This window comes from Esox lucius, chromosome 9 (genome assembly GCF_011004845.1).
Source record: "Esox lucius isolate fEsoLuc1 chromosome 9, fEsoLuc1.pri, whole genome shotgun sequence".
NCBI classification, from domain to species: Eukaryota; Metazoa; Chordata; class Actinopteri; order Esociformes; family Esocidae; genus Esox; species Esox lucius.
This window is the reverse complement of record NC_047577.1, coordinates 13024460-13076417: the sequence shown is the minus strand read 5'-3', so window position 1 is coordinate 13076417 and position 51958 is coordinate 13024460. Positions and strand designations below refer to the sequence as shown.

At 43.0% G+C, this 51958-nt stretch overlaps 3 protein-coding genes across 3 annotated transcripts; 1 reads left to right on the top strand and 2 right to left on the bottom strand.

Annotated features, from left to right (window-relative positions):
* Positions 1 to 2846: 2846 nt before the first annotated feature.
* On the bottom strand, positions 2847 to 4888 carry cep20 (centrosomal protein 20). Its single transcript, NM_001304252.1, is given in 4 exon segments — positions 2847 to 3786; positions 3956 to 4040; positions 4171 to 4368; positions 4834 to 4888. Coding segments are annotated over 4 exon segments (426 nt in total). The 5' UTR covers positions 4862 to 4888; the 3' UTR covers positions 2847 to 3671.
* Positions 4889 to 5293: 405 nt separating this feature from the next.
* On the bottom strand, positions 5294 to 28705 carry abcc6a (ATP-binding cassette, sub-family C (CFTR/MRP), member 6a). Its single transcript, XM_020049464.2, has 31 exons — positions 28299 to 28705; positions 23897 to 24073; positions 22998 to 23123; positions 20583 to 20720; positions 18445 to 18567; positions 17343 to 17404; positions 17094 to 17225; positions 16364 to 16570; positions 15477 to 15654; positions 15094 to 15255; positions 14889 to 14981; positions 14042 to 14245; positions 13712 to 13858; positions 13524 to 13611; positions 12849 to 12918; positions 12627 to 12753; positions 12304 to 12480; positions 12010 to 12177; positions 11644 to 11839; positions 11398 to 11479; positions 11150 to 11267; positions 10669 to 10876; positions 10209 to 10519; positions 9608 to 9807; positions 9336 to 9462; positions 8969 to 9070; positions 8557 to 8703; positions 7678 to 7836; positions 7327 to 7493; positions 6892 to 7086; positions 5294 to 6759 (listed from the first exon to the last, which is right to left on the bottom strand). Exons 1-31 carry the CDS (start codon positions 28338 to 28340, stop codon positions 6651 to 6653), a joined length of 4542 nt encoding a protein of 1513 aa, XP_019905023.2. The 5' UTR covers positions 28341 to 28705; the 3' UTR covers positions 5294 to 6650.
* Positions 28706 to 44435: 15730 nt separating this feature from the next.
* coq7 (coenzyme Q7 homolog, ubiquinone (yeast)) lies at positions 44436 to 46823 on the top strand. Its single transcript, NM_001311055.1, is given in 6 exon segments — positions 44436 to 44545; positions 44911 to 45092; positions 45645 to 45759; positions 45948 to 46087; positions 46320 to 46388; positions 46538 to 46823. Coding segments are annotated over 6 exon segments (678 nt in total). The 5' UTR covers positions 44436 to 44451; the 3' UTR covers positions 46616 to 46823.
* The last annotated feature ends 5135 nt before the right edge of the window (positions 46824 to 51958 follow it).

The window sequence follows — 51958 nt, the reverse complement described above, 5'->3', positions numbered from 1 at the left end:
AGTCCCTCCAGACTCACTGGAGGAGGGGAAATATGCAGAGATTCCCCTTGATGCACATTACCAGAGGAGGGTTTGGTACAACAGGGCATATTGCAGCATCCCCCCAGACCTCTATGTCCCTGTACCATTACGCACATGGCATTCCATAAACACTGACCCTCCTCTCTTCCCATTGCTTCGCTCTCTTTTCCAGCTAATCTCTAATCCAATGGAACTTCCTATATAAGGACAACCTCCTGATTGGCTCAATAAATCACAGTGCTTTGTGATGCCTGGACTCGGGGAGGGGGGGGGGCTTCTCTCCAGGACCAGACGGAAAATGGCCATCGGTATGTTAGCAAAACAACGAGGACAGTCCGGTGGACCAAACCTGCTGGGTGCTAACGTGGTCTCTGGTCAACATCAGGACTGTGTAGGAGATGGTGTGTGGTGAGGAGGCAATAAGAATTGCTAAAGAGAGAAGAAAGGAGGGAGAGTGAGAAAAAGAGGGAAAGCTAGGAGAGAGAGAGGAAGAGACGCACTGTGCCATATAAGGCCTGTGGGGTCCGGATGGAATCTCGGCAGCTTCGTGTGTTTGAAAGTCTAGAGCAGGCAGCCAGGGCCCCAGTGACTAAATATGGTCCAAGACCAGTGACTATGTTCAAACAAACAGTTGTGCTTCTATGGGGATATCTCCACATTATTTACTTGTGGCATCTCTGTCAGATGTCTGCGTTTCCTAATCATTCACCAAAGTATGGTTTCACTCCCAGTCAAAGCCCAAGGAAATCGAGTTATGACAGTCCAAGATGTCTTGGTTGTCGAGATCAACTCACACCTTTCGTACTGTGATTTGTTTGTGAGTATACACGGTAGGGGAAACTAGGCGTAGCGGTGCATAGAAGTTTATGTTTAATGTCGTTCTTGCTCTAAATCTCACAAAAACATCCTTGCGCTTACTCTTAAAAGAAAACATCAAAGCCCTGCAGAACACGTAGTCAATTTAGTCTGTTGAGATGTTCCATTCCCTGAGACCCATTCATCCCACTACTTCTCCAGTCACAGGAGCTGTGTTAGTTTATTGGCTTATTAATGCCCTTTAATGACAGTGTACTTGGCCATAGGTCAGGCTGCAGACCTGATGCCTGACCCAGGAAACAAGGGAGAGGACGGAGGAGGAGGAGAAGAGGGGGACGTCAGGAAAGAAAGACAGGGAACAGAAAACCTTAAGGAATCAAGTGCAGGAGGAATAGAGTAGAGGGAGAACTCCGTATCGTAGGGTCGCGCCAAGAAGTAGTCTGTCCTGGTTCTGGACGATGCCTTCCCCATGGAGCCGCAACTCGTCACTGACATAGTGTGTTTGACTTGGGGATGTGGACGAGGAGGCGGCGTGAGGGCTATGTGACAATATCGTTTATGATGTTTACAAGTATACAGCTCTGGAAAGAATTAAGAGACTACTGCACCTTTTTATTTCCTTTCCGAAAAAGTCGAAAAGGAAGGTTTTAAGTGAGGAACAGAAGGGTTAAAAATTAAGAGACCACTGCAAATTGAACGCTTCTCTTCCTCACTCAAAACTTTCCTTTTCAACTTTTTTGGAAGGGAAAGAAAAAGGTGCAGTGGTCTCTTAATTTTTTCCCGGAGTTGTATAAGACGTTAAGGGGTATGCTGTCCATGTGTGACAATCACATTATGAATCAGAATTACTGCAATGTTCAGATTCATTAAGTAGTTCTCTTGCTTACATTGACACCAACTTCGTGAAAATGTAATGATTTATTCTCATGAATAATGGTTTATAACCAAAAAAGCACAATCTATATCGGATCTCAGAACTATTCAAGCTCCCTGTATCTTTTGAGATCTATGAAACATTCTACGGCTACCATGTCCAGCCTTAGATGGACAAACAGTTGATACAGCCATATGCTTGTGAATATACATATTTAAGCCCTTTGGAATGTAATAGCATTCTAATTTAGGCCCTGAGCAAACAGCGCTGCTATCTGGTGCAGCTCTGAAGAAGCACTGTTCTCACTCATATTTATACAGATGTTTTACACACTTACAATTTATAATATAAATGGTTAAACAATTCTACCTATTTTCAGGCAATCTGCCCAGTAAATCACAACAGTCATTGTTCAATTTCCTCTGCATATATAGCTCTGTTTTCTGAGCAGTCACTAAACAGATATGCAAAAGCCCAGGGCCCCAGGGAGATGTAGGGAAAGAGCTGTGGTTCAGAACAAGTTCTAGAGGGGGCATGGAATTGCTTGTGCCAAAGCACAATAGCTAAATGTGGCTTTAGAACATGCATACGTTGTCGTCAAAATAGGCCACGTGCTACAGTTCGACCTTTAACCCTAAGGTACAAGGTAATGATTATCCGGCTGGAGGGAGGAGCAGTAACAGTAAAGACAGTTGCCTGTCTGTATTCAGGTTTGCAGGGCTTTGAGCGATGACATTGTGTTAGATAAGAAAGTCAAGTACCCTTTTATGGCAAGAAAGGAAATGGGGGAGGGAAGCTGGACCAGGCCTAGGCAGATGTTTGTGTGACCTGCGCTGAGCCTGGGAGACACAGGGACGTCACTGGGGATGTCAAGCCATGTTGCTGGTCCGCCCCAGAGAACATGGTTGAAAGAGCGATGAGAAGGATGTTGTTTTCTCTCCAGAATGGGTTTTATATAGAAATATGACATGTCAAAATGTATTTGTTGGTTGAAAGGAAGAATGGGTTTTATATAGAAATATGACATGTCAAAATGTATTTGTTGGTTGAAATGAATGAAGAGGACCTCTCTCCCATTTTATGATCTAGATAAACAAATTAAACTATTTCATAAAATGACATAAAAACAGTATCTTTGTGGTAATTCTGTTAATAATATGCATCTTGCTTTGGCAAATGTGACAAGACAGGAGAACAACCTTTTATCAATTTTAGGAGACTTCATACTTAAATCCATGCTGATTCTACTGTTTCTAGATCTGCATCCATTCCAATGTTATAAGTTAGATATCTCCATATTATTAATATTCTAGCATCAGAGGTGTACAACATGTACAAGAAATTCCAAAAGTATTTGGACAATGTTTCCCAACCCTTTGGATTTGAAATGAAAAAATGGCTGTAGGGTTAAAACGGAGACTGTCAGATTTAATTTGAGGGTATTCTCATCAGTCTTTTAGAATATTGCATGTTATATACATGTTATAAGTCCCCCATTTTATGGTGCCAAAAGAATTTGGACAAAATAGGCTCCACAGCTGTTTCTGTGTTTATGCCTATGAAGCGGAACCCTTTTTTGTGTTGCTGCCACCAAGTGCTGAAGAATAAAATAGCAGTTTAACTGATTCACCATTTAAAACAACACCTAGGCTCCTCCACAAAAATGCCCTTAAACATTCTGAACAATTATGTTATGACATTATGCATAATAAACTACTAATACATTCACATCAAAATGCTTTAATAAAAATAAGACTGTACACTTTTTGCAAAAACCAAGAGCGTTCTATGTACAGGTATGCAGCAGAGGAGAACTGACTACATTGTGAGACACTTAGGGAAGCAACATGAACACACACAATTAAGGCTTTCTTGACATTTACTGTTCCGTATCTCAGGTCCAGTCCAATGTATAGTGATGGAAACCTGAAGACTTTGGACCACAGGTTGGGGGGGGGGGTTAGGTCCCTGTCACAGTAGAGGCCGCTGCAGATGCTGAGCCCCTCAGAAACCGCTTCCCCCCTCTGTCTTCACTGCCACCCAGGAAGTGGGACAGTAGACCGTACAACAGAGGCCTAAAATAACCAATATTTCAAATCCTTACTTGGCCCAATAATGGTCAAACTGGAGTCTGTTGCACGTGTACAGTTGCTAGCATGACGATGCAGATTTGGCCACAGCATATACTGCATGGGTTTAGCCATTTGTCATAATATTTTCTACACTCAATGTAAGTTAACTTACACTGATCTGGCACTGGGATCCTCCACCACTTTCAACTCATTAGCCATGAACTCTCTGTCTAGGGGTATTTCAGGTTGACCAGATTCTGGAAAACAAAATATTGGTCGTTTAGGTAATGCAATGTGTAATTATTTAATAGACTTACAATATTGATTATTTTGAGTTCAGAGAGTGATGCTTAGCTCCGGTGGTTGCATTCTACATCATGTGTTCACCTGCTGTCAAAACTGACGCGGTGTATCGATATTTGTTGAATTCCAGATACTCGCGGATTAACTCATTGATGAGTAGATTCTCGTGCGATAGCGTGGGACGCGGCTCGCTCTCATCATCCAGCGCGTTGAACACCTCGGCTCTGATACGCGCCTTCAGCTGGCCCAACACACCTCGCGATTCCAACGTCTCCCTCAGAGCTGAAACGGCAATTGTTTAAAAGAAGGTAATACATAAACTCTGCAAGTATTGAAACAGTTTCAGCTATTCAACAACCTCGCGATTCCAACGTCTCTCTCAGAGATGAAAGGGAAATTGTTTAAAAGAAGGTACTGTACTGTATAAACTCTGCAACTTTTGAACAGTTTCAGCTATTCGACAGTTTTCAAATCGATAACATGTAATTTGAAGGAAACCTAGGAGAAGTGTCTTACAGTCTCAGTAGCAACTTTTGCAGAGCCTTCATTTTTTGTAGCTACACAGTCAGTAGCTAGTTATCACTAGCATCACTAGACACTACCGTAATCAAGTCAGTGCTGAATACATTTATGTTCTGGGATGGATAGCTAGTTAGCCGAGCAGCTGCACAGCAAATGCTATGAATAAGTAGTTTTGTTTAAGATATGTAATATACACTTGAAATGTAAAGAAATAGCCGTGCTTACCGCATTTCAACTCTGTTATTGTCGCCATTGCAACATGTATAAACAAATGACGTGTGTGTTGAGTTCAAAGTTGAAACTGTTAGCTAGACAATTTAGCAAGTTAACGTTTGCTCCCACCCAGTGGTCTGAATCGGTACTTGCTTGAAAGTCGTACGAAGTGCGGACTGGTTACTCTGAGGAGATTTGACTAATATCTGCATTCGCAGTCAAAAACAGACCTGGAAAATATCATCCCATTTATTTCACAATCATTACAGTACCAAACTGCCAGTAGTCGTAACCAACTGCTGTAGCCGTACCCAACTACCTCTGTAGTCGGTTATTAATGCATACTTGATGAAGATTCGTGTCGAGACTCCCAAAAATATTATTTTGAAAACAGTTTTATTATTTCCAGCATACATTTTTGTACAGACATTGCATACAGTAAACTTTATCAATCCAAAAAGTATCAGATTGAATATAAAATGTATAAATATAATACAATCTTTTACAATCAACTTACATTTTCATAATATCATATACATATTTTACTGCTTTTTCTTAGCATATTGTCTAAACCAGTAAGACAAAATATGAAAATCATTTGACCTTAACCTGGAAAAATCCACAGTATGGATCTCTTAAATAAGATAAAGGTATTAAAGACAAGTTCCAGTCAGATCCAAAGGAATATCTACAATAACACTGACAATGAATAGTACCTCAAGATTTCACCCACAGCTTGGAGAGTTAGGTGTACATACATTAACATGTTTGTGTGTGTCACACCCATAGCTATGAGAATCAGAGTGTGTGCAAGCGCCAGTGCGTGCAGGAAGAAACACATTCTCATTTTTCTTTTACATAAATTGTGCCATTGTTTTGAAAAGGCATTCTCTTCATTCATGTTGGTTTTCCTGTCACCAATTTAACAGTTTGACCCCAAGATTTTTAGGCCTACATAACCGACCATTGAAATTCTATTGACCGTTTAGTGTTTTCTTAGACTAAAATTAACAAACGCCGCAGAATAGTTGGACACTTGGCTAGCCAAGCACATTGGCTTGCTGCTGTGTTTTCTTCTTTGTACCATTCTCATAAAACACTGAAATGGATGGGTAGGAATCAGACTGATGAGTCTGTTTGTGAATCTGAAAAGTCCCTATTTCCCAATATAGTGCCGAACGTAAGAAAATGCACCAATCTTTTTTGGAATAGGGTGCAATTTTTGATTGATTGTGGAACTTTGTGTTTTCTGCATGCGGTTTTTCAGCAGCAGTTCTTTGAGATCAGTGGGTCAAAGAATATATATTTTTCTGTCTGATGAATTTTATGAATAAAATAGATTTGGCTGCCTGAGATTTCAGTTCAACATCAACAAATGTATCTAAGTGTTCTTCATAAAAAAAACATAAATGTAGAAGATCTACAAAAATAATTTGGTTCATATTCAGAGACTGAACCAAAGTTCTTGGATTTAGCAATATTTACAACTTTTGTGTCACCCTGTCAAGACTAGTAACAAACCATTTGAGTCCAAAAAGTGCTTCTTAAATTACTGATAAGGGCTGGGGATGTCTCTTTTCCCAGTTAAGCACCCATTTTAATGTTCTTTAGTTACAGGTCTTTACAATGATCAGGCAATTGATCTGTTCACTACTTCAGCTTCACGTCCTGATGTCTTTATTTGGTGTCTAAAAGCAGTGCTCTTGAAAAGAGTTTCAGCTGCCATGGTTGAGCTTGGAATGGACAAATCTAGGCTGGTTCAGAGGTGCCAGGGCCAGTAGATGGGGGCCAGGACATCAGAATCAGAGTCTTTCTGACCTAGGCAATTTTTAGACCAACCCAGCCTCCCTGCACATGCAGTAAAACTGTCCCCTGGATGAGATGAGGTTGGCTGGGGAGTCCATCTCTGAGATGTGGCCTTTGTCCATCACTATCACCCTGTGGAAGGAAGAGAAAGAATTGTCAGATTGAAAATAAGATGTTGTTAAATACAGTGGTCTGACTGCCATTCAGGGGCTACTGGGTGTGGTAAAGGAGTTGATATACAAAAAGTGTAGATATTGGGCCTACCTGGTGTAATCCATAATGGTGTTCAGACGATGGGCGATGGTCAGCACCGTGCAGTCCTCAAACTGCTGTCGGATGGTTGACTGGATAAGGGTGTCTGTCTCCAGGTCCACGGCTGCTGTGGCCTCATCTAGAACTAGGATTTTGGTCTTCCGGAGAAGAGCTCGGGCCAAGCAAACCAACTGGCGCTGACCCAGACTTGAGAAGAAAGAGACAAATTAGAGGATGTGTTCGTTCTCAAATGTGACCATTATATATAGACTGGACTAGTGCTCTACTTTTAGACTATTCACAGTCTAGAAAATAGAGGAAGAGACGTCATGCGGTTATTGGTCTCAGCCAGACATTCATACCTGTACTACCTAGCTAGCGGAACGGAAGATCTGGTTATGGCTTTGAGAATTGTCATGGGTTAAAAACACAAGTGCTTGTCTGTACCTGAGGTTCTCTCCTCCTTCCGAGCACTCGTAGTTCAGTTTGTCAGGCAAGTTAGACACAAAGTTCTTGAGGTGGGCGAGCTCTAGCGAAGTCCATATTTCCTCGTCAGTATACGCGTCGAAGGGGTCAAGATTCATACGCAGGGAGCCAGAGAAAAGCACTGGGTCCTGGTTGAGAAAGAGACAAAGAACTGTCAGTAGCCTATACATTGGCCATTAACAAGCATATACCTGTGTATACGCTTCCATCAAAAGCAGAACATAGGCAATGCCTAGTTATAGTAGTATTGATCAGCTGTTAGAAATCAACTTTGTCAATTATATATTATCAGTTGGTATCACTGGAAAATACCTGTGGAATGATGGTGATGCGAGATCTCAAGTCGTGGAGGCCGATCTCTGCAATGTTGACCCCATCGATGTAGATCTCCCCTTTAGCTGCCTCAAGGATCCTGAAGATGCCAAGGGCCAGAGAAGATTTTCCAGCTCCGGTTCTGCCCACAATGCCAACCTAAGAATGAATGGGATTGTTTTAAAAGTTGAATGTGTGAGGTCGGGATTCTATCCTATCTCAGCTTCAGAAGATTGCACACCTTTTGTGTTTATTCAGATGTATAAATTTACTGAATGGCATTTTAAATCAAAGGAAACCAACAAGGGTGTATATTTGTGTCTACATTCAACCTGTAAATGTTAATTTTGATAACTAAATAAGGTTGAGAAATGTTAGGGTGTGGTGCCAGACAGTGTGTACTATTTGTGCTCACTGTAATTATGCAATCTAAAGGAATATGCCTTCTGCTTAGCTTCTGAAGATATTCAAAAAGAAAAAGAAACGTGTTCTGATATTTTGATGAAATAAGCAGCCATACTATGTCTATTTCAGACCATAACATCCACAAAAGAAGGGTGTAATGGTCAATTATAATCTCTATATATTAAAGTATTAATTTAAATGACAATTTTTGTGTTTAGCTACATTTTTATTTAAATGTCTATGAATGTTTTGACCTTAATCATACAGACTTTTGACAATATGTCTTTGACAATAAGTCTACTCAAAAAGCGTGTCCATGTCTTGTAACATCCATAAAAATAAATTTCTCCAAGAATTTCATTTAATACATTTAATGTAAAGTTTCTTACCCATAGGTGACACATGAAAGCTCAGATTTTGGATGAAAATGTAATGCCATAAACTCTAAAACGTTGAAAATGTGTATGTATTGACCTTTTCTCTCTCTTGGATCTTCAGGGTGATGCCCCTCAATGCCCAGTCCAAGCCTTTGCGGTACTGCAGTCCATAATCCTGGAACTCTATGGTGCCAGTCTGGGGCCAGGCCAGAGGCAGAGAGCTGCCTTCCACCTTCCATGCAGCCTGGTGAGATATTGATATAGATAGATATATATAAATCTAGAATTTCCAGACGGTCTTATCAACAGCGTGAATCCCAGGTTACTTTTGTAACATTTGAAGTAACCACAATAAATGATTGAGCATGAATAACATTTAAGAAACAATATCTGTTAACTGTCGAGGAGTTATTTCCATTGAGTCATGTTATACAATACATCCAACAGGGATTTTTCACTGACATATTAGTTGACAGAAACAAAGAATGAATGGGTGTTTCTATGTTCACCTCTTTGGGAGTGTCAAAGTACTCCTTCACCCTTTCAACCGACACTATATTGTTCTCTACATCCGTCCACGATCGAACAATCCAGCTCAAAATCCCAGTAACCTGCAAAAGATGATTGTGAGGTTCAAATTAAAACAAGGCTCTCTTGCTTGAGTTAACAATCTTTATTGACTGTGCAATGCGCAGGTAGTAGCCTAATCTTTTTTCTCTCTTTTGGTTAACCTCAAATATTCAATTAAAAGGATTGCATATAATAGCTTTTCTATTATTATAGCCAGAGGGGACATACATTATAAAGTATGACTGTTCTTTGTGGCTAAAAAGCAATTTATTTGTTATGACTATGGATTGGTGTGCCGTATCTTACCTGGAGGGAATGTGACACAGCCAAACCAACAATTCCCGGGCTCAGGGTGTCCTTCCCCATCACAGAGAGAATAGCTGCGGCTAAAACCACGCCGTTACCGACAAACTCGAGGTTAACTGCCAACCACCTGCGGATATCAGAAGATCACGGTGGGATTAGTTGCCAAGAAAGTCTTTACTGAGGTGTTTTGATTACAACATGTACTACATAAACTACATAAACATAATAGTTTTTATTGCCAGAGGGTTTACTGCAGGCTGAATTTGCCTCACCTGGTGGCCACAAAGCGGGGGAAGTAGGAGGTCTGGTTGAAGTCGACCCTCTTGTTCGCTTGAACAATGAACCTGTGCTGTTCCCCAAAAGCCCGTATGACGCTGGCTCCCTGCACTGTCTCGTTAAAATGGGTGTAAATGGGTGAGCGGCTCACGGACTCCAACCTCCGCAGCTGACACGATGTGGCCACGTAGAAACTCTGTAATCAACAGTGGAAAAGCAAAACATGGGTTTATTAATGAATGGTAGGTGGATACGTTTTTGCATTTCCAGTATTCCTACACTTTTAGGACAAACATATTTCCAGGAGGTTTCTTCAGCAGATACCATTGGAGAACCCTTTATGACTCCTGGAATAATCATTGTTGTTAACAAGTAGAACTCTTACGGGTTCCATGTAGAATCCTCAGTGAAAAGGGTTCTATACAAAGTAAAAAACATTCTAATGGAACCAAACATTGTTCTTCAAAGCGTTAGATCACAAGTAGGTTCTACTAAAATCCATTTTCTTCAAAGAGTTATAGATGTATCACATATATGCCTGCAATAGGAACCAGTTCAAATCCCAAATTATCGTGTCTCACTTGGTTGGAAACATACCTGAACAAAGGCGTAGAGAATGGCGAGGGGCAGGAGGACAACCATTGCAAATGGTGTAGCCAGCATTACAATGATGCAAACCTCCATCAGCTTAAAGAGGTAGCCCAGCATCATTTTGAGGCCATCAGGGATCATGCAGTCTATAGCGTCAATCTCTTTAGCAAAACGGTTGAGCAGGTTGCCGCTGGGAGTGGTCTCAAAGAAGGACATGGGAGAGTGGAGAACGTTCTTCAACAGGTCCATGTGGAGGTGACGGGACGCAATAATGCCTCCGACTGAAATGGCCACCGTGGTGCCAAAAATGGCGATTCCTGGAAGACATTTGCATTTGAGTAATTCAGCAGATGCTTTTATCCAGGGTGACTTACAGTGTTCAGTCTTAAGATAGTTAGGTGGGACAACAACACACAGCATTAGTACATTGGTGTGTTCCTCTCAGTAAGGTGCGTTCAACACAGACCTTGTGCAAAGCCCAGAGCCCCGTAGACGGCCAGCTTCATGTCTGTGTCAATCTGAGTGCCGTTGACAATGGGCTCGTCGGCCCACAAGCTCAGCCAGTAATTGTAGGCCAGAGACGCCCCTTGCTGGAAGGCGTACAGGAACACAATGGGGATGATGAAGGCCATGCCGATGGTCTTGAAGTACTCCATGTACATCTCCAGCCTCACCTGTGGTGAAAACATCCCCCAGTCAGTTGGTAGAAATGGACAAACCCCTGCTAATACAGTATGTCAAACGTTTTACACACGTACATGTACCACCTATTTTCACTGAATATATATCCATTAAAACGGAGCACCCCGTACCACTGGTACCATAGTTTGTGAACCCTTGCAGTATGTGAAAGGTAAGAAAGATGGCATGTTTATTAATGAACAGCGCGCTGGAGGGCTCAAATGGGTTATAGTGTAGTTGTTTTCCAGCTCTTGTTCAAAACTCACCCTCCCAGTGCGAGCCTTGTCAACCTCAGTAAGCTTTCCCAGGTCCTCAGGAATTTGCTCCTCGTCAATGTCAGACATCGGCTCCATACCCTGCAGGTTAGTACTGTTGGTGTCACCCCTGGGGATCAAGGTAAGGATCAACTTCAGTTAGGCATATGTATGAATGTTGAGATACGACTCCAACGTTATCAGGGAACTAAGAGATCAGATAGACGCTGTTCATATTTACATGCATACATGTTACTTACCCAATGAGCTGCTCCTGGGAAAGGTCTCTTGAGAACGGCATGAAGTCAGTCACACTCAGCCGTGAGCTGGCTCTCCTGGCACCTACAGCAGGATCACACATCTTGTATTTAGCTGGTTATTACATCATACCATAAACACCTTTCACAACCCACTGAGTAGCTGTTTGGTTAGCAGCTAATGTTATTTTCAACAGTGGGCACATTAACTCTTCCCCGAATTTCATCCCAATGAGGTCCTCCTCCCACCTCTTTGCGTGGCGGCCTCTGTGATGCTCTCTTTGCGGTCGTTGCTGGCAAAAGTGTGGATGAAGTCAGCGAAGGCTCCGTGGCGGCTCAGCAGCTCCTGGTAGGAACCGCTCTCTGTAATTTCCCCTTCGACCAGCACCAGGATGAGGTCCGCCTGAGGCAGAAAGCTCATCCCATGGGTTACCAGGACACGTGTCTTCAGAAACCACAAGAAAGAAGATTGGTCAAAATGGCTGGTAGGAAGGATCATTGAACTCATCATCAAGCCAATTCAAGAATGAGCAGTCAGTTATACCTCACTGTAAGCTTCGAATAGATATTAGAGTATATTAGATAGTGTAGGGGTTTCCTTTTGTGTGGGATTACCTTATCTCGAAGCACTCCCTTGGGGCCGATCACTTTGTCAAATATATGCTGACCCACGTGAGCGTCCACAGCAGAGAGGGGGTCATCCAGCAGGTAGATATCAGCCTTCCTGTACACGGCTCTAGCCAGGCTCACCCTCTGCTTCTGCCCCCCGGAGAGGTTCAGACCCTGCCAGGAGAATGTTCAGAAGGACAGGATGATTCCGGATCGCAAAACATTCTAATTTCCATTTTATTCTGATGTTAAAAGGAGGTGAAATTCCAGAAGGCATTTAGTGGGTTCTCAGTGTCATACCTTCTCCCCAATCTCAGTGGAATCTCCAGCTGGGAGAATATTCAGGTCGGGGAGCAGGGCGCAAGCCTCCAACACCCGCTGGTACCAAGTCTTCTGCTTCTCGCGGCCAAACACAACGTTTTCCTGGACCGTGGCATTCTGAATCCAGGCCTGCTGGGGTACATACGCCACTGAGCCCTGTGGGCAAGAACAATAAATAAAGCCACGGTATAAGGATCGAAAAAAAACGACTGAATCTTGACTTTCCACAGGCCAATCCCGGACCGATTGGCCTGTGGAAATCCTCTGATTCCTTGTGACATTACTTGAGAGACATCCAGTACCTTAACGGATACATTGCCGCTCCTTTTCTCTGTCTCTCCAAGCATGGCGGACAGTAAGGAGGACTTCCCGCTGCCCACATGACCCACCACGGCCACTAGGGACCCCTTAGGTACACGGACATTGATCCTGTCAACAACACAGGGGTCAAATGGTGTGATCAAATAACCCTACTTTTGAGATGTTTTTAAGTGGGACCGTTGAAATGTCATAGTGTGTTTCACCTTCTTAGACACGGAGGCCCTTCTTTGGTCCAACTGAAAGTTCCGTTGTCTATCAGCACACCCTCCCCGTCTGAGAACAACAGGCAACATGTGAGGTTTGAGACAGGTAGTGGAGAGAGGAGGACAAAAGAACAATTGAAAGAACTCTGGTATTAGGAGCCATATACTTTATGTACCTGTGCAGCAACAGCCAACTCAACATTAAAAATAAAATTTCACTCTCAAGTGACATGTCAAATTGCAGAGTCATAATTACAAGAGGTCTAATTAGCTTAATCCTTTAAGTGCAGTGTGTTCCTCTTACGAGCTGTCTTAAGGAAGTGTTGACAGATTACAGGCGAAGAAAACTGCTTTTATTTCTCCAGAATCATACGTCTGACTGTCTCAGACCACTGGATGGGAACATCCTATCATTACTCCGTCTCCCAGGAAGTAAAAATGCTACATTACCAATATGAAGACTGCGGAATTGTGAAATTCCATGGATGTAAACAACTTTTTTGGGGCTTGTTTTTATTGGAATCACACAACGCAGAGGCAGCCCAGAGTTTTGGTTTCAGTGGGTAAGAGTTACTGGTTGTTTTTGTTTTGCTGAATGGCTATAGGCTTATACAATGCCCTTTGCTCTAATAGTTTGTCAAGATCCACTGCACCAATAAGTGTAAGAGTTCTTACCAGCATTCAAAGGGGTCTTGGTTACATTGTCTTCTTTCAGCTCCTCAGAACACAGGTATTTTCCAAGGCGCTTAAGTGAGACAATTGCCTGAAATTCAAAGATAATTTTTTTTTATTTAACAGCTCTTGAATATCAGAGATTTAATTTCACCTGCATGGTCTCTTGAATATCAGAGATTTTATTTCACCTGCATGGTTGTACTCATTGCAAAGGGTAGCTGGCTCAGTGGCGTCTTTAGAATGTTGATCAGCGCCATGGAGACAAAGACCTTCTGGGCGTCAAGGACATTCTTGTCATCAGTCAACACGTAGACACCAAACATGGCGAAAGCAATCTAAGCAAAAAGGTAAACACAATTGGTTAACTCAGGGACATAGAGACATAGATACCATTTTTGTAACTGTCACACACATACTTCAGCAATAGCACAGTTCTACGGTCAAAAGCCATGGATTATACATAGCTAGCTATCATCCAAAGAACATTTACCACAACTATTTTACTGTATTGCACAAACCAGGAAAGTGGATGAGTTGAAGGAAGCGATGGAGATGGAGTAGAGGATCTGGGACTTCTTCAGGGCCTTCAGCTCCTTCTCCCTGTAACCCAGGACCTGCTCCAGAAAGGCCTTCTCCCAGGCATAGAACTTCAGGATCTTGATCCCATTCAGGATCTCATTCATCAGCTTGATCCGCCCATCCATATACTTCATCTGTACCTCCTGGGGGGCAAGCATTTTAGACATTAAGTATGTGGTTTAATACTGAACCTTTGGAAAAGAAGAAAGACGACAGTGACACCGCAAAAGCACAGCCCCATTGAAACCTCCATAGAAACAAGGATGTGCTGGCATACATGTTGCTGTTACTCACTGAGATGGATTGGCCAGTGACAGCTGCAAATACTAGTTAAGTAATGGCTAATGTTGACAAGTATGTAGTGGTGTAATTTAATTATATGTTTACTATGTTACTGAACACCGCTCACTTCTTTATGAGAAGGAAACAACATAGGTGCCAGGAAAGCGGTCGGCCTGGTGTAAGTTTGATTAAATCAGGGATTAAAGCCAAACTGTCTGTTGTTTTTCCCCAAACAGAAATAAAAAATATAGCCTTTTGAAGATGTATTTTTTTTTTTCTGTGGTTGTTTTTCATGAGCGTTACATGGTGGGAACATCTAAAGGACAACAGAGTTCATGCACCCAACCCACAAACCCGTCAAAAACCCTCCTGATGTGGCCTCCCTGACCTAACAGTCCAGGTGATGACCTTCTGATGTCAGACTGAGGTCAAAGTAGTCTGCCAAGACTATGACCAGAGTGTGGTCTGAGTGCACTAGAGTCTAATCACAGAACTGGCCTGTACCTGCAGTTTGCTCCTTTTCTTGGCAATGAATCCATTCAGTGGAAAGATGAGGATGACAGTGGCAATTCCAGCAAGAGCAGACGGACCAAGGTGCTGAACAAAACATAATGGCATCATTTTACCAACAATATTTATTGGATACCAAAACAAAACAAATGTCCGATCAATGAGTGTTAATTAAAACAAGTTACTGTGCCTTTCATACCTGCCAGAGGAAGAAGAGACAAAGGGCAATCTCAATTGGAGCCAGCCACACTGCGTTGAAGTAAACCACAAAGTCCATAAGCTTCTGGGTGTCAGCTGACACCAGGTTCACAATTTCCCCCACTGTGCATGTTCTCCGGGATGCACTGTTTATCACCAATGACTAGAGATAAAAAAGATAAACAACCAGTTTTATGTCCTACTTGGTGTCATATTTTCTTTAAGTCCACAAACCTTTCTTTTGACTCAGCTCGAAAACACTATATTTATATATATTAAAATTATCTTCATTATTTATTGAGTTATAGTTTATTTAGGTTCGTATTTCAAGCTTGCCATTAAGAGTCTGTCTCCCACTGCCTAGTGGTTGGCAACACAGTGTACCTTTCTGTAGACCAAGCCCATCACGGCTGTCTTCACTCTCATGCCCACAGTGAAGCAGGTGTACATGTACTGGTGGTTGAGCAGGGACTGGAGGCAGGACAACAGGAACATCAAGGTGGCATAGAAGTAGCCCTTCCACAATGGGGCTTCTTCTTCCTTCATGAAACCTAGGAGAAGACTGGATGAGGAGAGTGGATAGGGTGATTTGAGTGGACAAAGATATTTTGACAACATACAACTTCATGTATCCCATCTGTCACGCTTCCTATCCTGCCTTTCGCTGCGTTGCCATACAGCCCAATGTTTACTGTGATCATTACTGTGGCTGCATGGCCAGCTCATCGAAACAAAGCAGTCTGTAGTTACACAACACAGCTCTTCTTATGGCTGGGCAGGCCTCAACACTTGGCTAGCGGCACTCTTATTGTGGTCCACCAGCGCAACCTCAGCATTTCTGCCATTTAGAGTCTTCTCTCTCCTACCCTTCATTCTTTCTTTCCCTCCCTTATGCTTAGCTAATGTCCTTGGTTCTCCATGTTGGGACAGAAATCTGTGGTCCTTGACTGCTTTCCTTTGACCGTAATTAACACTTACTAGCTTTGGTTGTGCAACAACAACAAGATTCCTGTCTGGACTTAGGTTGTTGGAAATGGGGTCAACCATGCCTCAGTTATAAAGGCTGCCAAGTATCTCTGTTTTGGTACGAATATAATGTAAAGGGCATTCAAAATAGACATGGAAGCTGTGTGACTGATCGAGTTAGGAATTGTTGGGTTGCCCAGTTCGAGTGTTGCCCAGTTGATTGCTGTGTTTACAAACCGATGCCACAGATTCTTTTTTAAAGCTCACTCGGACGCTATACCTGTGAGATGCTTCACACATCTTACCTGAGCACCTGAGGGATGGCGAACATGAAGATGTCATGGAAGATTATACACAACGTTCCGGTTAAGAAGTAAGGTCCGAAGTTGCGCGCCAGGGTCCTCAGCAGACAGAAGCCAGAGCTCTGCTCCTTCTGTAGCTTCCTAAGGATCTGGGCCTGATCGGGAAGTCTGGTGCCCAGTGCCACGTCTGCCGCCATAGCCTTCTCCTGCCTAAAGTAACAGACAAAAGAAGACATCTGCCTTAGGGATGGCATTAAATGGTGCACGAGCACTGCCCTGGCCGGTTTCTTGTTTTAATGTAGCACAGAACAAGTGGTGAAGAAAGTAACAGTCGTTGTTCAACGTTTTACACATCTCTGATTCAAAAATGGGAATGCAGGCAACACTCAACACAAGGTTATGGAATATAACAATGGGATCTTTAAAGTGTGTTAACAGGCCTTGGAACTGACACAGGACTAGTGTCTCGACGTTACGGTATGCTGGCCTTAGGGGAGTTGTTTTGACCTATTCTTGGAAGAAAGTGTCCTTTAGTGAGGCGGCTTGGATTTCGATTACAGTAAACGACGCAACTAAGCTCCTCTAAAGAAACTTAATTTATTCAAGACACAAACTCTTCTGAAGTATGACCACAGCATCATAAAGAGTTATTCATGAAGAGCTGATTGATTCCTGAGCCTCTTGAAGTTAAGGAATTAGTATGGTGTGAGTGTAAATGTTGTAATGCTCTTACTGTTGGAGCTTAGCACATTCCGTTGTCCACTCTTCTTCCAAATCCGAGATAATCTTGTTCGATCTGTCCTCCTCCCTCAAGTTCCACAAGTCTTTAGCTTCCAGAGGGGTACGATATCCTTTAACCACCAGTCTGAGGGACATAGGTCATATAGGTCACAAGTTACAAACAAACAAAATCAAACATCACAAGATTCACTACACATGATTGTACGCCTAGCAACTCAACATGATCATGGAAGCATCTTACCCAGTAAACCACCAGAAGAGGATCTTCGACAGGAAAGACGCATCCTGAACTGGACATGCGTTCTGAAACAGATTATGGGGGCAGGTGTCACTCACATTGACCACCATGTTTAACATATCCTTAGAAAGGCTTTCCCTGTGGCTTCCTCCAATGGCTATTTTAGGTTTTGATTTCGAAGCACATGATGGCATGCAGTGTGGTGGTTGTTAGTGGAAACTGGAAACTGCATGTGTAAATAGCTGGAAACCGGACAGAGGAGTTTAAATGCTTAATGTTAGAGCTATGGTGTGGAGGAGAGCTTAAGGTCCGTGCCGGCTGGAAATGTGTCGTCACTGTGGCACCATGTGGAACACACACAAGCTAGCGATTTGTGCGAACTTTGGCCACAGCTTCTACCGCCTCCGTACCGGAGGTCTCTCTTCCTCTGCAGCTCTCTTGTTGTGACAGACTGAGTCACTGAGTAACACTGACTAAGACGTGGGGAGAACAGAGGACACTTTAGGGTGGGGCTCTTCCATGGGTGTGCCTGCTGAAGCAGGCTGTGGCTTCCAGGCCTCTGAACCTCACCACCGCTGGGAGACCAGGACATATGCTCAGTGATGTTTGGGGCTTTTTAGGACTGTTTTCTTTTCTTGCCTTTCTCTGACAATGTTTTGTCATGGACTATATTTACTTCATTTTAAATGACACTGAAGGTGTCTTAGGGCTGTTCTTTTGGTTGGGGGTGTTTGGGTGTTGAATGGGGTTGTTTTGAATTGGACTGATTGTGGGAGAGTTTAATTCTGAAAAACGCTAAGATGTGGCGTAGTAGTGAAGCAGTGTTCAAAGCCTGTCTGTGTGTGAGTGGGTTATGTGGAACTGACGGAGTAGACTGCACACACAGATTCATTCACACTGTCCTCATAGGAAACTGGGCAGAGAGGAAGTGAATCACTTGAGCTTACTCCAAAACGGAAAGTGAGTGAGTGTGTTGTTGACAGTCGAAAACCACAAGATGGCTTCTATTCTCAGTGCATGTCCTAGCCCAGGCATTCTAACAGTGTTTTGGAGGAAGAGTGCATTTTGACGGATGTCAAGTACAGCCCACGTTCTCAATGCCTACCTTGACCACAACAGTTTTTCCCTCTGGTGGCTGATCAGCAAAACAACACAGGAATAGTTGGGCCAATTGGAGTGAGAAGTAGGAGAAAAATGCCATGTATCTTACGAGATCGTTAGAGATATCCTGTTGAAACACAAAACAGTGGATATTGCATTAGGTTAGAGCCAACATTTTCATAGATAGTACCGGCCAGTGATTAGAAGGATTGGGCCTGGAAGACACTAGATCCAAATCCCTGAAAAGTCTGTCATACATTCCGCCCCCAATGTGGGCGGAATGAATAAAACAAATAAAAAGTAACATCATTCACATTATATATGACAGGATATGGTTATATGCCAGACAGACAAACTGCAACAAGCTTATTGTTTTGGCGAAAAGACAGTATTTGATATGTTGCTTTATATAAATGAAGCTATAGTAAAAAGCTCCCTGCAGTCACACTAAGACCCATATCTGTAAATAAAGATATTATGAGTGAGCCAGACGCAAATCAACAACCTTTCCGCCCGCCCATCACCCTGAATGGAAGACAGCCAAAACAGCAGTATTAACCACAAACCTCTACAACGTATGTGAAATGTGGCGTTCATGTGGTATTCTTAACATATAGGAGACCAGCTGGCTTGTTTATGGGACCGATGTGTAGAGTAGACCAAATGTTTACCCGTTTCCTTTTGTGTGCAGTGAAGCATAGCAACAGGATATGTGTCAAATGTAGAGCCATAGTAAACAGCAGTTTTCTCTGGAGTGATGTTGTGCATGATAGGGGCCAAACTAGATTTGTAGTTTGTCACAGTGACAACAGGGTCAGGATGGTATGAGGCCCTGGGTGCACGGTAATATAGACCTGTAAATATAGGCCTGTTGGACTGACCAAAGAGCCAAAAGGAACTGGGTTTGCCAAACCGAGCATGAACTCTACCCCCAGTTCCTCAGTGTTGTTATGCAGGAGAAAAAAAAGTTTTTTCTGCACATGGTCAGCTTTCTCAACATTTTATTTTGTTCTGAAAGGGCTTTCATGGGTTACAGCAAGAAATGTTGAGGATAAGTTACAGGAACTACACATCCTCTGTGTAACTTGTCTTCAGCCTACGATAGGACTGACACATTCCTTACGTTTCAGAAAATAAGCATGTGATTATATGTGACATGTGTGGAGTTTACCAGGTCCTGTGTAACTCACTTGGTAAGAGCATGACAGTAGTAACACCAGGGTTGTTGGTTCTATTCCCACTGAAGGGGAATATGCCAAAAGGGATGAAAATATATGCAATCACAACCATAAATTGCTTTTGATAGTGTCTGCCAAAGTATTTATAATCCAGTATTGTCCTGTTGGTCCCAGTCAGTGTGTAATGGCCCATAAAAGTGGTGCATATGTGCCTCTAGGTTGCCATGTTGGGTCCTTGTCTCACCATCACCATTGGGTTTTCCTCAGAACCATCATTACTGCTTGCCTTAACCCACGTGGTAATTGCTACACTGGAGGTGATAAAAGTAGAAAATATAGCAACATCGGCCAATATGAGGACAATGATTGCAGTGTCTGGAGTGAGTAGACAGACCGGAAAAGAGAAAGGCAATCTAGGCTATCTATTCTGTCCTTGGGGTGGCCAGACACCAGAACTTGCCGGTGGATACCTTGGTTTTTGTGGATGCATACTATAAAGGAATGCAGACACTGCAGTGTCTATACTAAGTCATGCTATCTGAGTCTTTAAGTATGGACTATAGGTGGACTAATACCAGACAACACAAATAATCAGATGGAAACAGCAACATCTCCATCGCAGCCTGTGCCATCTATAGACTGGTAGACGACCCTAGACATTCCTTCAGACAAACATATGTGGGGGTCACTGAGTGCAAACAAAAGTAGCCATAACGGTCATGGAGCAGGCTAAGCATATTCACTCGAGTAAGTTGTTTCCCACATTTTAAATTACAGCTTTGTGTTGGCATAATGAGTCATGGCTATTTTGACTGTTGTCTTGATTCATCAACATTACATGGTAATAGTGATTGAGAATCATTTCGGCCGCTCATTAAATCTGAAATAAGGACAGTAATGCAGAGAATGAGTATCTTTGTGCCCCATGACAAGGGACAGTGAAAGTCATCTTTTACCAACGTACCTCATACATAACCAGCAAGATCTTGGACCTCATGGGAACAAGTGAACACACCACCGCCAGGACCCAGAACAGGAAGAGGAAAACGGAGGAACGGCAGCCCCGTATTCTCTCCAACTGGATAATGCAAATGGCCAGGACCTGAGGAGAGAGGAAAAGGAGAAAGTATTAATTGACAGCATGGTTTGAAAGTAGCCCCTATCCATCTGACAAATTCAAAAGCAAGTTTTCGTTTGAAACTAAACTACTTCAAAACTGAAAGAGGAAATTTGATCCCTAAATAAATCCTCCGTATCTCGTTCACCTTAGTCTTTCTGAGGCTCTCAGCTGCCTAAACTGAAAACATTCATAAGGATTGGATTAAGCTATTGTTGGTTTTGGTGAACAGGGTTGGATTGGGATTTCCCTGACCACAGATGCAGCTGGTTTCCTGCTGACTTTCTCCAATAAAACTAAAAATCTATAATACTATTCCCACCATCCCTCCCTTAGTCCTTCCCCCGTCTCGCAGTGCCTCTGCTTTATAGCACAGCTTTATTTTGTCTCATCCAACAAAAACGTCTTTGAACTCTCCTATTTTTATCTGTAAACGGGTTATCATTGTAAATATTAGAATTTTTTTGGACTTGCTTTGTCTATGGGAACATTACACTTTCACTTAACTGACTTGCTTTGTTAAATAAGGAGATAAAAGAGGATGGATTCTGTGTTTTGGGGGCATCACTGTCTATCTGGTGAATTACAGCTTTGGCTGTAATTATCTGCATGGTCTAAAGTTTGGTCAAGTTGAGACATAATTTTGCCTCGCCAGCTCATCACCAGAAGGAGTGTGGTTCTGAAGTTACATAATACATACCAAACTGGTTATGTCTGGATTGGGATGGATGAGCCATCAAAACCACTCATCTGTCAGGTTTTTAAGGCGCTATATAAGGTTTGATAGATAAACAACCACTTGATAGTCATAGAGATAACCACGATGGTAGTTGAGCTCATTTTTTGTTTTTTACTCAGATTGCCTGACTGGACACATTGTAGGCAATGAAACAGCTTTTAGCCTGATATTTAAACCCTTGCTACTGTAGATCGACAATACCATAGCAAACTACTCTGCAAACGCATATTAATTGTTAGAACGTCCCGGAATGTTAGGAGGTGCAATAATTTCCATTTGTTTTAAGACAGAACATCCAGATCTTGGACCGGGCTAGATAGAAACTGTGGTCATTGTGATCTATGCTTTGTGGTTAGCTGATGTGTCAATTCTTTCAATAAACATGTGACTAGTTAGGCACATTGCCTAACTAGTCACGTTGCAGGCGAGCGTTGGCCATTCCCGTCAAAGAGGAACCCATTGCCTTGAATGGAAGTCAGTGGGTGGAACTAGGTCCATTACTGAAAAATAACTCCGTTCTCTAACTAGTAATTATACTGGAAGTCTGGAGCATTGGGGCAGAAAAAGGCCTCTGCGTCATGGTGTTGCTGATTACACCCGATGGCGCGCCTCACATATCGGGCATGGGAAACCAGGGGGTGGTGGCAAACATTAAAAAATGATTGGCCTTGGCTTTTTATTTATATAACAACCAAACAACTGTAATATGAATCTCATGGCTGGTTAACCATGGCAAAGTCTTGAATTTTAGATCCCAGTCCCTAATTTGATAATATTCTCAAAATAGGTGCCCCTTTCTAAAATGGACATCTTGTACACCTGGTACAAGAGACGCTCTCAGTGTTTTTTCACCCAAACAGTCTGACACCGATATTGACCTAAGAGTCTGAGGTGACCGCAAGTGGGCCCGGCTGTCTGATTTGGAGCGTCTGTTTTCACGGGGTTCATGTTTGGCTGTTCGACCTCTTGTCGAGAGAGGAGTTGTGGGTGGGGAGAGCTGGGTTGCGGGTAGTTTGCCATGGGTCTGTGGTTCGGCTGCAACAGGCACACTGCCCTACATCCACCGTTCCGCCCTTTCCTTCCCCAGCCTCCGTAGCCCCTCGCTCCTCTGCCTCTGCCGTAAATCGTACCCCTCCCGCCACCCGGCAGTTGTAGCCTAAACAGAGAGTTATTCTATCTAGCTGTACCACCCATAGTGCACTGCACTGCTTTCCACCCAGTCTCCTCTCTGCTTGATCTTGGTGCTGCAAATGAATGAGAGTTTTGACAGCCTGATCTGAGATTAGAGTGCAGACAGCGTGTCTCTGTAATCATGAGTCAGCGGTAGAAGTTGTTACGCAGTCTGAGGCAGTGTTTATTGTCAGAGGTCACGGAGTGCGTCGCTTTAGCTGTGACAGCTCTGTGTACTGCGTCATCCTCACAGACCAGATCTGGGTCACTGCCATTGGGAAATCAATTGGGGAGACTATAAGAAATTGAGACAGAGAGAATAGGCAAGATTAATACATCTGAGAGACTCTTACCACGGTCAAGCTGCGTATGATGGGGCTGAGCAGGAAGACCATGTGGTTTTGGATCTCCTGACTCCTCTCCAGGAGGATGTAGAAGAACTCTACAAATCCAAACGAGGCCAGAAGGAACCCCAGCACCTAGACATGGATAGACACATTGCGGGAAGCTGGAGAGTTAGTCCAGTTTAATCAAACCAGTGTGTCCTGCTTTAAGAAAGCCTTTTATGTGCGTCATGATTAGCACCGGAAGATCATCTGGAAACAACATAGAAATTAGTTGATATTCAAAATCCCCCAAAATATAATACAAGCGTTGTTGTTTACATACTGTAATATAAACACATGATAACAGTGAAAAGTGAAAACTGAACAAACATCTGAATGTACCCCCTTTGGAGTTCAATGCAAGCCATCCTTCTTGTCCTGTATAAGCCTTGGTTTTTTGAATACTCCCTAAATCTTCAAGGCTTTCTCTGGTGATTTGCCCCACTCCTGCTCTCTGAGGCATGAAATTGTCCTCGGCTGGCCCTGTATAAACTGTTACCATATGTCACTTTGTTTTTACACAGTACTTTACACTTTTGTATCATTTAATGGTAGATATGGTCACTGCACTCAAACACTCGCCTGGTCTTGTATAATGTTAATGGCCTTGCCATTTCTACTCTTGGCAGTTTTGTTTAAGGCTGGTCTAAAGGCGCACATCCTCATTGGTTAGTTACCGGAAAAGTCTTGGCTTAGCCTCTAGAAGACCTGTGGGTCAAAACATCGCACTCAATAAAACTGCGGTCCAAACATTAAACCGTGTTTGGATCTCTGATGCTTTTCATAACTTTTTGTACCCTTCACTTGCACGTAATGGATGGCTGTGCTCTACTTTTAAACTCAGACCGGTAGGCTGGTTGTCTTACCATCTTGGCGGTGCAGAGACTGGAGACACTGATGCGTCCATGGTCGTGGCAGTAAAGGTGTAGAGCATAGAAGGGCGCCAACAGCCAGAGATAGACGCAGGGGAACCACACCAGAACCGTGTTCTGGAAGCACTCCGTCAGGTCCGGCTTGTCAGTGTACCATGTACGGTTCCAGTCCTAGGAAACAAAAACGTGGAGAGGTCCGTTATATACGTGCAGAATCGGAGCGGGATTGGTTGAAGGAGTAGGCGTCCATATCATTCCCCTCATCGGGTTTCTGCACTGAGTAGAAGTAAATTATTTATATAGGTCCATATTGTTTCATTCAGTCTCTGCGTTGGTTGTGTTCAAATAAGTACATCTTAACCTATTGCCTGCTGTACTGTGTCAAGATGCATGTCAATTTTGACAATTTATCAGTATAACTGTTAATCCTGTCGGGGCTATTAGCCTAGTGAGAGAGACAAAACCAGAGGTATTGGACCCTGGCAAGCCTCTCACATTCTGTTTATCTAAGCAATGGAGAGTGAAACCACAGCCAGGTCAACAGAATCTGCTGTGCTGGTTGGAAGGTAGAAGCTAGAGTTTTTTATTTAAATTTTTTCTTGTGTTTTTTTCTTCTTCAAAGAGCTGAGTCAGTTCTGGATTTCTTTATTTTTTTACCCCCCGAGTTCATCATGTGAAAACTTTCCTTTTGGGAGGGAGAAGTCAGCGATTATTGCAGTGTTACAGTACATAATGATGATACTAACCCATTAAGACTACAACGATCTAGGCATGCATTGTGCTGGTGTTGACTGTGAGCCGGCACAAGTTGCCAAATCCCAATCTCAAGATTGCATCACGCCAGCCCGCAACCACCGATGGTGGTGGGCCGAAAAAGGAAGGAAGTCTGACTGTGAAATCACCCAAAATACCCCTAGACTGGTCTCTCCTATCACCTCCACCTGTTTATCACCCATAAGCCCTCTAACGAGGGGCTGGGCGTCTGGCTGCAGTCTGCAATTTGAAGGAGCTAGACGGGCATGCAAAGTTGCAAGAGGAAGTGGGTATAACCACGAGGGCCGGTTGAATTCGGAATGTGGCAAAGCTGCAGATTCACACACACATGCGCGCTGACACATACACAAACACCACAAACCTCACACTTATCACAGCATCTCGTACCAGCAGGATAATGCAGAGGCTTTAACTACTCCCAAAGGGGATAAGGAAGAGTGACCACAAGTCATAACAGTCTGTCGGCTCATTACACAACACAAACCCAGCCGCCCTCAGTCTGAGCCCCTTAACTCTGAACCACAGTGGCAGGTGAGGCTGGACAGTGGTGTCGTTGGGGGCCAGGTTGGGCATTTATTCAATGTCCAAACCTCGAACAACGTACCGTTTTGCTTGTCTGGGTTTTGGGAGGTATAAATAAACACTTGTGTTATAGTAATGCTGCATGTATACCATTATAAATGGCTTAGTGTACACTGTAGCCAATGTTTACTTCATTTAGATTTAATAAGTTTAGTTTATAGATTTCACATACAGACAGTTATTCTTGCACCTATGCTGTACTGTACATGAAGATACTGTATATTTGCTCTGTGGCCTAAAATGTAAAAGGTGTTCTTCTGAGGTGAAGGAAAGTGACAGATAGCTATTTACTCAATGAGTGGGAGTCTATTTCACAGCTTCTGCTAGGCTCTTGTGGGCAATTTAGGCCTTCGAAAAGATGCTTTACCGCTTTTGTATAAGAAATGTTAGTTGTCAAACAAACTCCAAAGCTCTTTAATGGTCACCTCATTCAGCGTTTTTATAAAAGGTTTGCAGAAGCTTCTTCCAGACATTGGTTTGGATGCAGATGTGGTATCTATTTATACATATTAGACATAGTGATGTGAACTGAAAAAACATTTCAGAAAACCAGAATGGACTGTTATGTGCCTCACTCAGTAAACATCTGAATCTGTTTCAAAATTAGTTTGTGTTATCATAACAAAAGTTTGGCTTCTTTAACGCTATGTCAGTCTGAGGATACAATCATTGAAGTTGTTGGTGGTGATGTCAAAATAATGGATACAAAATAAATGAAAGTACTCTGTGGTTGGACCAACTCTGACTCAAAGAGTTTTGAATTCAAAGGTACCTCAGGCTTTTGACTTAGTTTCTGGGCCCAATCAGAACAATTAGATTTTTTTCGCAATTAAGAAATTGTATATCCCCCTCATTGGGGGAAAATGAACAAATGTGGGTGTGGTGTAGAACTTGGCTGGACCTAACGTTGTCCGACAATATGCTCCCAAATGAAATAGTTTTAGGTTGCTGTATGGATAGTTTTACTTAAATTACCGAAAACAGTGACAGTTAGAGAACAATGTTGTAATTGTCTTGACAGGCCGGTTCATCACTGCATTTGTTCTGTCTCTCAAATTGCAGAGTAGTTTTGATTTAAACAAAGGTTTTCAAAACAAGTTCAAAGGGTTGAATACACTTTTTCCAGCTTGCAGGTGTTCACTTAAATAACGCCACTCTTAACTGGTTGTACAAAGTGGAAATCCCTTTATTCAAAATCCGGGTAATAAATATTTGGGGATTAAATAATTGACTTATTACACATGACTGGGTTTTAAGATTAGAATTTTCTTTGTAAAGAAACAAAAGCCCCCAGCCCGGAGACATACATCTTTGTGTTGTACGGGTCATGTGTTTATTTTTTTATCTAGATGTTCTAGAGCTCCCCCATTTGCAACATTTTGTCTTTTGTTCTGAACGTCTTGTTCCATTTTAGAAACTTTGTTATAGATGCTGCTTGGTTGAAAACTGTTCTATATTAGTGTCAGATCAGTGACATCTTAGTGCTGATAATGATATTGGCAAGTTAGAAGACTTCAATGAAATAATTGGGTAAAATTGGAATACGGTCCACATCTAACTGAATAAGTGCCAGATGGAAAAAAGCAGGTGTAAGAGAGAGAGAAAGAGGGGACTGAAAGAAATGTTGCATAACGAGAGAACAAAAACAGCAGCGAGAGACTAAGAAAATATATATTTTTAATTTTACCTGGATCAATGCCAGTTCCCAGTCATTGGAAATAAAGTGCACTGTTACATTCTTAATGGTTGTGCTGGAATAAATCTGACAGGTGTATGATAGCGGGCGTGTGAGGAAGAGTGGGCAACTGAGAATGGCAGGTAGAGTGTGGGCTAGGTGAAAGAGAAACACATGGGAGAAATAGAGAGTTGACTAATGGATTTTCTAGCTGGATCCATGCCCTTTCTCGAATCAAGGTACAGAATGTGGCGCTTTGCTCCTGTGCAACGCGTTCAGGGATTACCTGCATCTGTCATCATACGGACTGATTCACGTGCATCTCTAAACCTAGTGTTCCTTAATGTCCTTCCATAACCTACAGTGCCTACAGTAGCATCGCTCACTTGCACCTCAAATCACATTATTTTAGCTGTTTCCGCACCCATGACAACGCTCTACTTAGCGTTAGGGATACGTCGCCTCGTTCTAAGTGGCGTGGTGGCTGCACGGACAATGGAACCTCCTACACTCTCGTTCTTGGCAAATATTGTTCTACAGCCTTTATGCCCTAAGCGCGCACTTGTCGTTATCTGGGCTTTTATTGTAATTCGGAAAGGTCAATGTGGACAGTGCTCCAGTGAGCCTCCCTTGTTTTCCGTAGAAATACGAGGGAAACCGTCAGTCAACTAATGTACAGTACCTGTCAAACGTTTGGACAATTATGTGTGTCCAAACTTGAATGTGTCCAAACGGGTACTAACTGCCTGAACTTACTTTTCACCCTATAGGTGTAGACATGTCAGCACATGTGTGTTGGATCAGTGGTGAGCTGAACTCTGTCAGGACAATAACATCAGCCACCAGTAAGCCTGGTAACTTGGCACGAGGTCCGTCAAGCATGCTACAGAGACAATGCTATAGTTACATGGTACTCGGCCAATAGCCTAGAATGTCCTGTGGCACAATAATGACCCGACATACAGTACCAAATACAGCCCAACACAACCTGCAGTCTAACAGTAATCGGTAGAAAAAAGCTTTTTGGAGTAATTTGGGTATTGAAAAAGGTTATATGACTCGTCAGTTACATGATGATTAATAAGCCTGGAGGTTGGAATTCTGCATTCACATACTGATAAACACAACATCTAAAACAAAATGTAAAGATGACCTAAAGAGACACTAATAAGACCAAACTACTTTATTCATTTCTATAGTGCACTTAATATGATTACACATTGTATGTATTAGGACATTCAAAATAATAATGCAATGTATATATACATACAGTGTATATCATACCGTTGACTGCTAGTCATTGCTCAAGCAACTGTTGGATCTACACTGCTTCAGAACCGGTGAGGTCAATCATCATGCACTCACCCATAGAGGATCCAGGCCACTAAGTTCACAAAAGGCATCCATCCACTCTCCGTCTCCTTCCACCCTGAGGCTCCTCTCTTCTCTCTGGGGCACAGTATCCCCGCTCAGGATAGGCACAGGTTCTGTTGTGAGCGTGTGTTTACCTATGTATGAATCCTCTCTCTGCTCCTCTCTCTGAGATAAATGTTCCCGCTCTCAGACGAGTGTAGGCTAGTCACTGAGTGTGTGATGGTTTCTTAATGAGACTTCGTCTGGGAAGACACTCACTGTGTGTGCCTGTGCAAGACTTTTCTCCCTGGAAGGCACTTTGTCAGTGTCTCTATGGGAAGGTGTGTGCATTCGAATGAATGTTTCTCTCAGTGAAGTTACTCAAGTGTTCAAGTCAAGCTTTCCCACCTTATGCTCTCTCTGTGCTCCTCCAGCAGTTCTGAGTCCCTCTCTGTGTTGCCTCTGTTTATGAGTGTGTCTCACTGTAAGGTGGGTGGAAATATTTTCTCTCTCTCTAAGTCTCTCCCGTCTGCTGGATTTCGATCAAAACACCCCAACTTGCCCCCCCCACTCGATAGGATGACAGTCTGAAACACCCCTCCACCCGCCCCTCTCTCCCCCTTAACGCTATTTCTCTCAGGGTAGTAAAGTAGCAGCTTTCTCGCTCTACGACCACAAGGATTCCTTTTTTTATTCCATTCCCAGCAAACGGCGCATCTTGAGAACGTCCAGTGGACCACGACACCACCTCCTGACGTTCCGGCGAGGGTTTTCTTAAAGTTCTTTTGCAAACTGGGAGCGAAGTTACAGTAACTCGGAGCTTCAGAGTAATTTCCTTACAGCAGACACACGCATGCAATAGTGATTTATTTCAGTGTAGATCAAAGCTGTGCCATGTCACACTAGCTGACCACACACAGACGCGTGGCTCAGCGGAGAAGGAAACATTGTACTTTCTGAGTTACCTGGTGAGTTACATGGTGGGCCATGATGTTGTGTGAAATGCAGCAGCTTTACGATTACTTCCTGGGTTTCATGTGAATGTGTGAGTGCCTGCATGTTTTTGCCTATATTCACACTCGACACTGTGAATAGGAAAACGCATCTGACATTGTGCACGCACAATCACCAATTGCAATATGACACTCTTTCTACCCATGTACTACCTTAATTTTTAATACAGTAAATCATCATTTCCGTACCTCCTGGGCATGATGTCTGACGGAGTGGAGCCAAAAGGAAAGAAAGAGGGGCAGTAAAAGTACTGGAGGAGAAATGAGTGGAAGAGAAGAACATGTTGTGAAAGGTTGGGGCTTAGGAACCGCACAATCACAAACAATAGTGGAACTTGTGGAATAAAATGTCTGACAACAAAGTTGTGTTTGTTGTTTTCATTTATACCTACTCCAGAATTGAACAAAACAGACCGTTTTTAGGGCTGTGGTACAAAACAACAGAATGTCACAGTCCATTGGGGTTACTGGAGGACTGTTGCATAAATATTTTTTTACGCTTTTTACACTCCGGTGAACAATCACCGAGATTACAGACAAAGTGCAAAAAAAGCACTGTGTAAATTTTCAAGGCCTCCAAGCCTAGCTCGAGGCCTAATCTACAGGTTAGTGATGGTTTGATGCTGATAATGAGGTGCTCTCTGGTGTACCCCCTGTTTGGGGAATGACAGGGGGAGCTTCTCGTTCTTGAAGTGGGCTGCTCATTTGACCTCTATATGGAGCAGGCTTTTCCCGACAAGGCGCTGAACTAGCACCCCCTCATGTTGCTGCAGATTAGGAGGCTTGTGGCCAAGCCGGTTGTGCGTGATCTTCAGATTACAGGCCTAAATAGGACTAGCGAGGTGCTCCGTGTCAGCGCTAATGGGACAGGCTTGCTGTGTGGAAATGATGTTGCTATTTGTATCCCTGAGTGTTGATGCGCATGACCTTTGTTGTGTTTGAATTGAATGTCAATGTTAAAACAAATTTTGTTTGTGCCTGCATCTGCGTCACTGCGTGTTTGTGTCAGTGTCTCCGTGCTTGTGTGTGTGTGGGCAGAGCTGTGTGGGACAGTTACTGTGTGAGGAGAATTGCCAGATGTGAGGATGAGTAACCCTGCAGCACTTAATTTTCCTCCAAACCTCAGCCAAAACTTCAAAAATAAACTCACCGCAAACCGACCCCATCAGACATTCATCCCCATCTGAACTTCATGGAATATTGTACTTAACCCAATAAAAATGTGTCTGTGTCTCTCGCTCTTTTAAGGGTCTTTGTAGTCTGCTAATAGGTACAGTAGTCCAACATCAGACACCCTAACCAATGACCATCAACCTGGTCAAGGCCCAAGGGAAATGTTCAGCCAGTGCACAGGGAAAATATGACTGGCAAAAGTGTCTGCTAACATTAACACCACAGCCAAAAAACATGGGATCTACTGAAGGATGGCATGGCCACCCACCCATGACCAGTGTCTAGCCACGTGCAAAGAGCTTTAAAGCAAATATAACTCTATTTTTCTTAAAGGTGAATCATCATCATCGTCATAGACATAACACTTCGCGAGGGCCATACACAAGTGGGGATTATACCTATGTAGTGATAGTTTCTCTGGATGGGTCCACACAGACAGCCTAGTTCAGAGATGTATACATAGAATGAATCCAGTCATTGACAATGCCCAGTGACCTTGCATGTAGAGGTACAAACTGGGTTAGTTGGTGTCCGACGAGGGTTGCATTTTCTTTTACCAGTCCTTGTGGTAGACTGGACACCTGCAAGCTCAATCATGTTTGTTGGTCAATGAAGTTGTTCTACTGAAGCGCGTAGTTGCCGGTGAATACTTCGTGGTTGAGTGAGCAGTGTGATATAAAGCAGAATGGTTCGGCAACATGTGCTTCAGAGGTCACGTCTCAGTCAACAACTTTGCAATGGCCATATGAACTAATTGGATTTCACGTAGTGAGGAAATGTTTTGTCTATTTGCAAACATATACTGGCAGGTGAAGTGAATAACACTGATAATCTCGTTATCATGGCACCTGTCAGTGGGTGGGATATATTAGGCAGCAAGTGGACATGTCCTCAAAGTTGATGTGTTAGAAGCAGGAAAAATGGGCAACGTAAGGATCTGAGCGACTTTGGGCCAAATTGTGATGGCTAGACGACTGGGTCAGAGCATCCCCAAAACTGCAGCCCTTGTGGGGTGTTCCCGGACTGCAGTGGTCAATACCAATCAAAAGTGGTCCAAGGAAGGAAAAGCGGTGAACCGGCGACAGGGTCATGGGCGGCCAAAGCTCACTGATGCACGTGGGGAGTGAAGGTTTGCCCATGTGGTCTGATCCAACAGATGAGCTACTGTATCTCAAATTGCTGAAAAAGGTTAATGCTGGTACTGATAGAAATGTGTCAGAAAACACAGTGTATTGCCGTTTGTTGCACATTCTGACCCCTGTCCACTGCCAAAAGCGCCTACAATGGGCACGTAAGCATCAAAACTGGAACATGGAGCAATGGAAGACGGTGGCCTGGTCGGATGAATCACGTTTCCTTGTACATCACGTGGATGGCCATGTGATGTACAAGGAGAACACATGGAGAACACATGGCACCAGGATGCACTATAGGAAGGAGGCAAGTCAGCGGAGGCAGTGTGATGTGCTGGACAAACAAGTCCGATCCATGGAGGCCCCACCTCACAACGTACAGGACTTAAAGGATCTGCTGCTAACGTCTTGATGCCAGATACCACAGCACACCTTCAGAGGTCTAGTGGAGACCATGCCTTGACGGGTAAGGGCTGTTTTGGCGGCAAAATGGGGACCTACACAATTTTAGGCAGGTGGTCATAATGTTATGACAAATGTAACAATAAGAATTGATCTAAACTTCAATGAAATTAGATGAAATTGCAATCAATTGAAAATCGCATAGATACAACTGATCAATTCCACTTGAATGTGTGTAGGATATGAAGATGTGTGTTGGTGGTAGAATAAAAATGAATTCAGCCTCTTCCTTAACAAAACTGTGTCATAGATGTTGTGCTTGAACTTGAGCAGTGGTTTCCAGCCAGGGGTACGAGGACCTGGACATACTTGATCCATAAACCGGGGGTACTTGAGAAGACCCATGAGACCATTGCATTTCTGTTAAAATACACTTCAGGAGGACTCAGTGCAGGGCAAAATTAAGCTGGTGGTACAGAAACCGAAAAGGTTGGGAACCACTAAAAAACCAGTGGGTTCTTCCTATGTGACTCAACTCTTTCCACTCTGGGGGGGGGGTTCTGTGACATTGCTGATAAGGAAGTGGTGTGAAAATGACGGCAGGAGGGGGGTGATGTCCTCCCCATCACTCCCAATAGGTTTACTACCATTCATATTCAGGATACAGTTAACATCTCTTATCATTAAAAGGCCAGCTTCCTTCTTACTTTTGCTTTACTCTCGCTGTATTGGTTTGTGCCTGAATCATGAAGTACTTAACGCTCCCGTATGCAGCTTATAGACCCAACTGCTTGTGAACCGTTAAACCCAGCATTGACTTGTGTCAGATTGATCAACAACAAAAATAAATATATTTGTATGTTTTCAACTGTAATCATTTAAAATAGCATACAAGCTCCAGAGACTTCAAAGTCAAGTATTTTTTTAACCTCTGCTCTTGGTCCATTTCTGCTTCATACATTGCCCCAACTTTGACATGTGCAGAGCCTTTTGATTCTTCATTCATTTCAAAGGCGGAATGCAATATTCAGAAATCAGGAAACTACTACTATTGTTAGTAGTAGTAATATCTCCACACCAACAAATCACATCAAAATAGGTGACTGTCATTGAAACTTTGCCTATGAAACCCTATTACTACCAATACTACAACCGCGTTTAAGGGCATTCCAGGCAACCAGGCAAGAATCAGTGCTCCTCACCAAGTACAATAAATTCGCTGGCTAGCTGGTCCTGTTGTTATCGACTGCATGCTGACGTAACACCACGCAAGCCAATGTCCACTGTGATTGCTGAACAAAAATGGCTCTGGTTTAGAAATAGAACGGATTTATTTTTTCACGTCCTCGCTTGAGCCCGGTTGAACGCCCTACATGTGCACAACCAAAGCTGACTGCAGTAACTGGATAGAATTCTCCTACCTAGGCGTTTTATTGAAAACAATTTAGTCACACCACCACTTGCTGCCTTTAAGTGCCTTTACTACGACTGTTATTACCACTAGTACTATTACTTCACAACCAGAAAAACTTTAACTACCATGCGCACCACACTTACTTCCGCACATTTTTTGTTTACATTTAATTTAGTATCAGTACAGCACTTATACGTCTTTTTACAGGGCGTGCCCTATCATTTCTGTGAGAAGTATCAACACTTCAGCAGTCAGCACCTAGTATTAATTAAGCTTCGCCCATTCATCAACCATGTTGAGATAAATACTCAAACATAAATGCACTCAGCCTTTTAACCCTGCAGACGGCCCAGTCCCAAACAAGAACTAAAAACAACCTGTCCCAGTCATGTCTCAGTGCTCCAAAGCGCTGAGTTCTGAGTGAAGCGTTCTTAGTGGGAAGCAAATGGGCTGAGACAACCGATGGCAATAACAACTCACACACCGCCACAACTAGGGGGGCCCTGAGAGCACACAATAGCAGCCGGTCTCTGTCTGATGTTTATTTAACTGTTCTCCACAGTGGCATTTGCTCAGAAATGGCAATTATGGAGATGCTAGGCCACAACAACCTGTGTCAGGCCCCATCTGAGATTGAAAACACAGTCACAGAATGTTTGGTAATTGGACAGTAGTAGCCCAGTAACGTCTGGCGTATCAGAGAATGTATTTTCAGAGGATTTGCGCGACGGTAAGGGAAGTAAATGTAGCCGACTCTGCCTCTTCCAAGATTACACAGTGCACTAGGTGTATGTTGCCCAGGGAAGTGCTTAATGCTACTGTTGTATCCATAAGAAACTTTATGGTCTCTAGACTTAAGCTTGACAAATTCATTTTCAGCTGGAGGGAGACGGAAATGTGGAGGAATTTGGAGGTGCAGCTATCCAGCGAGCTGAGTAGGTACGTGTAACACGCGCGTGTACACACCAGCACGCAGTCCTCAGGACACACTGCGTCCTAGGCAAGGTGTACGTCTTTACACAGACGGCACTGCACTATACAATACTCCGGTCCAGAAGCAGAGACAAACACCACATCAGTACCAATCAAAAGTGGTCCAAGGAAGGAAAAGCAGTGAACCGGCGACAGGGTCATGGGCGGCCAAGGCTCACTGATGGACGTGGGGACTGAAGGCTGGCCTGTGTAGTCCGATCCAACAGATGAGCTACTGAAAAAGGTAATTGCTGAAAAAGGTTAATGCTGCTACTGATAGAAATGTGTCAGAACACAGTGCATTGCAGTTTGTTGCGTATGGAGCTGCGTAGCCGCAGACCAGTCAGTGTGCCCATGCTGACCCCTGTCCACAGCCAAAAGCGCCTACAATGGGCACATAAGCATCAGAACTGGAACATGGAGCAATGGAAGACGGTGGCCTGGTCTGATGAATCACGTTTCCTTTTACATCACGTGGATGGCCACGTGTGCGTGTGTGTCGCTTACCTGGAGAACACATGACACCAGGATGCACTATGGGAAGGAGGCAAGTCGGTGGAGGCAGTGTGATGCTTTTCATGTGGATGTTACTTTGACATGTACCACCTACCTAAGTATTGTTGCAGACCATGTGCACCCATTCATGGCAACGGTATTCCCTGATGGCATTGGCCTCTTACAGCAGGATAATGCGCCCTGCTACAAAGCAAAAATGGTTCAGGAATGGTTTGAGGAACACAACAATGAGTTCAAGGTGTTGACTTGGCCTCCAAATTACCCAGATCTCAATCCAATCGAGCATCTGTGGGATGTGCTGGACGAACAAGTCCTCAGGACACACTGTGTGCTAGGCAAGGTGTACGTCTTTACACGCACTGCACTATACAATACTCCGATCCAGAAGCAGAGACAAACACCACACACAACACAGTACTTGATAGACCTGAGAGAACTTGACTACACCCGTAGGGAGGGGCCACGACGATGGGAGGCCATCCCTGACTACACCCTTGTGAAGGGGCCACGACGATGGGAGGCCAACACTGACTACACCCGTGGGGAGGGGCCACGACGATGGGAGGCCAACACTGACTACACCTGTGGGGAGGGGCCACGACGATGGGAGGCCAACACTGACTACACCTGTGGGGAGGGGCCACGACGATGGGAGGCCAACACTGACTACACCTGTGGGGAGGGGCCACGACGATGGGAGGCCATCCCTGACTACACCTGTGGGGAGGGGCCACGACGATGGGAGGCCAACACTGACTACACCCTTGTGAAGGGGCCACGACGATGGGAGGCCATTCCTGGACAGAGCTTCACTCGTGGTTATGGTGTGCAGGAGCAGTGGAGGCCTGGACACTGTTACAGATGATGAACTGGAGGCGAGGATTAAGGGGAGGAGGTGGGGAGGAGGTGGAGGCGGAGAGGGCTGCGGTACCAACGTTCCCCCTGCCAGTGGTGGTTAACCGAGCCAGGTCACCTACACTTCCTGTGGCCTTTGCTTTCTCTCCTCCCTCTCTCTCCAGAGGGGAAACAGTCTAGTCAAAACAATGTGTCGTTTGGGTCTGTAGGGGTTGGGGCGATGGGCTGGCGGGATACATTTAGCATTGTCAAGCAGCAACAGCCGGGGGAGGAGTAGCTGGCGGAGGCCGCTGCTGAAACAGATTAAGAAACACAGAAAACAAAATATATTCCCCCCTCCTTTAAACAAAATAAAAATAAGCTCTGTTGTGTGGCTCGAGTCCAGCCGCAGGCTGTAAAATAAATTCAGATGTCAGCCTACGCAAGCTATTATAACTGGGTTGTCTTCCGCTCCTCATTTGCTCGCTCGCCCTCTCGCCCTCTCTCCCTCGCCACACTCCTTCCCTCTTTCCTCCATGCTGCCTCTATGCCTCTCTGTTTTGTTAAGCTTGGACCTCTGCCCTCCCATTCCCTATTTCTGCATGTAGTCGGTAGGTCCCTGCGGAGGAGTGTGTGTGTGTGTGGGTGTGTGTGCGTGTTTGTGGCCTTGGCCCATCTCAGGTTGTCGACTACAGACCTGTCTCTCAAGCCGCTGCGAGTGTCATGCTCCTAAAGTATTTACCACCCTACTGTCTTGGCACGAGCAAAAGAGCCTCACCCATTCAAATGTGTTACTCTGTGTGTGTGTGTGCTATCGGTCCCTAGCCCTCAGATACGTTAACAATAACTCGTATCTACATATAACTCCCTGAAAACACACACACACACAGCTTTCTCAAAAAAACACAGTGTAATTTCCTTGAGTAATTCTGAATGTCAGTGCTCTTGTTTCCCCCTCACTTTTCATCGGTGTTATTTTTAGGGCACCAATTGTCGTGTAAACGTGATTAGAGGCGTCTTTGTCAACAGTGTCTCACCGCCACACTGCTGGACGTTTTGGAGCCTTTCTGCGTCAAGCGACTCTGGCTGAGTGGGCGACGGGGCTCCAGCGCGCATTAGGAAGAGTGGAGCAGTCTTTAATGTTATTGGGCATCATGACAGCGAGACCATCTCCATTCTTCACGTTTCCACACCGCTGCTATTTTGGGTTGGACCCCGGTCTGCATGGAATTCTCTCCCCAAAGCCGCAGCATCCTATTAAGTGTTGTAAAAGTAATTGAGCGATGTTTACTCAAAGGCTCGCCTCCGTCTGTGAAGACTCTGTCTTGGTTTGCCGTAGATGGGCGAGGAGGCTGGTCACCAACAATAGGCGGGATGGGAAACATGCATGCGGACTCTGTATGGCTTTAGGTGAGGCAAGTGAAAAGCTGTAAAACGTGACAGATAATTCTGGTTATGTATTTATAAAATATTACAGAAAAACTTCACCACAAACTGTATGACTGAAGAGTGACATTGCAGTGTGCACATGTAGATAAGTGAGAAGAAAAAAGAACCTGTACATTGTTTGCGAATGACCGCCGCAAAGCTTTAAAGCAGACAGAGACATTTTTGGATTCTCAGCTTTTCCTGTAAGATACCTTTTAAGCAGCCTTAGTTGATAAAAATATACTGTCTACTCCTCATCACCACCTCCATTCCACAGGCCACTCTGTACCTCCGCAAGACTGTGGTTTTCTTCAACAGTGTAATCACAACACCATTATTCCTCATCGTCATCACTTCCTGTTTGGGGGGGTAAGGGGAGGGACGGTCAGTCTGGAAAAACAAACAACTTTACTCGTTCAACTGTATGAACCTCATGTAGGGGGTTCACGATATGGGTAATGATATAGTATGTGCTTGTGAGGTTGTGACTAGAGAAAGTCTCTTCAGCCAGTCTGTAAAATAGTAGCTTACACTTTTTTCTTATGCTTTTACCCCATTTTTCCCCCAAATATTGTGACTTGGGAAGGTCGATGTCGAGATACTGTGTCCTCCAAAGTACATTCAAATTAATTCTGATTATTTTCATGCAGCTCGCTCAAACAGGAAGTCTGATATACATATGAACACTGGTATGTTCACTTCAAATTTACGGACTACGCTACTATGCTAAATATGAGAATATATCAAATCTAATTGTTATGAAACCTCAAAATACTTCAGTTTGTTATCAAAGATTGCACTTTTTTTATTCTGGAATGCAGATGAATATTATGTCGTTTGACTCAAGGCAACTGTTTATCTAGTATGTCGGACGTCCTGGTACACTCCTGTTGGTTCCTTTCTCTCTTGGTATGCAGCTGTGTCCCATATGCGCTTCATCAGTAGCCTGTTGCACAAGAAGAGCCACGAAGCAGCACATAAACACAGCAATTACCCAAGATTAAATTGGCACAAATTCCCCAGAGCTATTTTTAAATGTTTTCAACCTAAATGTTTTTGTATAGACCCAAATGAGGATAACCCAGGTGAACCCCTGTGTAGTCAACTTCCTGAGCAAAAAAGAAGGCACACCATCTACCACACCCTTAAAAATACAGGCCATTTACCAATCTATATAACACAATAAAACTGGTTAAATGTAATGTGAATAAAGTTGAAAACGCATGTTATTTCCCCAAAATGTTGACCTTCTCGGACTGACTTCCTGCCTCATTCACATGTGATGTATACATGTGAACCCAATGACCTTGAATGTGTTCTCAGATTGTCATTAGAATTAGCTGACATGTTATGTGAAAATGTGTAGCCTAGATTAACTCCTCTCGTCATACGCATTCACTTATTTGATATAAATGACGATTTATATTTGTATACTTTTTTCTGAATTTGTGTGCTCTTCTAGCTCAAAACCACTCCCATATCCTTCCCTGTTAAACAAGGATCAGGACAAGAAATATAGAAATACATGGAGCAGGGAACCCCGTGGAAGAGACTTCCTGAAAACATAGTTTACAGGACACCATGGGTAATTCCCATAATTCTACAGACATCAGCATGATGACCACATCCTGTGGCTGGCAGAAACAGGAAATGCTAGGTAAATTATAGGTTTGTTAAATAGGTCTTGTTTGGTTTGAAATCACAAATCATTAACCCAGGCTCTGCCCTGAACTGTTGTCTCTACTTCAGCACGTAGTTAGCCTAATGTTAGTATCAATGACTTATACCACTCTGAGAGAATCAATATTATTTTGAGTTGATGTTCAACATAACTGGATTACAACTGCAAAACCACTGCATTTGGAAATAGACCAATCATTCTATTTACACAATTCTAATCAATTGAGGTGGATAGAGAATTTTTCTTGTGTTCCATTTGGCTTGAGGTCTGCCCACCATCGGATGTGTTCATTAAGAACATCAGTTTTACCTACAAACCATTTGGCATGCGTGTACTTGTCATTTTTGGTCAAACCCATTTCTATAACTTACTGTCTCTCCCACACATTTCCACCCTACAGTTTGAGACTGTCACGGATCACCACAGAAGCTGTGCGTGAATATTGTTTTTCATCCCAAAGGTTTCCTCTGTAATAGCTGTGATTACAAGGGTGGTTTCTTTAAGACATCCAGTGTCCCACCTGGATGAGATTTGTCCTGACATGAAAAATCATTAGCTTCTTTACTTACAGGTGCAGCACAATGCACACACACACACAACAGGCCACTTTATGTGAGGGTTAAGGCCTTGATCTGGCGTTTCCCCTGAAGAAATGTACCACTTGAAGAACGCTTTCAGACAGGCTAGGGCTTATAAGCTTAACCCCAGACATAGCTAAACACACTGGATAGCCATTCTTCCTGAAAAGTCAAATTCACAGTTAACAAGGTCTTAGCCCAGAGTAGAGCAAAATAAAAGTGATTTCTCGAGTGTAAACACTTCAATAATGCCAGAAACATCACTCTGCCCACAGTTCTTATTCTTATATAGGCCTCTATAAAAAGGGTTGGGTGGCTTCAGGGAGACTCAACAAATTTAAATCTGAAAATGAATTGTTTGCTTTTTATGAGACAACTTAGCCTTTTCCAGAGGGATACCACTAGAGCAATAAAAATGGTTGACTTGAGATTTTGGGATATGGGACCAATGTTGCATAACCTTTGATTATTCTGTCTGCTGACCTACTTTTCCCTTACTGGGATAAGAGGGGTGAATATGCTACTTAAGCTACTTATGGATAACATTTTTGCAGAGTTTGTCTTTTAAAAAGACTACAATTCAGAACACCTGAGAACCTTCAGTCATCCAAAAGCACAGCAGACTTGCATGTATGCTATTACACACACACAAGTTAGAACAAAATGTTTATCTCAAGCCAGAGGACAAGTTTATGCTGGGTTCGGATATAGACGCTCAACTTTTATTTGAGGGTGTCTGTGTAAACATTGGTTTTACCGTTTATAAAAGACAACATTTTTATTCATAGCCCCCCTGTTTCAGCACATCATAAGTGCTGGGATATTTGGCTTGTCAGGTGTTTCTGTTTAGTCATTTATGCAGGGACGGTAAACTGCGTTTGGTCAGTGGATGGGTTTTAAGATGTTTTCTGAAAATGCGCAAGAGAATCTCCTTTTGTCGCTCATTCATTTATTGCCCTGAAATTGGGGGACTAAAAAAATCATTGAATGGAAATGTAGAATTTACCTCATACAAACTTTGATTTCAAATTCCAGATTTTGGAGGATAGTGTGAAAAATAGAAACGGGGCCTAATTTTTAATTACACAGGGCACTGTTTGCATGGCCTATACACTCACCTAAAGAATTATTAGGAACACCTGTTCAATTTCTCATTAATGCAATTATCTAATCAACCAATCACATGGCAGTTTCTTCAATGCATTTAGGGGTGTGGTCCTGGTCAAGACAATCTCCTGAACTCCAAACTGAATGTCAGAATGGGATAGAAAGGTGATTTAAGCAATTTTGAGCGTGGTATGGTTGTTGGTGCCAGACGGGCCGGTCTGAGTATTTCACAATCTGCTCAGTTACTGGGATTTTCACGCACAACCATTTCTAGGGTTTACAAGGAATGGTGTGAAACGGGAAAAAGATCCAGTATGCGGCAGTCCTGTGGGCGAAAATGCCTTGTTGATGCTAGAGGTCAGAGGAGAATGGGCCGACTGATTCAAGCTGATAGAAGAGCAACTTTGACTGAAATAACCACTCGTTACAACCGAGGTATGCAGCAAAGCATTTGTGAAGCCACAACACGCACAACCTTGAGGTTGGGCTACAACAGCAGAAGACCCCACCGGGTACCACTCATCTCCACTACAAATAGAAAAAAAAGGCTACAATTTGCACGAGCTCACCAAAATTGGACAGTTGAAGACTGGAAGAATGTTACCTGGTCTGATGAGTCTCAATTTCTGTTGAGACATTCATATGGTAGAGTCAGAATTTGGCGTAAACAGAATGAGAACATGGATCCATCATGCCTTATTACCACTGTGCAGGCTGGTGGTGGTGGTGTAATGGTGTGGGGGATGTTTTCTTGGCACACTTTAGGCCCCTTAGTGCCAATTGGGCATCGTTTAAATGCCACGGCCTACCTGAGCATTGTTTCTGACCATGTCCATCCCTTTATGACCACCATGTACCCATCCTCCGATGGCTACTTCCAGCAGGATAATGCACCATGTCACAAAGCTTGAATCATTTCAAATTGGTTTCTTGAACATGACAATGAGTTCACTGTACTGAAATGGCCCCCACAGTCACCAGATCTCAACCCAAAAGAGCATCTTTGGGATGTGGTGGAACGGGAGCTTCGTGCCTTGGATGTGCATCCCACAAATCTCCATCAACTGCAAGATGCTATCCTATCAATATGGGCCAACATTTCTAAAGAATGTTTTCAGCACCTTGTTGAATCAATGCCATGTAGAATTAAAGCAGTTCTGAAGGTGAAAGGGGGTCAAACACAGTATTAGTATGGTGTTCCTAATAATCCTTTAGGTGAGTGTATAATTTACAGTCCCTATTAACATTGGTTTTAAGAGGTTGAATTCCATGATGGAATTAATACGGTAATAAAGCACAAGCTACAAACAAAATAGGTACAACATCATAGCAGAGAAACAAACACTGTGACAAATTTGAATGTTTGTATGCACTGAGCATTGGCAGTTACCTACTGACTTTCGAACAGTGTCAGGGTCCAACCTTGTCCACAAGAATACTAATCTCTACCCATGGTGTGGAGAGGCTGAATAATAAGCAATTGACCAACAAACAGACTAGTTTGTTGTTTCTCTTGGAGTTCTGAAATCGACACCCTCTAGATTGGATGTAGGAAGAACTAATACATTCTTTTGGTCTCTGGCTGTCTTACTAAGACTAGGCCGCGGACCAGACGCCGGTGCCTCCCAGGCCCCCGTCTGTGAGCATACTTACGCCTTGAAACTCAGATGCACAAACACTCTCTGGGTGTCTTACTAGGACCAAGCACCAGGCAAGACATGTCATGTCCCAGCCAGACAGTGCTGCCTCCCAGGCCCCCTTCTGTGAGCAGACGTGTTTACTCACTCTAGCCATGGGGCCTGTAGCCTGATCTCCACCACAGCTATGCACTGTCTGACCAGAACCCCGGGGCAAGGTTGTACACACATCGACTCAAACACACACTGACACAAGCACACACACACACACGAACATACGGTGAGACACGCTGTACACAACTACATTCGTGAACCTGCACGCGGACATGCTCCATGCACCAGTTGGAGATGACAAGGACCAGACAAGTGCTCTTACTCTTTGGCCGTTTCTCTCTTTTTTTCCCTCAACCATGATTGGAACGTTACTGTCCGGCCTATACACCTCTGAAGTCCGGCCAGGTTCATAGTCACAAAGACGCCGCCAAAGCTGCAACCCTTTCTTAATAAATCCACCACCCGGAGACAGGGCTAGCACCTATGTGACTAGTAAGCATCGGTCCAGCCCCAGACTAAAGGTCCATAAGACACGACCACCGGCCTGCCACAGGAACAGAGCTGTCTCCCTTCACCACAAGTGAAGTGCCTGCTACCTCTTCCGTCTCCACCTCCTTCCGTCGCTACAGCCCACGTTGCTGCCCATCCCAAACTCTGCCGCTCCAGCCCGCCACCCCTCCCTTGTCCGTCTGCTCCCTTAACCTCAGTCACAGCCCTGTCTACCCCACACCTGTCACCCCTGTCTATCGCACACCTATCAGTCCCATATGGCTCCGTCCCACACCCCATCCATCCAGCCCCAGCCTGCCCCACACCTCCTGGTCTCAGCCCTAACTGCCCCAACCTCCATCCTGTTTACCCTGGGCCATCACAGCTCCGTAGCAGTCAGCCTCACCACTCTTCAGCACATTCTTTCACGAACTTGCAAAGCGACAGTTTCTGTCCGATTGTCTGATTCATGACGTTTCACGAGGGAATCATTAAAGGCTAGATTACTGAAGTTTCCTATGTGTATTCAGGCTGTTGGTTAGTGTGGCTCTCTAGAAAATATCACTACATTTTATTTGTAAAATGTTCAGAACTATGATAAATCAGTGTTGAAAAATGTCATGGCATCGGATATTGTACAAGGCTGCCATCTATGGGTAAAATAGGGGAATACTGATTAGTATTTTATAACTCAGAGAAATCAATAATTTATACATACTATACATACTGGTAATATAATTTTAGTTCCCAATAAATTATTGGGAATGAGTAAACTTCCACCTTTTCCAATAGTAAGTAATCCAAAAAAGGCCTATAGCTGATATACATGATCGAAAAAAGAAACTCTTTATGAACAAATATATTTTTAATTGCTTGTGAAATATTTATCTTTAAGTGTGCCTTCAATCAAATATTTATTTTGGCTGCTTTTGATGCAAAAACAAAGTCCTCTACCAACTTGACATCATCTTCTGGTAGCAGGATATTGTGCTGAAAGCAGGACCCTAGATTTACTTTCAAGGTAAGAGTCCCCATGGCAAGACATACTCAACTTGGGGAATATTGAATATTTTATTTTTAATAAATGTAATAAATATATTTATATTATAATTTTTATATAAATTTTAAATGTAATACCAACAGAAATATCTATACACATTGCACTGGCCCCAATGCAATAGACCAATGACCATCATTGTTTAAATTGTCTTTTAAGAAGTTGGATTCTATACTCATCAGCTGATAATTGTGGTTATTTGGCACATCCATTAGGGAACGGCATGAGTGCATGGAAGTCCAGCAACACTCCATTTCATTGTGGAAATGTTACTGTTAACGAGTCCATGAAAATAGCATACTATGTATTTGCCATGATGTGCACCACGTAACCAAATTCAACTTTCAAACTTGGAATTTAATAGCTAACTGATGTATGATAGTGATGGGCTGGATGTGTGTACATAAATACTACACATCCAGCCCAAAATGGAAGGTTATAAAAATATATTTTATTCACACAGAAGTTCCAGACTTTATCATTAACTAACGGTTGTATATATTTTACACATCGCAACTTTTTCAAAAAGTGGGCCTTTAGTTTGAAGGTTTAGTCATTACCATACACTATTGACGTGACCTTCTGTGCTGCTGGTAGAATTCTAACAATTGTCAATGACGACTTGTTAACACATTTTATTTTATGAGTACTCTGGCCAAATAACTATTATTTAAGCAATGCAAAGGGCCGTTTTCACACACATTGGATTACATGACTGGATGCCAGTTTTGAGCAATTTGAGGATAAGCCAGTACTGTTCACTGTACAGAGGTGAGACTATTAGCTCGATACCATGCTAAAAACAAGCTAGTCAGAATCGGTCTGAAAGCATTACTATAGCTATGTCTAATACTATTACAGTTGCTTTCATGGTAATATCAGTTTTATGCAACCTGAAACATCTGCAGATACATTTGGCTAGCTTATTCAACTATGTTTACATGGTGTTGTAAGGAAGTGTGACAAGGCTTTTTGACTTTGTTACGTTTGTAATTGTAGCTCTGCAAAATACAAAACCCACACCGCGGACTTAAACGATTCTGTTGGCTACCTTAGAATATGTGATATTTCGTCGTAAAGAAAATATAAGGTAGATTGCTAGCATTCTTATCAAACTGTTTTCCTTCTATGTGAAGCACTGCCTTTGCAGCTCAGTTCACGTGCATACAGTGTAATCCCGCCCCCGCGCGACGAGACAGAGAAGAAGATGCTGGACAGCATGTTGCGGGTCGATCACGCAGGTGAATACGGTGCCAACCGCATCTACGCCGGCCAGATGGCAGTGTTGGGAAGGTCTCAGACGGGACCCCTTATTCAGGTATTGACAGCTACCGTATGCATTGCAAGATCCATTCACTAATGTAAATCTTCTTGCATTGACGACAGAGCAGGGCGATCGTAATATATTATGTAAATAACTGTAAATTGTATACTACTATATAATAAACCATGTTTATTACATGGATGTGCATCGCTGTTTTTTGTTTTTATTTTCCCTTGAAATTTCTTTCAGTGTTGTAGTTCTCAGTTGTGCAACTTTCATTTCATCCATACTAGCAAACTAATTTCAAACAAATGTTTTAGGTCAGTTATTGTAATAAGATATCTCAGGTAATCACCCACAATAATTGTTTGGTTTATTTCAATATTCAGAGTCAATATTTTACTGCTTATTGTTCCAGCTCTAATTTGCAGATTGGTTTAATCTTTTAGAGAAGTCGTCATAGACTTATAGACTGTTTTCCCAAAGGAAATGTTCTGCCTAGCCCAATTAAAGAGTATTCGTGACTTTTGTGACCTTAAATAACCTAATGTGCTGGTAGATGTTCTGGCATAAAAAATCCTGTATTTCTTTTCACTCTGCCTTTAGGAAATGTGGGATCAAGAGAAGAGACATCTGGCAAAATTCAATGAGATACTTTCAGAGAATAGAGTTCGGCCAACACTACTTTTGCCCATCTGGAATGTTGCAGGGTTTTTACTAGGTAAGGAAGTGGTTTCAAGCTCATAATCCAGTCAGTAATATCTAATTGCTTCGAATGCCTGACAAATAAACCTAGCACTTGTGATGGAAGTATCTACTTCATTCTATATTACACAATTTTTATACAAAGCATGAAACCCGGCAATCTGACCATGATGTTAGTAGCCTACTTTTTGTTTTCCAATCCAGGTGCAGGCACCGCACTCCTGGGTAAAGAAGGGGCCATGGCCTGCACAGTTGCTGTGGAGGAGAGCATCTCCGAGCACTACAACAGCCAGATCAGGACCCTCATGGAGGAGGACCCAGACAGATATGTAGAGTTGTTACAAGTAAGATACACTAATCTACCTTCCCTAATACAGTGAACCCTGGAGTTTTCCCTCAAAACTGTTATCTCGCACCGTGGGGCTTACCAAGGAAAAACTCAGCAGCCGGCCTCCAGTTAGAGCTCTGACGCTCCTGGGTGTGTGGCCCTAGACATATGACCGCATAGGCTACACGGTGCTGTTTGTGGGGTTGATTTCGGTCAATGGACTGTTGTCGTTTTTTCCCACCATACAGGTAATAAAGGAATTCCGAGATGACGAGTTGGAGCATCACGATACAGGATTAGAGCATGACGCAGAATCTGTAAGCCATCTATGTTAACTTTGTTTAAAGAATTGTAAGAAAAAAGGAATTGATTCTGTCTGCTGAAGCTGCTAAAAATTATTGTAACGGTGGGAAAAATTGTGTTGAACTATTCTGAATATTTTTTTGTATTTCTTCTTCTGTTTTAGTTACCTGGATACAAGCTTTTAAAGAGTGCAATCCAACTGGGCTGCACAGCTGCAATATACATATCTCAACGTGTATAATGTAATAATAAAGTTCAGTTTCTATAAGATGGTTATCTAAAAATAATATTGGCTTTAGTCATTTATTAAAATGTTATTAGTGGTCTTCTTATAAATTGGAAGATATTTTGTTTGTACAGTCAAAAAGGAAACCTGAGGACATTGTAGAATGTCAACTTACAGTAGTATTTGGAGCACAAACAAATTATAAATTTCCCATTCATTTTTCATCCAGTTGTAACCCAGTTGTTGTTATTGACCTTAACACTATCACTAGCAGTCAAACCATGAAGCTACAGTACCAGCTCAATGCTGCTTGACATTTGAAACCTCTCGGTAGTTGACATCTTAAAATAACCAAGTTCTCTGAAAGTGATTTTGATGGGAAAGTTGGTGTAATTCTACCTTCCGCAGTGGTGCTAGTGATGTCTGCTGAATAACATTGAATTCATAGAACAGATTTTGCATGCTCAGTGTGTATGCAACTATGGTTCTAAAATGAGTATTGAAAGCATAGCCTTATACTATTTTAGTACTCTCAACTTCAAAATGACTGGTACCTTTGAAAAGGATCAGCAAAAAAGGCGGTGTAAAATAACACGGTAATGAGTTCCAATATATGCCAAAAAGTAAAGAAAGTAATAAATAAATAATAAGTATCAAAATGATTGACACCCCTAACGTTTTTATAAATTAAGTTAAATCTGCATTAACATTCAACTTATGTATATCTCAGTCTGAAGGAACTATATTGTGACCTTTCACTGCTTCCTGTTTCACTGGGGTATAAAATGTTACACCCATGTTATTTTGCATCAAATCAATTTTTCATCCATCACCAGGGGGTGAAACAAAAAACTTGCAAATGAAGAGAAGCAAGTGGTGGTTGTTCACATTCATAAAACAGGCAATAGGTACTAACAAAATACTGAAAAACCTAAACAGACTAGTATTAAGGTAATAATTAGAAACAGTGGTAAACCTCCCTGATAGATGACATCTTGCCCCTGTGTGTAGTGGGGAAGAGGGTTTGGGAGAGTTACAGAACTTGGTTGAATCTTGGGGTCACCAAGTGTCCAAATCTAAAATGAGATTATGCTGCCATATGAAAACCATATTTGGAAGGGTTGCCTGTAGAAATACTTTATTGACAATGACTACTAATATAAGTGCCTGGTTTTTGCTAAATATCACTGGCACTTGGATTGAAACTGACCACTATGGTCGAAATAAAACAAAAGTAGAGCTCTTTGTCCACCAGCAATGGGTTTCGAACCCAGATGTTGAAAGAAAGGTGCATAGAAAATAACCTTATACCCACTGTGAGCTATGGATGTGGATGTTTCATGATGTGGGGCTGTTTCTCATTCACTGATCCTTAGTTAAGGTAAACGGCATCATGAACTTTAAGCAGCAGGACATTCGACTGAAACTTGGCCACATGTGGATCCTGAAAAAAGAAACTGTTAGAAAGATAAGAACATTTACATTTTGCAAATCTTTGCCATCTCTGTCTCAGAACTTTAATCCCATTGAAACCCTGTTTGATTGGAACAGAGCAGTCTGTCAGTGCATGTCATGGTACGGTGAGCAGCAGTGCCACAGCAGTGCCGTACTTTCTCAGTTTCCAACACATATGAACACATCCCGGACTGTCACGTTTTCAATCATTCACACCAGGTCCCAATTGATATCGTTTGTATGTGTTTAAATGTTTCCCCTCTGCTCCCCCACATTGTGGATCATTGTTATTGTCATGTTTGCTGTCGTGTGTTGCCGTTGAATTGTGAGTACGTTATACCTGTTGCCTGCTTTCATTTTGCTGCTTTAGTTCAGCCCTTTTCTTTGTTGTGTTTTGTTTGCTCTGTGTTTATTTAGATTAAAATATCAACGCAGACAACCCCTGCCTGCACCTGGTTCCTTGCTCCGCAACACTACACCCGATCGTTACAGTCCAAATTATTTTAAGGATTTGAAAAGCCTCTGTCTGAGAAATGGTCTAAGGTCCCTTCCAAAGTGTTCTCAAATATCATAAAATATTCAGGAATTGTCTCAGTGCCTACTTCATTGCAAGGAAAGGGTGTACAAAGTACTAAAAACCAATACATCATTTGTAGATGTTTTACAGTTTATTCCACATGGACAGAGAAAATAATAATTGTAATAAATTACCAGCTCATTACCTACAGTTAAATTGGCATACATTTTTGTTTAATTCCAGGGAATTGAACCCACAACCATTGTGGAAGGGCCATGCTCTGTCACTGAGTTGCACTGAACTTGTGGTGTTTATTTTACTGTCTTTTTCTTTGCTAATCTTTATCAAGAGTGCCTATCATTTTGGAGGTGACTGTACTGTATACTGTGTTGTTCTGTAACATAACTGATACTAATGTACTAAGTGATTACCTATCTGATGTATCTGTTTGACTTTCCGCTAATTAAAACCCTGCCTTTATTTCCACAATATACCAAAATACTAACAAGGTCACATCAATTGGCACTCTCACGCCGGTCACCATAGGCTTCAACGAAACCCTTCTCTTTCACAAGTTATGGGTTGTTAAGAGGAACAATGGCTTGTCAGTCCTGTCAGATGAACGGTTTGGCCTCTCACAGCTGTTCCAATACATAAGGACTGACAAAGGATGAATGTGCTGTCAGGGGCTGTAGTGAGGAAGGGGTCCAACTAATATATGCCATTCAGCACTGCAGTGTGAAAGTGTTCAGGTGGTTCAGGAACATTCCCCCGGCTCCAGTACTGGGACTGACATTTTGAGATGAGCCCTATTCACTTCAGACACAGCCTATAATACGTATCACTTGAGGCGGAGAAACGATGACCCCCGTGCTTACCCTGATCAAATACGACACGTCCACGATAGAGCGCATGGTTTCTGCTGGTGTGTCTTAAGGAATTTATTGCAATGACTCACTGTTGATTCAACAGAGCCACGCGGAAGGTCAAACGGTCCAGTGTGATGTCCTGTCGAGGCGTCGCATCGGTCCAAAGAAGGTCGTTTCTGCCGCCGATGGCACACGGAGCTGTAGCATCTGACATCACGCACGTGACTCGTAGTGAGAGAGAGCCGGTCTGGACAGGTGGCCATTGTGATGGAAGTATATAACTGTCTCAAGTTGCTGTTTTTTCCCCCCGGAAGGTTGAAACCTCGGATGTGGAAATTAATCAGCGGTTTTTAAGTGGGTGGCACTCAGCTTGTTTTGTTGTTTGATTGAGAAAGATACAAGAACCAACCTGCCAAGCTCATCCTGGCCATTGCCAGTGCTAACAACCAAAGAGCCTTTCCAGACTCTGAGATCAGGAGGACTTCAAGTCAGGTGTTGGACACACTGGCCCTGCCGCAGCTAATCAAAGCCATCAAATCTCAAAGGGGCCAGGGGGCAGGTTCTCAGGCAAAGAGTTATTTTCCCAGCATGAGGTCAGGGGAGTTTTTTTTTTAGATTGGGTGACCCTAAAGGTTAACATGCGGTAACTCTGCTCTTTGTGTGCCCTCTGCCTTAAAAATAGGCCCCCTCCACGTGACACACCACCCAGACTGGCTAACACACACACACACACACACACACACACACACACACCCCGAGATGGACAAAACTACCTAAATGTATTAAGAGTCTTGTACCGGGAACACTACATCAAAACTGTCCCCCTCCACCCGGCATACTTTCAGCAGTCCGTAATGACTCACGGTGACACAAACAGAGAAACATACACCTGTGCAGGTGAAGGTTTTCGGGGTTCAAGGAACACACTGCTCTTTGACTCACAACTCATCCTGTCATACTACATAGTTTGTGTACGTTTCCGTACATTATTATGGTGTCATAAAGATACAAGTGTACCCACGCCCCTCGCCCCTCATCGATGACACAAGTTCCCACTTTAGCTCTTGTCACGAAAACAGTCTATATATTAAAACCATCAAAGCATGAGCAAACCATCTCTGTAAGCCGTGCATTTGGCAATTCCTGCTAAAACGCTTGTCGGTTATGTGGCAAGATAATTAGCTACTAAAACGTGTGTATGTGTACATGGCTGTATGGTTATGTGCAATAATGAGGTGCAGACCAATACCACTTCCTCCAGAATTATCTCCTCCCTTGGTAGAAATTAGCAAAAAAGTAAGAAAATGTATTTTTAAAAAGCAATATGTTTCTCAGAAATGTGTCACAGTTATTTGCAACTCTGGGATTTCTTACAAACCAATTGTAAGAGAAGAATCTTCCCATTTATATACGTGTTTGTGTATTTAAGTATGTATGTGTGTGTACATACATACATACAGTGCCTTCAGAAAATATTCAGAACTCTCTCCATGTTTTGTTCATTTTGTTTGAAGTTCTTTTATAATGACAGGAAACATTCATAATGACAAAAACATGCTTTTCAGAAATTTCTTGAAATGTTTTGAAAATTCGAAATATCTCATGTTCTTAACTATTCAGCTCCTGAAGCATCCTGTGTCTTTTGACTACATTTGAAATGTCTCTAGAACTTGATTGGAGACCACCTGTGGAAAATTCTGTTGATTGGATTTAGCAAGGCACATACGTTTATATCAGTTTCCAAACTTGACAGCGCATGTCAGAGCCTAAACAACGCCTTGCAATCCAAGAAATTGCTGTAGACTTCAGAGATAGAATTGCATTGAGGCATAAATCTATAGCATTGAAAGTTCCTAAAAGCACACTAGGTTCCATCATGTGTGAGGAAAGAGTCACCAAGACTTTCTGTAGCTGGCACTCCAGCCAAATTAAGCAGTCAAGAAAAGCCACGTTCAGGGAGGTGTCCAAGAAACTAAGCCACTATAAAGAGCTTCAGAGTTTTACTGCAGAGATAGGAGAACCAGCCAGAAAGACAATAATCTCTGCAGCACTTCATCAATCAGGCATTCATGTTAGAGTAGCTAGATGGAAGCCCCTACTGAGTAAAAGGCATATAACATACCGTCTAAAGTGCTCAGTGAGCAGGAGGGAGAAACAATTCCCCGGTCTGATGAGACCGAAATCGAATTATTAGGCCTGAATGCCAAGCGTGTCTGGTGAAAACAAGGTTTCGCTCATTACTTGAATAAAACCATCCCTACAGTGATAATATAAGAACATCTGATCCAAAGTGCACAGAACCTCAGACTAGGGCTAAAATTCATCTTTCAGAGGGACACTGACCCAAAGCACAGAGCCAAGATAATGCTGAACTGGCTTTGGGACAAGTCTGTGAATGTCCTTCAGGACTGGACTGGACTAACCCAAATGAACATCTTCAGGGAGATCTGAAAATCGCAGTTCACCGAAGCTCCGCATCCAATCTGACAGAGCTTGAGAGGATCTACAAGGAAGAAT

Bases quoted from the DNA above. Each gene is read 5' to 3' on its own strand.
- abcc6a (XM_020049464.2), bottom strand. From the start codon at position 28,340: ATGGATGCCTTTTGTGAACTTAGTGGCCTGGATCCTCTATGG. The intron at 14,246-14,888 runs GTACAGGCCAGT...CTTGCCCCCCAG, and splicing joins AGAAAAGGAGCAAACTGCAG to GAGGTACAGATGAAGTATAT. The intron at 13,612-13,711 runs GTGAAATAAAAT...TTTGAATTTCAG, and splicing joins CAATGAGTACAACCATGCAG to GCAATTGTCTCACTTAAGCG.